The 72,089-nt window shown below is 40.6% G+C and overlaps 5 pseudogenes; 3 read left to right on the top strand and 2 right to left on the bottom strand.

Annotated features, from left to right (window-relative positions):
• The first annotated feature begins 6,685 nt into the window (after positions 1-6,685).
• LOC112408504 (uncharacterized protein C2orf78-like) lies at positions 6,686-16,175 on the top strand (annotated as a pseudogene).
• Positions 16,176-17,387: 1,212 nt separating this feature from the next.
• Positions 17,388-59,381, bottom strand: LOC112408503 (RNA/RNP complex-1-interacting phosphatase-like; annotated as a pseudogene).
• Positions 23,510-24,179, top strand: LOC112408505 (RING finger protein 11-like; annotated as a pseudogene).
• Positions 46,521-53,636, top strand: LOC112408509 (uncharacterized protein C2orf78-like; annotated as a pseudogene).
• Positions 59,382-61,914: 2,533 nt separating the features above from the next.
• On the bottom strand, positions 61,915-67,376 carry LOC112408502 (uncharacterized protein C2orf78-like; annotated as a pseudogene).
• Between the last annotated feature and the right edge of the window lie 4,713 nt (positions 67,377-72,089).

The raw sequence follows: 72,089 nt of genomic DNA, 5'->3' as shown, positions 1-72,089 counted from the left end.
CATTGGAACTGTCACCATTAACACTGTCACCAAAGCACTGTCACTATGGGCACTATCACCATGAGCACTGTCACTGTGGTAACTGTCAACATTGTGGCACTCATGTTAATACTGCTCATGTTTGCAGTGCTCTCGGTGATACTGTCAATAGTTTCAGTGCACAGGGTGACAGTGTTTATGGTGATATTGCCCACAGTGGCAGTGCCCACAGTGACAGTGCTCATGGTGATAGTTCCCATGGTGACAGTGCCTGCAGTGATAGTGCCCATGGTGACCATGCCCATGGTCACAGTGCTCATGGTGACAGTGCACATGGTGACAGTACCCATGGTGGCAGTGCCCATGTTGGCAGTGCTCGTGGTTGCAGTGCTCATGGTGTCACTGCCCTTGGTGACAGTGCTCACAGTGATAATGCCCATTGTGACAGTGCATATGGTGGCAGTGCCTATGTTGACACTAACCATGGTGACAGTGATCTCAGTGATAGTGCCCATGGTGACAGTGTCTACGTGACAGTGGCCACAGTTTTAGTACACATGGTGGCAGTGCAAAAGGCTGAGAGTGCCCATGGTGACAGTGCTCATGGTGATAGTGCCCATGTTGACACTGAACATGGTGATAGGGACCATGATGACAGTGCTCATGGTGTCAGTTCTCATGGTTTCTGTACCCATGGTGACAGTGTTCACAGTGACAGTGCCCATAGTGGCAGTGCCCACAGTGAGTGTGCTCATGGTGATAGTGTCCGTGGTGACAATGACCATAGTGTCAGTGCTAACATTGATAGTGCCCATGTTGACAGTGCTTATGGTGACAGTGCCCATGGCGACTGGGCTCATGGTGACAGTGCTCATGTTGACATTTCTCATGGTGACAATGCTCACGGTGGCAGTGCCCATGGTACCAATGCTCACTGTGGCAGTGCTCAAGGTGATAGTGCTCATGATGACAGTACTCACGGTGATAGTGTCAATGCTTACAGTGCCCATGGAGACAGTGCTCATGGTGACAGTCCTCACGGTGATAGTGCTCATGGTGATATTGCTCACAAGAACAGTGCCCATGGTGACTGTACTCATGGTAACAGTGCTCATAGTGAAAGTGCCCACAGTGACATTGCTCATGTTGACAGTGCTCATGGTGGCAGTTGACAAGGTGATAGTGCCCATGGTTGCAGTGCTCATGGTGATAGTGCTCATGGTGATAGTGCTCAAGGTGGCAGTGCCCATGGTGACAGTACCCATGGTGAGTGCAAATGGTGACAGTGACCGTGGTGGCACTTCCCATGGTGACAATGCACACTGTCCATTGCCCATGGTGACGTTGCCCATGGTGTCAATGCCCATGGTGACAGGGTTCACAGTGACAGTGCCCACAGTGACAATGCACATGATAGTGTGTATGGTGACAGTGCACATGGTGGCAGTGGCCATGGTGACAGTGCTCATGGTGATAGAGCACATGGTGAGAGTGCTCACAGTGTCAATGCCCATTGTGACATTATTCATGGTCACAGTGCTTACGGTGAAAGTGCTTACGGTGCTAGTGGTCTTGGTGACAGTGCTCACGGTGAGAATGCCCATGGTGACAGTGCTCGTGGTGAGGATGCTCACGGTGATAGTGCTCACGATGATATTGCTCATGGTGACAGTGCCCATGGTTACAGTTTTTACAGTTATAGTGCACATGGTGACAGTGCCCAGGGTGACAGTGTTCATGGTGACAGTGTCCATGGTGACAGTTCCCATGGTGACACTGCCCTTGGTGACAGTGCTCATGGTGACAGTGCTCACGGTGATAGCTCCCATAGTGGAAGTGCCCATGGACACAGTCCCCATGGTGACAGTGCTTATGTGATACTGCTCACATTGGCAATGCCCGCCATGAAGGTGCCCATAGCTATAGTCCCCATTGTGACAGTGCCCATGGTGACATTGCCCAGGATCACAGTGCCCACGGTGACATGGCTTATGGTGACAGTGCCCATTGTGACATGGCTCACGGAGGCAGTGCCCATGGTGACACTGCTCATGGTGACAATTCCCATGGTGACAATACTCACGGTTAGAGTGCCCATGGTGACAGTGCCCATGGTAACAGTGCTCATGGTGAAATTGCCCATGGTGACCTTGCCCAAGGTGATATTGCCCCTGGTGACATTGCTCATGGTGATAGTGCCCAAGGTGACAGTGCCCACAGTGAGAGTACCCAGGGTCACAGTGCCCATGGTGATAGTTCTCATGGTGAAAGTGTCCATGGGGACAATGCGCATGGTGCCAGTGCTGAAGGTGATAGTGCTCATGCTGATATTGCTCACGGTGATAGTGCCCATGGTGACAGTGCCGATGGTGACCCTTCCCACAGTGACACTGCCCTTGGTGACAGTGCTCATGGTGACAGTGCCCATGGTGGCAGTGCTCATGGTTACAGTGACCATGGTAACAGCACTCATGGTGACAGTGCACACAGTGGTAGTACACATGGTGACGGTCCACATGGTGGCAGTTCTCTCGGTGATAGTGTCCGTGGTGACAGTGCACACAGTGATAGTGCCCATGGTGACACTGCTCATGGTGACAGTGCCCATGGTGACAGTGCTCACAGTTATAGTGCTCACAGTGATATTGCTCACGGTAACACTGCCAATGGTGAGTGTACCCATGGTGACTGTGCTCAGGGTGAAAGGGCCCCTGGTAACATTGCTAATGGTGACAGTGCTAACGGTGACAGTGCTCATGGTGACATTACTCAAGGTGGCGGTGCCCATGGTGACAGTACCCATGGTGAGAGTGCAAATGGTGACTGTGCCCATGGTGACACTGCTCAAGGTGATAATGCCCATGGTGATAGTGCCCATGGTGTCAAGCCTATGGTGATAGTGCCCATAGTAAGAGTGCTCACGGTGAAACTGTCCATGGAGACATTGCCCACGGTGACAGTGCCCGTGGTGATAGTGCCCATGATGACAGTGATCACGATGAAATTTCCCATGGTGAAAATGCCCATGGTGACAGTGCTCAAGGTGATAGTGCCCATGGTGACAGTGCGTATGGTGACAGTACCCATAGTGACAGTCCCCATGGATACAGTTCTCACAGTGACAGTGCCTATGGTGACAGTGCTCACAGTGACAGTGACCATGGTGATTGTGCGCAAGGTTAAAGTGCAAATGGTGAAAGTGTTAACAGTGATAGTGCCTATTGTGTTAGCACACTTGGTGGTCGTACACATGGTGACACTGCTCACGGTGATAGTCCCATTGTGACAGTGCCCATGGTGGTAGGGCACATGGTGTCATTGCAAAATGGTGACAATGCCCATGGTGAGGGTACTCATGATGATAGTGCCGATGGTGAGAGTGCTCATGGTGACAGTACTCATGGTGGCAGTGCCCATGGTGACAGTGTTCATGGTGGCTGTGCCCATCGTGATAGTGTCCATGGTCACAGTGCCCATCGTGACAGTACCCATGGTGACAGTGCTTACGGTGATTGTTCCCATGTTGATAGTGCCCATGGTGGTAGTGAACATGGTGGCAGTGCACAGGGTTATATTGCCCATGGTGACAGTGCTCATGGTGACAGTGCTCATTGTTGCAGTACCCATGGTGACAGTGCTCACAGTGGCAGTGCCCATCATGGCTTTGCCCATGGTGACAATGCTTATGGTGAGAGTGCCCAAGGTGACAGGGCTTATGGTGTCATAGCTCATCATGGCAGGGCCCTTTGTGACAGTGCCCATGGTGACAGTGCTTATGTTGATAATGTTCATGGTAGCAGTGTTCATGGTGATACTGCTCATGGTAACAGTACCCATGGTGCTGTGTCCATGGTGACAGTGCTCATAGTGAGAGTGCTCATGGTGATATTGCCCATGGTGACAGTGAGCATAGTGAGAGTTCTCACGGTGACAGTGCTTATGGAGACAGTGCTCATGGTGACAGTGCCCATGGTGACACTGCCCTTGGTGACAGTGCTCACAGTGACAGTGCCCATGGTAATAGTGCTGTCATAGGGCCCATGGTGACAGTCCTCATGGTGATAGTGCTCACGGTTAAGTGACCATGGTGAAAGTGCCCATGGTGACAGTGCCCATGGTGAAATTGCTCATGATGGCAGTGCACATTTTGGCAGTGCCTATGGTGACGCTGCTTATGGTGATAGTGCCCATGGTGGCAGTGCCCATAGTGACATTGCCCATGGTGACAATGCTCCCGGTGATAGTGCTCATGATGATAGTGCCCATTGTGGCAGTGTCCATGGTGGAAGTGCCCATGGAGACTGTGCACATGGTGACATTGCCCATGGTGACCCTGCTCAAGGTGATAATGCCCATGGTGACAGTGCCCATAGTGGCTGTACCCATGGTGACAATGCCTATGGTGGCAGTACCGATGGTGGCAGTGCTCTGGGTGATAGTGCCCATGGTGACAATTTCTACAGTGACAGTACCCATGGTGGTAGTGCAAATGGTGGCAGTGAAAAATGCTGACAGTGCCCATGGTGACAGTGCACATGGTGATAGTGTCCATGGTGACTGTGCTCATGGTGTCAGTGCTCATAGTTGCAGTAACCATGTTGACAGTGCTCACACTGACAGTGCCCATGGTGACAGTGCACATGGTGATAGTGTCCATGGTGACTGTGCTCATGGTGTCAGTGCTCATAGTTGCAGTAACCATGTTGACAGTGCTCACACTGACAGTGCCCATGGTGACAGTGCCGATGGTGACAGAGCTCATGGTTATCATGCTCACGGGGATATTGTTCATGGTATCAGTGCCCATGGTGACTGTACCCATGGTGACAGTGCTCATGGTGAAAGTGTTCCTGGGGTTCAGCTTTGGATTTGGCCCCACCTCTGCATGTAGGTCACCTGAGGGTGTCTGTTCTTTGCTCAGACAGGATGGGGTTAAAGGAGCCACTGATTAGGGGGCTCTGGCTCACTCAGGCCGGGGGGAATGAAGGGTATGGATACGGGGTGAGCCTGCAGCAGCAGAGTCCGGCATGATATTGCACCAGCTGTAGGCACACCATGGGTTCTCCTGGGGAAGTTGTCCCTTGATCATGGGACCCTGGCAGTGGTGGGCTGCAGAAGCTCCTGGGAGGGGAGGTGGGGATAGTGACCTGTGCTCACACACAGGTTTCTTGGTGGTTGCAGCAGCAGCCTTAGCATCTCATGCCCGTCTCTGTGGTCCTCCCTGATAGCCATGGCTCACGCCCGTCTCTGGAGCTCCTTTAAGTGGTGCTCATTATCACCTCTCGTCATGCACCAGGAAACAAAGAGGCAAGAAAGAGTCTCTTTTCCCAGACTCCCTCCCGGCTAGCTGTGGCACACTAATACCTTCAGGCTATGTTCATGCCACCAACACCAGTCCTCTCCCTGCTATCTAAGCTGAGAAGCCCAAACCTCAGCTCCCAGCCCCCGCCCACCCTGGTGGGTGAGCAGACAAGCCTCTGGGACTGGTGAGTACTGGTAGGCACCGATCCTCTTTGTGGAAATCTCTCCACTTTGCCACCCACGCCCCAGTGGCTATGCTCTCTTCCATGGCCCTGAAGCTTCCCCACTCTGCCACCCATAGTCTCTGCCCACGAAGGGGCTTCTAGTGTGTGGAAACCTTTCCTCCTTCACAGCTCCCTCTCACTGGTTCAGGTCCCATCCCTATTCTTCTGTCTCTGTTGTTTCTTTCTTCTTTTGCCCTACCCAGGTATGTGGGGGAGGTTCTTCTCTCTTGGGAGGTCTGAGGACTTCTGCCAGCATTCAGTGTGTGTTCTATAGGAACAATTCCAAGTGTAGATGTATTTCTGATGTATCTGTGGGGAGGAAGGTGATCTCCGCTTCCTACTCTTACACCATCTTCTCCTGTCTCAATTTCTAATGTCTGAAAGTACATTACATACACTGTTAGTAATCTTCACAACCATTTGAGCTGGGTAAACTCAGTCAGGATGGTCAGAATTATTGAATGAATGAATGAATGAGTAAAACGTTCAGTAGCTTTAACGTATCTGGGACAGTCATAGTCTAACCAAGTTTCAATCCATAAGCATTTATTTACAATTCTGAAAACTTCCACATAATTACAAACGGGACAATAGTAGTAAATTACTATTTGTATAAAGAAAAGATACAAGTTAGCACAACATAGTTTACCAACTTTCAAATAGGCACATTCAATTTGGTGCTAAGTCATAAAATATTCTTCTGCAAATTATGAAAAATATCCAATAAGCATGTAATGGCCAAAAAGTACAAATGATACAAATATCTATAGATATGACAATGTACAACTTGTGATATAAATCTATCAGAAACTAGAAAATTTATGTAGGTCTTATAGTTCCAGCTTGCTAAAAGATACAGGCTTTGGGTGGGAACACAAAAAATCCAGACCTGGCCATAACAGGGTTTCCAGAAAGTATGGGAACTAGCAAAGCGTAGGCCTCTGGATGGCAGTGAGTCCAACATGAGATAAAACAGTGCCTTAATGGATATGTTGTATGCTGGGATGGAAAATATAGGAGCAAGGGATATTTGGAGAATCAGACAACTAAGTATTTGACACTAACTAAATCTACCAGTATCCGATAGGGCCTCAGGTACCATGCAAGAGTTTGACGGATTCCAGTATTTAATTAAATCACAATGTGACAATGGGAAGAATTAAAGAGAGCCTCAGGGATAGATGAACTGGGTATGTTGCACCAAGACATGTCTCAGTTAACCTGATGGGTTCAAAATGCAGGAAGTGGGTATACGGGAGAAGACAATACCCTAACTCTAACAATAAAGGTGTAGGTCAGAGTAGGGCTTGATGTTCCTAAGTGTTGAAATAGAGCTCTTTAATTTCTTCCTCCCACATGTAAGATTCTTTTAGAGGTTAAGGTGATGCTGAGCCTGCAAGCTAAAGTTAAATGGCTGGAACTAGGGAGAGAAAATAAGTTACATAGCCTTGGAACCAGGAAAATCCTAACTAAGGGTTTACCTAAATAGAAGTGAAGTTGGAACAGAATATTTTAATATGTAAACATTTTACTGATACCAAAATTTGTCTTACCACACTTCCCCCAATCTCTCACCAACTACTCTAACCTGCAGTAGTTATGGGTCCCTTGATTTCCATGGAAATATAGAGAAAAGAGACATTGATCTGGCTTACAGGTATTTAGTAAGTTGTTAGCCTCACATCACATATTAGTATCATGTAAGTAGGCCATCTGAAGTAGGAAGCTTAGGGGAAAAACCTTGAAAAAAACTTAAAATCTTAAGCCACATCTGTATACTACAACACCTTTCACAATTTCTTCTCAAATAAGCATCATCCCCATCAGTGAAAAAACTCATATCACATAATAGGAGAAACAGCCTAAAAATTAAATGTGTGTTTTTGGAGGTCCCATCTATGGGATATCTTCCTGGTACTAGAAAACGCTCAGAAAGTTCAATCTTTGCACCCCTCCCTGAAAGCTTACCACCAAGGAAAATGACTAGATCCATAGATTTCCTCCCTCAAACCAGCTTACCTCACATATAAATCATTAGCAACTCATCCCTTACTCACATTATCACAGTCACAAGAGTGGTTAGGGAGAAAAGCACTAACCAGGGGAATTTAAACAGAGGCAATCAAGGCCAAGTTGGCTAGAGGGCAGATATGTGCTCCTTACACTGGGATGCATAATGCGTCTCACAGCAATGCCTTTTTCACAAACCCTTTTTAAAATTTCTCCACAAAATCCAACAGGTCTAATTCGTTTATGATCCTCAAGATAAAAAATCATCAAGAGAAAAACAAGCAATATGTCTTACAATGTTGGAGTTCTTAAAAATGTGACAAGGAAATAACCATGTAGACAAAACCAGAGCATTTTAAAAAATCTGTATTCTACAAACATACCAGTAAATGCTATAAATAAGGTAATATGACATAAAACAAAATGAGAAATATATGTAAGACTGTTCCCTTTAGTGTACAGAATTCATGGCAGTTGCTGCAGTACCGAGCTACTTATATCTATGACTGTCTGTTCTGGTAATACAAAATGGGGACAAAGTGTGTCAACTTGTTTCCCACAGAAACCAAAAAATCTAAATGAATCACTTTTCTCCTGTGCCCTTTCACCTTATCTGCTCCCAGTTCTCCACGAAATGTCCTCTTCCTTCTCTAATTATTCTCCTCTTCATTTTGCTAGGCCTTGCACCCAAGCATGCAAGACAGAGAATCCTAGAGGTCCAAGATTCTAGTTATTTGTAAGGGGGAGGAGATTACAGTAACTGCCACACTGTATATACTTCTGTGCAAAGAAAAAGGGACAGTATTCGAAATGTCTCTAACATATAAAAGAGCAGGATGGCAGGATACCTTTGTGGCCCAAGGAACCAGAACTACCAAATTATGGGGAAACAATTGCAACCAAAGGCTGAAAGAGGAAAGGTCTGCAACCAGCTCTGTCTCCTAGTTCTCTGGTATTTGCTTCCAATGGGCAGAGTCTATTATGTGAAGCATCAAGCACTGAAAAGAAGACTCCTGCTGCTGGAAGTTGAGATCAAGTAACATCCATGAGGGTAAGAATGCAAGATCAAGGTTTGTCCTAGACACAATGCCCATAAGGGAAAAAATTAAAAAAAAGAAAGCAGAAGAGAAATGTAACTCCAACCTGACCCAGCCTAGCCCAGCCAAAGGAAGGTAGGAGTCAAGGAGATGAAACTGAAGGAGAAGAGCCTTGGACCAGAACATTCTCCACAAGTTACACGCAACAAACTTCACCCTACTGTTTAACCAAGTTACAAAAAGAGTTTCTTAATCCCTACTTTTGCTCCTTAAAAGCTGCTATAAGTTCACTAATTAGACAGACATGATTTCAGAACAACTGTAAAAGTTCAAACTAGATGGATCTTGCCTTCCTAAGGATATTAATTAAATAAGATATATATAGCTCTAAGTATATGATACATAAAATATAATACTCTGTAGAATATTAGTAACTGTTAGTAAATTATATTAATGAACGTCTGTAAGATATGTTGCAATGATTTCCTTAATGTAAGAGCCTCGGGGAGGTAAATCTGTCTTCTAGGATTTCCTCCCCAGAGCTCAGAAATTTAGGTGTTGTTTTAGCTCTCCTACACTCTCTCCACCCATACCTGCCTTGCTGTTGGGAATAGGACCTCCCTATTGGCTATCTCATATATTTAAGCTGCCTGCTTTTGGACATCATTCTGCTACCAAACCCACTACCAGTTGGTAGAGTCTTTGGGTTTCCGTGGAGTTGTTTGTAAATAAATTTGCATCATCACAAGTGACCAGTGACCAGTGACCAGTAAACAGTGACCTTTGTACTGGACACATGCTCCGTTCAGCTGAAGCCACTCAGTCATCCTCTGGTGTTGTCTCCTCATCCCTTGTACATGCAGCTGATGCTTCCTCTTCTTCTCTGACCATGTCAGGTAAGAAAAGAAACTTTTTAAAGATTTTCATTACATTTATTTTGCCCCTAAATTTACTAGTAGATTCAAAATAGCATGGAATAATGAGGGAACGTATTGAACTAGAAGTCTGGAGACCTAATTTCAGTTTTGATTTTGGCGTTTACAAACTGTCTGACTTTGGACAAATCATTGACTCTCTCACAAAGCCTGATTTTCTTCTTATCTGTTACGTTAGGATAATACATTGGTTGACCACACTGATCCCTTCTTTTCTAATATTGTGCCTTAAAGTGTACCCATGTAGAAAATGAAATCAGAGACTTCTCAAGAGTGTTTCAACAGAAACACAGAAAAGCCAGGTGACATAGAAAACTAGCAATATATACCAAGAGGTTTCATCTCTAATGGTCTCCCTCCACTAATATTTCGACTAGTTGAAAAGAGAAAATAGGGAGAGAGAAGGGAGAGTACTAAGCTATTGGGAGGCACAGAGTCAAATGTAAGGACGTTTAGGATAGTTTGCATCAGCACAGGCCAACAGGAACCAAGAGATAGGAAAAAATATAAGAATGAAGAGGGAAAGCATAGAGGAGCTCTCAAGAAAAACATAGTTTGCAATGGAATGTTGATGGGAACCAAAGATTTTAAATTAAAGCAGAAACAGCATAGAGTGAATTCTGGTCACAGCAGGGCAAAACAAAGTTGATTGTAGCAAATCCTTATTTTCACAGACTAAGAGGAAAGTAAGGACAGAAGAGTGTATCACCAGGAAAGGCAGCTTACCAGAAAAGTCATACTCAGTTTTTTTCTTTTATTACCTCTCTGAATACAGTTGGCAGTTGACAGTTTTGAATATAAACATTTTAGAAATATGTTCTAGAAATGATGCTTCCTATATACAAGAAAACAAAGTGTTTATCTAGGGGTCTGCTTTTCTAAATTTTATTCTTTCTAATTTTTAAACTATGTAGACGTTTTACCAATTAAAAATTTTAAACAATATCTTCGAAACTGAATCAGACTTTGGACAAATCATTGACTCTTTGTGGACATATTACATAACGAAATATGTGGACAAATCATTTCCTTTGTGTGATATGTACGTTCTAAGGCAAGGTTGCTTTTCATCTTTACAGTTCTTTCCTTCCTAACACAGACAGCACATTGATCAACAGCCATCATTCGTTTTTAGATCTTAGCTACCTAAGAAGAAAAAGAAAATGTCAAGCCCCACAGCTCTAATTCCACATTGAGGGAATATGCTGGCCGTCCAGTGGTTAGGACTCGGTGCTTTCACTGCCAGGGACACGTGGCATGGCAAAAAAAAAAAATCCACATTATCTAAAACAATATTGTACAGTTCCTTGGATTCTCTTACATTTGAAAATCTTTTTTAATTGGCTTCTAGTGATGATGTTTTTTTTAGGTTTGGGATGTGATCTTCTTGGATGTTGAAGATGATTATAAACTAAGTTCTAAGATAAATACAAAAACCTTCTGGATACTTTTTAAGCTTTCTTTCTCCTTACTATATATTTCTATTCTTTGAAATATATATTTCTACCAGGTTTAATACCTGTTACTTGCTGGGTAAAAATATGAATGAGCACAATAATGAAATACTTTTACACTTATTATTTTGCTGTCTGCTTTGTACCAGTTTTCATTGAAATACTTGTCTACGTATATTGAGGCTATCTATACATTCACATTGATTGCATTTTTTTTCTTGTTATGCATTTTTACTGAAATATCTTCTCTGTCTGTATGTATTAGGTAGGAATTCATTCAAAATCACCTTCTATCCAGGTTTTTCATTAATAGTATTCACTGAAATAGAGTGGACAAAATTCACTTTCATAATATTGCATGTATGGTACAGAATGCCATTTGTTAGTAAATTCATTATGCTTTGATACTTGCCACATACCCCAGTTTTCATTAATAACTATGTATTTCTTTATGTAATATGTTTTTCATGATTTTTCTTTGTCTTTCTAGAACTTATTGTATCTTCCTCCATATAAATAATACACAATATATCAGTTTATTCATGTATTAATTATTACTGCTATTTTTATTGGTGGTGGTGTTATAACCACTTGACAGATGAGTAATCTGAAGAAAGCAGATAACATTTTTCTTTCCAAAAGCACTTAAGAAATTCACTTTCAGGTAATCATTTTGCGGTAGGATGAGAAACCAGGCTTGAAGAGGGTAAAAATGACTCTTTAAATTTACCAGTTGGACTGAGCTATATGTGAACTCTAGGTAATAGCGTGGGAACTGCACAAGCAAAGTGAGACACTGAAAGTTACAATGGTAATAGCCGTACTGTTTTCTAATGGACAAAAAAAAAATGCCTATATTATAAAGTTCTGTTTCTCCTGCTTTCTGGCAGTATCATGCTCAGAGTAGCGTCCTGGCAAGGAAGTCAGGATACTTAGGTTGAGAAACCTGGTAAGGATACTAACGTAATGAGAGAACTTGAACAAGTCAACCCGACCTCTCTGAGCCTCAGTTTCCTTCCTCATGAAATGAGACTGTGAAAATAGAAGTTCTCTAAGGACCTCCTAGGTCTAAAATGCTTCCAGTCTAGGAAACAGTAGAGAAGTCAATACTAGTGTAGGCTGAAGGGAAAGATAGGGCAGGGAGAAGGTTGCTTCCAACCTAGAGAACAATGTCTGAACTATACTACTTGGGTCTTCTGCCCATCTGTGCCCAACATGGGAGCACAGGCAGTTAATACAGAAGAGTGTAAAACTGCTCAGTCCTTACAACCATCATAACGGTCTGATTTTTGGTTTCTCAGTAAGTATTGACATTAGAAGTGTCCTGATAGCAAGAACCTTAAGAAAATGTTGTTCCTCAAACATAGTGAGAATTTATCAATCTCCCTGATTTTTTCATTACCCTCTTGTTCTTACAGAAATTTTTCAAAATCCATCTGTACTTGGAACTCTAAATTCTCTGCAGCACTCTCTTCCTATGGTGAGCAATGCAACTTCCCTAACAGGAAGTGTCTGCAACTTCTCCTGGGTCTCTTCTCCTGCCGTCACTTTGGCATCAGCTAGGACTACCTCTTTCAGGACACTCATGGGTAATGCCGACCTTCACCAACATTCTAGCACAACTATGTAATCTGGAGTTGCTGACCAGAGCCATATCTCCACTTCAGCTGCTTCCTATCCAGGCGTTCTTGAGTGGGACATCACAGGAAGCACTGAAAAGAATTCTTCTTCACTCGGAGACTTTACTCTGGCAGTCACTGACCAGTACACAGCTGCTTGCTCCATGTTTATGGCAGTCCAGTATGATAAAACTTCAGACACCAATAACATGGTCCCTCTATATCCATTACTTTCTGCAGCCTTCCTCAGGGAACACCATCTCAAATTCCAAACCAGGGACACAGACTGTAACTTCCTTACCAGGAAGGAAGGCAAGTATATGACTATAACCAAGGCACATTAGGGTCTTTACTGTATGGAGAAGTTGGCTCCTTCCTGCAATCCTATGGCTCTGTGTCATTCACACGAAGTAGGGCCTCTGTTCAACCAGAAATGGTAATGGTACTAAAGGAGAGTCAGCCCACAAATATCCTACTGCCAGCTTCCAGCTCTGGAATCTACTACCCTGTGTCTGCTCAACCCATCACAGAAACAACTTTTCAAGGTGAGTACAAACATCAAGAAAGTTGAACAATGAGGTCAGCATTGAAAAATGGGGTCAAATCTACAGCTGGGATGTGGTGTATAGACAGGTAGAATTTAGATCCTGAGCCTTTAATAACTACTACCTTCGCTCAGGGCTCTCTGGTTTTAGACTCTATATAACAACACCTGGGGCTTCTCTGGTGGTGCAGTGCTTAAGAATCCGCCTGACAATGCAGGGGACACGGGTTCGACCCCTGGTCTGGGAAGATCCCACAGGCCGTGGAGCAACTAAGCCCATGTGCCACAACTACTGCGCCTGCATTCTAGAGCCCGTGAGCCACAACTACTGAAGCCCACATGCCTAGAGCCCAGGCTCCACAAAAAGAGAAGCCACCACAATGAGAAGCCCACACACTGCAACCAAGAGAAACCCCCACTAGCTGCAACGAGAGAAAGCCTGTGCACAGCAATTAACACCCAGTGCAGCCAAAAAAATACATACATAAAATAAATTAGTTCAAAAAATAAATTAAAAGAGAAGAACACCTAACGCAGGTGGGAAGGTGGGACGGACACTGCAAAGGTCATCTATGCTACAGGTACAAGAACCCCGAGAACATACCAATAGGTACCACATTTTTCACTGCTGTATCCGATCATTCCCCCTGTACTACCACACTGTATCACTCCCTTCCCTAATCTACTGCTAGAGTCACTTTGGAAGGTGTTTCAGAACTCTTGGTATGATAGTGCCAGTTTAACTGTCCTCACTTCCTTGTTTTATACTAGGATTTAAGACCATGTCGTCCGAGATCCTGTCCAGAGCAAGCAGGCTAATATTTTGTCTTTGTTTATATATTTCATCAGGAAGGGCTCTACTCCCTCTCTTAGTTCATGGTATGAAGTATTCTTAGCCTGTCAGGAAAATGGGGAGAATTGAAAGGACTCTATATGAGGATGCTAGGCATTATAAAACATTTCATTTTTAAAAAATGAGACATTTTTTATTTGACTTATAACAATTCTATGAAATACAAAGAAAGCCAAGACTCAGTGACATGAAATAATCACCAGTAAGAATTACAACAGTCACCATTTATCTTATAGGATAGGTACATGATTGCTGTGTTGGTGTTTAGGCGGAGCATCTCACTTACGAGGGACTGACTTCTTCCTTGATTCCTTTGTAGGGATGGAGACTTCCCTGGTGATGAAAAACTCCCTGGGATTGCAACCTCCAAGCCAGACATCTTGTGTGACACAAACTCAAGAACTCTGCAAGTCCTGCAGGAGCAGAAATATTCAGATACTTGAGAGTAACCACCACCTGAACTTGGGGACATTTCAGGGACAGCTCCAGTCCAGAATGTCAGTAGTCTCCTGGCCCTGCCTCCAGCTCCAAACCAGAGTGAAATAGATAGTAAGAACTTGGAGAATATTAATATCAAGCTTTCAAAGCTTCTGGATGCCTACCAGATCCCAAGAGAAAACCAAGAGCCTCCACTACTCCCTTTAGAAATCCTTGATATTCACCAGCTCCTGGCCTGCACTGATCCCCTCAGCAAAGAGAAGCAGCCTGGCTCTGAAGATGCTGATCTGGAAAAGAACAGCCTGAGTCTTGAGGACCTAGGGACACTTGAAAATGGGATGGAATCTAGCAGTGGTTTAGCAGACATTACTACACTAGCGGAAGATATTCACCTTCCCCAACTCTTTAATTCTTTGAAAGATCTTGATCAATCCAATGGTGCAAACGTGATCAAAGCCAAGACAACAGAGCCATTAAGGTGAATCAGGTGCAGGAAAAGCCAAGTGTCATAAAGGTTCCCTCTGATCAACACAGGAAGAACAAACACAAAGCCTCTGCGCCTATCAGTGGTGCTCCCAATGCCAGAATCCAGCCAGAGAATTCAGGGTGCCTGTTAGGGGAAGAAGTGGTTCTATGCAATGCTGCAGTCAGTGACTGGACTCCTGTGAACACGGCCAAGGATTCTAAAGGCAAACCTCAGAAAGCTGCATCCAGAAAGATCAGCAAAACGAAAAGCCATTGGTAGGAAAATACCAAAAGGACCAGAGGAAGAAAGAAGGCTGAAGGGAATATAAGCAGTCAGGGAACAAAGTCAAGGCAGAAGGGAAGCCAACACTTCCCCAGACGAAGCGAAAGGAACACCAAACTTAGCTTACCCAAGAGAGCATTAAAAAGCCTCGAACCTCCCTAGGCATGCACATGCTGGAGTCTGTGAAGGTTTTTCATGCACTGGGGAAGAAGAATGATAAGAAAACTGGGCTTGCTTCCTGTCAGGTATTGGGAAATTCAAGCAACACTAAACACCCACAGCCACACCCAGCTATCCAGCCATGGCGGCATATCCCACGTGAGGGTAAGAGTTCTGAGAAAACTGAAATTAAAGCCCAGAAACCAGACAGTAGTGCTGAAAAAGAGTGTCCATCTCCATCCCAGTATGAGCTGCCTCCTCCTGGGAAGGTCAAGTTGATACCTCTGCCTTTTTCTGCCTGGGAAAAGCCTCAAGCTTGACCTGCTCTTCAGTGACCACAGTCTCTAGCCTCACATCGCCCTGCTGTTGCTGACCATGCCCAGTCTGCTTCTACTAACTCAGCTCAACCTGCTGCAGTCAGTTCATCCCAGCTAGCTCCTGCCTCTTTACCATGTCCTGCCAAACCAGCTCAGCCAATTGTGACCAACCCAACCCAACCGCATTGGACTGACCATACCCAGCCTATTGTCTCTCAGTCTGCCACTCCCAGGCCTGCACCCTACAAAACTTCACCTTGCGGGAGCCTGTTCCCCCTGCTGAGACTAAGCGCTAGTCCCCACCCAAGGTCCAAACCCCATTTCTACTCCAAGACTTCAGCAAGCAATGAATTCCATGGAGGGAACACAATGTCCCTGAGCCAGTAATGTCAAAGCCCATCGAACAAGAGCAGAAGCCAGAGCAGGAGGCCATGAAGAGGTGGGCCCAACAAGAATGTGAGAATGCTGCCAAACACAACTCTTTGGGGAAACTGCAATTTTTCATTGAGAGGGAAAAAGAAATGGAAATTGCTGACTACTACGGATATTTAAAGTAACAGCTGCTAGGATTGTTAGTGCCACCTTGGGTATCACCTGTTCTTCCAAATATAGATAATATAGGTATAAATTTCTCCTTTTATTTTGATACATTTTAAAACAATAAAATTTAATAAATATAATAGAATTAATAGGTAAGTAATAAAACTTTTGAATTTTGAGATGTTGCTAACTGTGACGTGATTTTTTTTGTTTTCTTTTGTTTTTGATGGGGTTGGAATCAAAGTCTGCATGAGATAGGAAGGACTGAAAGTTGGATGCAAGAATGAAGGAAAGGGATAAAAACTGAGGAAACAGGAAGGAATGTGGCCCAGGGCTAGGAAGGCCAAAAGAGATTTATGGATTTATGAAAGGAAGCAGGAATTAGGATGAAATGGCAGAAGGAAAAAGCAGTGTCAGAGGTCAGGGTTGAAAGAAGAAAATTTGAGTAGAGTTCAAGATGACGGAAGATGAGTCTTGGTTTAGTAGGAGAAATAGAAAACGTCTCTTGGGGAGGTTGGCCTTATGTCTCACAACCACCAGATAGGTATTTAAGAAACCAAGAGGTTCAGGACACATCTCTGAAAGGTTTGAGTTGCCTTATTCAGGTGTGATTATAGTGGGAGAATAGGGAAATCCCCCAGAGAGGGAGCTAGGGCTCAGAGTTATCCTAGGGGCAGCTGATGACAGGGGCAGAGCAAAGGGAACTGTGGCATCAGGAGGCCCACGAATAGGGCCTGGTATGTAAATCACCATGTACTCAACACCTAAGCACCAGGGCAGCTAATGCACTATTCAGTTAATCCTGGCAGCAACAGGCAAGGCCAGTATTCCTGTTCCACTTCACTTAGAGAGGTGCAGCAAAGGGCTGACATCACATCGCATGTGGAGTTACAAGGCCTCAATTTGAGGCCCAAATGCCTCCAAAGTCCTCAGTATTTGCAAGTGCCCGCAGGCGGCCCACCTGGCTTACAGAGCACAGCATCCTGAGGTTACTGGTGGACGAGATCAAACTTATGGACAGGCCTAAATATTAACTTCAGGGGCTTCCTCCATTGACCAGGGTGCGTGCCACCTTCTATAAACATCACCATCAACTGAAATGCACAAGAAAAATCTGATGGAAGCGTCCACTCTCATGGGAGAGAGCAGTCGGGGCACGCACACTGGGCAGCCGCTCCAACAGCCACAGGACGCAGGCACCCAGCGGTTCAGGGGCTCACTGGGAGGCCTCATGGGCAAGCTCGAGGGAGTGAGGATGGGAGAGAGCAGCGGGGGCGGGGGGGGGCGGGCGTCAAAAGTAATGCAATGGGGAGAAGGGAGAGATGGAGACAGTGGATAGTGACCATGGGAAACCTGGCAATTTTCATTTTCAAAATTATTTTTTGGAGATGTCATTCACATGCCATAAAATTCACCTTCTGAAACTGCAAATTCAGCATCATTTCGTATATTCTCAAACCTATGCCACCATTACTGTCATCTAACCCATCAGATTTTCATCACCCCAAAAAGAAGCCCCCGTAACCATCAGCAGGTTCTCTTCATCCCCTCCTCCTTCAGTCCCTGCAACCATTAATTTCCTTTCTGTCACTATAGTTTTGCCTTTTCTGGACATTTCATGAAATAATACAAATGTGACCACTATGTGTGGCTTCTTTCACTTAGCATAATGTTTTCAAGTTTGTCCATGTCATAGCATGTGTCAGTACTTCATTCCTTTTAATGACTGTATAATATTTCACATATACACCACATTTAAAAAATCCATTCATCCATTGATGGGCATTTGTTTTTTTACACTAATAATCTCCATTTATTGACAGTTTATTCTGTGCCAGGCAGCACCAGTCTAAGTTACTGACCTTATTTCACAGATAAAGAGGCTTGGAGAGTGTGAAGAGTTTGCCCAAGATTAAGAGCTAGTAATTTGGGGAACTGGGGTTTGAACTCAGGCGAACTTCAGAGGTAATAAATTCACATGACAGAACATTAGAAAAGGTACACAAGGGTATTCAATGAAAAGTCACCCTTTTCCCCATGTTCCTCAGCCACATATTTCCCTCCTCAGAGACATCTGCTTTTGCCATGCTGTGGATCCTTCCAGAGAACTATTTATACCTCAACATGTATGTATCACAATTTATTGACTAACCTGTCCCACTGATTTGAAATGTCACTTTTATGGTATAATAGATTCTTACACATAATTATATTACTTTTTTCAGAGCTGTCCTGACTCTTTTTTGCCTATCTTTTATGTTTTCCATTTCTCTAAAATTCTTTTTATCTTCTTTTTGATTTAAAATGTTTTTCCTTTTCTTGTTTGTTTCTCTTAAGGCATTATCCATTATGTTCATTCACTTGTATTATTTTATTTAATTTATTTATTTTTAGCAATGTCAGGTATTAGTTGCAGCATGTGGGCTCTTCATTGCAGTGCGTGGGCTCTTCCTTGCGGCTTGTGGGCTCTCTAGTTGTGGCACGTGGACTCCACAGCACGTGGGCTCAGTAGTTGCAGTGTGCAGGCTTAGTTGGCCTGCAGCATGGGGGATCTCAGTTCCTCAACCAGGGATCGAAGCTGCATCCCCTGCATTGGAAGGCAGATTCTTAACCACTGGACAACCAGGGAAGTCCCCACTCTTGTATTATTTTAAATTTAGTCTGCATTTGTGAATTTTTTTTCTTTTATTTTGAAATCTGTCCTGAGTTCTATCATCTTACCTAATTCTAGTTTATGCTGTTGGTTCATCTTTTTTTCATTATGGTAACATATACATAAAACAAAATTTAGTATTTCAACCATTTTCAAGTATACAATTCAGTGACATTAAATACATTCACAATGCTGTGCAACCATCACCACTATCCAAATTCAAAATAATTATGTCTAAAGATTGAGCAGGACCTCAGAAAGATGGAGGCAGCAGTATAGTTTCTGAATCTCTCCAAACCCTTTCATGGAAGAAGATCAACTAAAACTAAACACCCATAGGTGACATTTATCAGCATCTACCATTTCCAGAACTTTTTCACCATCCCAAACAGAAACTCTATAGCCATTAAACAGTAACTTCCAATTCCCTCCTCGATCCATGTTCTTTCATCTTTTCCACTGTTTTTCCTAACATCTTTTAGCTCACTTTGAAATAATAGGTTACAGTTTTGATCTGTTTTGTGGACCTGTTTTTTCCAACTTGATTTTATTGTCTGAAGAGATGCTATTCTGCTCCTTATTCTCTTTCTTCTTACAGTGCCTCTGTACGGGATTTGATCCCCATCCTTTTCTTTTATTGAGTTTTGGATGAAAAAAGTTTTAAAGCACTTTGAAACGGAGGTGTGAGGCCATGTGGAAATATGTTCTTCATAGCTGTTTCATCAATGCTTCACTTATACTGTATTGAAATAACTGTTTTCCAGGAGGCATAAACAAGTGGGCTTTATCATTGGACAGAGTGCAGAGAAAGGACCCCACGAAAGCTGATCACCTTAGCAAAAATGATTTAGTTATGGTTTCACCCAAGATTGGTCATAAACCAGCCTTGGAAACTCAATGAACCAGAGACAAGGTATAATGCCATCTTTCTTTCTCTCTGCCTCAACTCTCAAGGATTTGTCACCTACGTGTTATTAGTAATTATTACTTGTTTTCTGTTCATAATTACTATCAGAAGACACAGCATTTATGGGCCTAATTACACTGTCCAGCTACACACCATTCTTCTTCATTTTGGCTTCCTGTCCACTAGCAGGAACCTGATTTATTTTTGTTCTCCCTTCACCACAGCCCAATAATTTTTGTGAATGACTCTCAGTCTCACCAGAATCTGTATCTCTCACTCTGCCCCAACATCCCACCCCATCATTCACTCCCTGAAGTGTACTCTAGAAATTTAGGTAAACTGGATATTTTACCACTGTTCACCATCTCCTATGAAAAAAGAAGAAGAGCAGCTTTCTTATGGAATGATGGAGAACTTGTAAAGATAAAACACCAGTCTGCAGGAGAAAGGGAAGAAGAGAATGATGGAAATAGTTTCTGGAAAACTATTTTTAGATTATGTTTTGTTTGTTCCTGGTAAATAAATTGAAATCTTCTAAACATTAAAAAAAAACCTAAACCACTAAATTCAATAATACAGGAATATAACTTAAAAAAAATTATTTGGCTGTGCAGCATGTGGGATTGTAGCTCCCCAACTAGGGATTGAACCCACGCCTGCTGCATTGGAAGCACAGAGTCTTAACAACTGGACCACGAGGGAAGTCCCAGGAATATACCTTTTACAGGAGAAGTTATAAACCCCTTGGTTATATGAACTGGAGATTTTTAGTAAGAAGTCATATATTTTAAATGACTTGGAGCTTTAAAGAAAGGAAGGAAGGAAGAAAGAAAAAGGGACTTCCTTTGTGGTGCAGTGGATATAATATCAAAAATTAATTAATTAATTAAATAAATTTTAAAAAGAAAAAAAATGCTGAATCCACTGACTAATTATTTAGGCTGTTATATCTCGCTATTTCCAGATACATCCCTTTAAAAACTTTTGGTTAAAGGTTATCTTATGACAGAACAAATGAATTACAAATTTTTCTCTTTGTCCAAAATTTGAGAAATTCCCCTACACTTCTACCTTCAAATTTTATAAAAAGGGAAAAGTAGTGACAACCCTTATACTTACATTCAATTGCATCACCTGGCCACATGCCTTCTACATCAATCAAATATCTACAAAACAACAAAATTCGAGTCATTTGTAAATAAAAATAAAATCAAGGTTTTGCAAAAAAGGTCCATTTCGCTTTAACAAATATAGATATAAAAATCCTAAGAAAATATCAGCATATCTAATCAATAGCTATTAAAGAATGATATACACCAGGACTACAAAAAGGTGTTATTTCAAGGATGCAAGGATAATGCAACTTTAGAAAATCTATTAATATATTTATATTAATACAACAATTTAATTAATAAAGAAAGAGAATAAAATACAGGACAAAACTGACAGATGTTAAAAAGTTATCTGATAACATGCAACAGTCAGTTTCGGTGAAAATGCTCTGTACGCTAAAAACAGGAGACCTGATATGACAGAGTATTCATCAAGAACCAGCAAATAACAAAAGACACATTAAGATAAATATTAACATCATATCTAAAAAACCCTATCTAACCAACCATAGGAGCCAGAAACTTAGGAATCACCATCACTGACAGTTATTTCTCCCTCACACTCATCCTCAACCCAACACCAGTGCTAACAATGATACTGCCTATATACCTCTAGAATCTGTCCACATCTTTCCACCAAAATGACCACCATACCCTGGTCCAAGCCACCGTTATGCCCAATTCCTACAAAAGTCTCCTAACTTGTTTCCTCATTTCCACTCTTTCTCCCTGCAGTGTATTCTCCACTTGGTAGCAAAATGATAGGTTGAAAATGCAATTGGGTATGTTCCACACACTCACCTTGAAGAAAAAAGTTCAATGGTTTTCTATTACTCTTAAAGTCTGAAACCTTAAACATAAGCCTGCACGATCGATCTCCTACCCACACTTGAAGCTCCATTATAATCACAGGCTCCCCCAACAGCCCCACCTTCCTGACCAGTTCCTCCAACACAGCATATGCTTTCCTCTATAGGATCTTTTGCTATTCCTTATGCTCAGAAATCTCTCCCCAACGTCTCTATCTGGTTAATACCTACTCATCCTCCAGATATCAGCTGAAACATTCCCTAAATAAACCTTCTCTAATCTCCATGATGAGATCAAATCCTCCCTAAAATATGCTCTCATGGCACCATGTTCCTCTGCTTGGCACTTGTCAGAGATGTAATTCTACATGCAGAGTATGATTCTTGAATATCTATTCCCTCTCTGGACTGTTAGAATTCACAAAGGGCAAGCCAAGTCTCTTCACACAGAATTTCACAAGCCTTTTTGCTAGCACCCAGCACAGTGCTTAAACATAACACATGCTCAATAAGTATTTCCTGCGTGAACAACCATAAATTGGTACAGTGTAGCAACAACCACAAAAAGCATAAGGGCATCAACACTTTGATGCAGAAGTCCCATTCTGAGTGAAGTTAACTGAGACAAAGCATATATATTCAAACGTGTTCACACAGGAATGTTCATTACTTTGACGTTTTATAATATCAAAAACTTCTGACTTTTATATGTTCATCAGTGAGCAAAGGAACAAAGCAGCCTTAAAAAAAATAAACAAATGGACCTAATGAAACTTAAAAGCTTTTGCACAGCAAAGGAATATATAAACAAGACAAAAAGACAGCCCTCAGAATGGGATAAAATATTTGCAAATGAATAAACAAAGGATTAATCTCCAAAATATATAAATAGGTCATGCAGCTCATTATTAAAAAAAAAAAACAAACAACCCAATCAAAACATGGGCAGAAGATCTAAATAGACATTTCTCCAAAGAAGACATACAGATGGCCAAGAGGCATATGAAAAGCTGCTCAACATCACTAATTATTAAAAAAATACAAATCAAAACTACAATGAGGTATCACCTCACACCGGTTAGAATAGGCATCATCAGAAAATCTACAAACAACAAATGCTGGAGAGGGTGTGAGGAAAGGGAACCCTCTTGCACTGCTGCTGGGAATGTAAACTGATACAGCCACTATGGAGAACAGTATGGAGGTTCCTTAAAAACTAAAAATAGAATTACCATAGGACCCAGCAATCCCACTACTGAGCATATACACAGAGAAAATCATAATTCAAAAAGACATATGCACCCCAATGTTCAATGTGGCACTATTCACAATAGCTAAGTCACGGAAGCAACCTAAATGCCCATCGACAGATGAAATGACAAAGAAGATGTGGTACGTATACACAATGCAATATTACTCAAAGATAAAAAAGAATGAAACTGGGTCATTTGTAGAGACGTGGACGGACCTAGAGACTGTCATACAGAGTGAAGTAAGTCAGAAAGAGAAAAACAAATATTGTATATTAATGCATATATATGGAATCTAGAAAAATGGTACAGTTGGACGGGTTTGCAAGGCAGAAATAGAGACACAGATGTAGAGAACAAACGTATGGACACCAAGCGGGGAAAGTGGGGCGGGGTGGGGGTCGGTGGTGGTGAGATGAATTGGAAGATTGGTATTGACATATATACACTAATATGTATAAAATAGATAACTAATAAGACCTGCTGTATAAAAAATAAATTTTAAAAATTCAAAAATAAATAAAAATAATAAATAAATAAATAAATTTAAAAAAAAAAAGAAGAATCAGGTTGGAAGACTGTCAAAACAGCACACAGATCACACACTCAAGCCCCGGAAGATGGGGAAGTGCATTACGTACCCCACTTCGGATGACATCTCCCTGCCTCACAAGTCTCAGTCTGACTGGGCTAGCTTTGGCAAGGGGATGGAGCTGGATCAGGAGCCACTGCTGCCATATCTGGATCAAGTTCCAGTTTTGGTCTATCACCCAACACCTAGCCAGACTCACCTAGCAACTTAACTGAGAGGAACAAAATAGGATAGCTCAAAAGAATAGGCCTCATACAGCATCAGCCTAAAGGAGTTTATGATCCTGGAAGAAACGGATCAGAAAAAGGGATCTGGGGGACTTCCCTGGTGGTACACGGGCTAAAGACTCTGCACTCCCAATGCAGGGGACCCAGGTTCGTTCCCTGGTCATGGAACTAGATCCCACATGTATGCCACTACTAAGAGTTTGCATGCCACAACTAAGGAGCCCACCGGCTGCAAATAAGACCCAGTGAAACAAAAAAAAAAATCAATAAAATAAAACAAATATTAAATAAAAAGATCCGGGAGTGTGTGATCTGTATGATGAACTTTGTTTATGAGAACCCAATTTGATTTCTGCTGTGTATGCAGATCACCAGGGCTGTACAGATGACTGGCTGATGAGATGCTTCACGTGCCCCTCCTGCATGGAGACAGTTGACGCAGAACTGCTTTTGTCCTACAAGACTAACTAAGCCAGTGACTCGCACCTGACTTCAAGAGAACCATCATTTTTGGTGGTTTTGATCTTTTGTTGTTGAACCCAAAGAGCCAGGGATTAGGAATTAAGATCATGAATGAAAGTTTCCTAAAAATTCCTGAACAGCTGCAGATGTTGGGGAAAAGTATGTGATATTTTAGAAATTTAGGGGGAAAAGTAGGATGCTATTTTTATGTAAAGCCTTTGCCCAGTGTTTAAAAATATAATTGTATTCAGATCTTGTTATTGCTCCAGTACATAGGATTTGTGTAAAGTGTTAGAGCAGCTATATATGTTTCAATTGTGTGTCGAAGATTAGGATAAAGATAGTGGTTGTTGTTCCTAAGTGAGATATCTTTCTTCTTCCCCCTACCCAAATTCTTTTCTGAAGTTGCTGGCATTTAGGTCAAGGTTTTATTTAAAGCTACATTTTATAACACTGGCACAAAAAAGTAGTTTTAAGCTTTTTTGCATAGTTCTTTTTCTTTTTAGAATAAACATAGAGCATTTATTTTGTACTTTATAGGAACTCCACAAGTTAAGGTCCCATTGTTCTTTTGCTGTGATTGTTGTTACTATTGATGTTGCTGTTTTCTGTCTTTGCTGGTTCTTTCTAATCTACCATTTGTCGTTATTGGCATACAACAATCATCTCAGGGTCACAAGATGACTGCTGTAAAACCAAGTATCATATTCTAACAAAACAAGGAGGAAGCAGAAAAAGAGTCCCAATGGTCATTTTCCTAATGCATATTTATCTTTCTTCAGAGAAAAATATTATTCTCATAAGCACAATAACAACCTTCTCCTAATTGCTCATTTGCCAAAACAGATTGATATGACCATTCATAAGACAATTCATGGCAAAGAGGGATATGATAATGATTGCCTCAGCCTAACAAGGATTTATCCACTAAAGCTGAATGCTTCTCTCCTCAAAGAAATCAATACTTTTCTACATATAAAACACAATTCTCTTGAAGGGTTCTTCATAAGTGCATTATAGAAAAATTTAGTATGTCATAAGCACTTAAGAATTCGACATTCAACTGTAGTAGTATCCATGTTGGTTAATTTTCTTACGAGCCCCATGATGAGTTTGAGAAAAACTGAAAGAATTAGAGTATCAGGTTCTATTAAATCCTTACATGTATCTTGTTTAAGTTTTGGTTCATTAATTTATATCCAAATACATAAAGCAAATTTGGTGGAAAAATAAATAAATAAATAAGATTGAGGTCTGCAAATATTTTCATAGGAAGATGTCCACCATATATTAAATTATAAACCAGAATATCTAAATACTATACCATGAAATCACATGTACAGTCAGTGCTGTATATCCAATGGTTCCATATCCTGAAGATATGGAAGGCCAACAATACTACATCATTTTATGGACGGGACTTGAGCATCTGAGGATTTTAGTATCCATGGGGAGTTCTGAAACCAATCCCCTGCAGATTTCCAGGGACCACTGTATATGCTTATATCTGCAATTTTTTACGTCTCAAAAAATATGTGCTAAATTATTACTGGTGGTCACCACTGAGTAGGGGGCAAAATTGCCTTCCACTTCATACATTTCTCTGACTGCATTTTTTGCATTCAGCTTACATTAGCTTACATTACTACTGTAAACAGAACAATTTAAACATGGTCTGCCTCTTGGGGTTGGCAACTCACCTGCAGATGTGGTAGCCAGTCCTGTTTAAACCATGGGTACAGTGGACACCAATAAGTCTGTCTATAAAAGAGGGAATATTGAATTAAGTAAGTGAAGTAGACACACTAAAAACAAGTTAACAATTTTCTGAAGAGTAGCCTTTATTAGTTACCACAACACTATCACTATTCTGAAAACGAAAAACTCTGAAGACAAGAGTGTTTTTGCAGGAATGTACTACAAAGTATTAATTACTATAAAGTCAAAATTCATTGTCTCTGGGAAATTTTGCATAGCCTCCAATCAGATGTAAGTGTGGACTGGAGAATGCCCATCAGGAACTGATCTGACTATAGAAAAAGGGAGTGGAAAAAAAAAACAGGCTATCAGAAGAATAGAATTTGTTTTGAGTGAAAGAAATGGAATGCCTTCACTTTTAATGCTCAATATTAAAAAGAACAAAAAGTTTCTAAAAGGATCTTGGGGTCCCAAAGAACTTCCATTCCTTCTCTCATTCACTGCTCCTCACACACCATGGGTCTATGTGCCTGTGCAGTTCTCGGGTAATTAGCACTGTGCTTATTTCACAATGAAACAATAAGGCTTGAGACATAAGCCCAAGCTGCACAGCAGGCAAACAGAAAAAAGACTAGAATCGAGCCTCAGATTTTTCCAACTATGCCACAGTATTTCGTGGTCCAGCACTTTAAAAAAATTATATGAGAAAGTAAATAAAACACAACATGTAGCTGATCTCTGCAAAATGTATGTCTGTGACTATGTGGTGTCTGGCATTCGTCATCTCCTGCCTGGATTACTACCGCCCTACAATTCTAACAATCTCTTCTATTTCAACTGATCCTCACATGGAAGATGTTATCTTTCTAAAATATAAACTTGGCTGGATTGCTCTGTTGCTTAAGCATCTTCACTTAGCACAGAATAAAGCCCAAGTTTTTAGCATAGCATTGAGAATTCTTTATAAACAAATATCATTCTGTCTCTCCAACTGAATTATAAGTTCAAACTATAACTTACAAGGACCTACATCATCCACCTCCCTGCTTTCCACTGCCAGCCTCCCTGATCTCATTCTCTACTGCCCTGCCCTCACTCACTTGCCCCTGTCCAGCCACACTGGCCTCCTTACCATTCCTCAAACATACTAAGCACAGTCGTGCCTCTGGGAATTTTCTTATGAGTTGCATGGTGAGTTTGAGAAAAACTGAAAGAATCAGAATATCAGGTTCCAGTAAATTGTTACATGTATCTTGCATAAGTTTTTGTTCATTAATATATATCCAACTACCTAAAGAAAATTTGGAGGAAAATAATAACAATAAATAAATAAATAAGATTGAGGTCTCCAAATATTTTCATAGGAAGATGGCCACCATACATTAAATTATAAGCCAGAATATCTAAACACTATACAACTGAATCACGTGTACAGTCAGTGCTGTATATCCAACTGTTCCATATCCTGCACATATGCAAGGCCAACTATACTACACCATTTGACATACGGGACTTGAGCATCCCAGGATTTTGGTATCCATGGGGAGTCCTAAAACCAATCCCCTGCAGATACCAAGGGATCATTGTATATGCTTATATCTGCATTTTTTACGTCTCAAAAAATATATGCTAAATTATTACTGGTAGTAACCTCTGAGTAGGGGGCAAAATTGCCTTCCACTTCATATATTTTTCTGACTGCATTTTTTGCATTCAGCTTACATTAGCTTACATTACTGTTGTAAACAGAACAATTTAAACATGGTCTGCCTCTGGGGGTTGGCAACTCACCTATAGATGAGGTAGACAGTCCTGTCTAAAACATGGGTACAGTGGACACCAATAAGTCTGTCTATAAAACAGGGAATATGGAATTAAGTAAGCGAAGTAGATACACAAAAAACAAGTTATACAATTTTCTGAAGAGTAGCATTTATTAGTTACCAAAACATGACCACTTCCTGAAAAGGAAAAACTCTGAAGAAAAGAGTGTTTTTGCAGGAACGCACTATAAAGAATTAACTACTATAAAGTCAAAATTCATTGTCTCTGGGAAATTTTGCATAGCCTCCAATCAGATGCAATAGCATGGACTGGAGAATGCCCATCAGGAACTGATCTGACTATAGAAAAAGGGAGTGGAAAAAAACAAAAACACACTATCAGAAGCATAGAATTTCGTTTTGAGTGAAAGAAATGAAATACCTTCACTTTTAATGCTCAACATTAAAAAGAACAAACGGGTTCTGAAGAGCTCTTGGGGTCCCAAAGCACTTCCATATCTTCTCTCATTCACTGCTCCTCACATACCATGGGTCTATGTGCTTGTGGAGTTCTCAGGTTAACTAGTACCATTTTTATTTCACAATGAAAAAGTAAGGCTTGAGATGTAAGCCCAAGCTGCACAGCAGGCAAACAGAAAAAAGACTAGAATCGAGTCTCAGATTTTTCCAACTATGCCAAAGTATTTCGTGGTCCAGCACTTTAAAAAAATTGTATGAGAAAGTAAATAAAATGCAACAACATGTAGCTAATCTCTGCAAAATTTATTTCTGTGACTAGGTGGTGTCTGGTATGCATCATCTCCTGCCTGGATTACTACCACCCTACAATTCTAACAATCTCTTCTATTTCAACTGATCCTCCACATGGAAGATGTTATCTTTCTAAAACATAAACTTGGCTGGATTGCTCTGTTGCTTAAAAATCTTCACTTAGCACAGAATAAAGCCCAAGTTTTTAGCATAGCATTGAGAACTCTATAAACAAATATCAGTCTGTCTCTCCAACTGAATTATAAGTTCAAACTATGACTTACAAGGACCTACATCATCCACCTCCCTCCTTTCCCCTGCCAGCCTCCCTGATCCCATTCTCTGCTGCCCTTCCCTCGCTCACTTTCCCCTGCTCAGGCACACTGGCCTCTTTACTATTCCTCAAACATGCTAAGTACAGTCATGCCTCAGGGACTTTGCACCTACTATTCCTCCTGCTTCAGAACAGACCCTCCCACCCGATCTCCAATCTCCCAGATATCCAATGGCTTGTATCTCATTTGAAGGCTCTGCTCAATCGACATCTTAATAGAGGGGATTTCCCTGATCACCTACCACATTCCCTCACCTCTTCATCTTCTTTTGTTATTCTCCAAAGCATTTACCACCACTTGACACTCCATATATTGACTTATTTATTCATCTCTCTCTCCCACTAGAATGTAAAGTATGTAAGGGCAAGAATTTTGTTCTCTTCCTTCTTCCTAGAACAGTGCCTTCAACTTAGAAGGTGTTATACAAATATTTTCTGAAAATGAATTCTTTGCCCTTTCACACTACCCTACAGTCACACCAGAGTCTGCCCCTACAGAGCACAAGTTCAAACCCTGTGCCTTTTGTACCTGTTCCAAATACCTGGGCTGTCCTTTCCTCATTCCAGCAAAATCCTCTTCCCTGAAGCCCAGCTCAAATGCTGTCTCCTCAGTAAGGCCTTCTTCAATTTCTCCTCTATATTCCTGATGCACTTGATTCTTTTATCATAATTACCCACTTATAGTCACTACATGTTTATCTTCCTAGACAACTGTAAGTTGCTACTGAACAAAGACTTCTACTCACCTCTGTATCCCTGTGCCCAAAACAACAAACCTATAAGGCACTTGGTGTTTACTGAAACTATTTTCTGAGTCTCTACCAATTCTAGGGAGTGGATAGTAGTCTCCTCCTCATTATCAGTGATTCTGGCAACTGTGGGAGGGGATTATAGCAGAGAAAGTCACGAATGGATCATAACTAAGGTCCTGAGACTGCAATGGAAGAGAGCATGGTGAAATTAGCCCACCGCATGCAGAAGACCCACAGAGGAGTCAGCATATGCAATGGACTACACTTGGTATAACATGTGAACAATCAAGGTTTAAAAACGTGTTCTCATGCACTTGTAAGGATCTTCTAGCCCACGTGGAACAGACAGGACATACACAAAGGAACCTGGAGGAAGTGAGTAGGCTGGCAGCTGCACCTTAACATCTTAAGAGGTAACATTTCTGTGACTACAGTTTACACAAATCAGATAATTTGCCTCCTTTCTAGACACCCTGGTGATCACAGACAAGGCAAAGCCTCTCACGTTTTAAAGCTAATGTACAGAGAAGATCTGTGAATAGGGCTTAAGATATTTAAGAGCTAGTACGTGCATTAAGCAACCAGGTTATAGAATGAAAGTTTATCTTGAAATTCCAGTCTCTCCCTCTCTCTCTCTCACCTCCTATCTCCTATCTTCCCACCTCCATCTCTATTGCTTCTCCCCTACTCCCTGTTTTATGTATATATGCACATTATTTTATATGTACACGGAATATTTACTGTCTTTTAGATTTATTTAATAAAGTGCACACTCCTCAGGCTAAATTTAGAAAGAGGACAAAATGAACACTTTCTCATGGGGGTCAGTGGTGTTACAAAGACAAAAGATTCCTCAGTCTTAAAACATGGCAAACACCATGTTCCTTCTGATAGTTAGATGCTAGAAAAAGGCAAGTGTATCCTTAAAATTCACACGCTATTAAGATCTACTATCAACAATGTAGATCTTAAAGTGGAAACAAGAAAACACCAGCCTTTTAAGTTCTTCCTGTCTGAAGATAAGAATAAGACGTGGTCGTGTTTTTCCTCACTTGCACCCAAAGTATAAAAGCAGCAAACATATCTTAAACACATATGATGAGGAAGCCACTCTTCCAGTCCACTTTCTTTTGTTTTCCTTCTAGGGATCTGCCTCACCTCGAACCTTTGCTTTTTGTTTTCTCTTTTATATACACTAAGAACCTGAGAGTCTTAACCTTTTCTTCCACCTCTCAACCAATAAATAGGACAAAAGAACATTTTTTAAAATGTATTTTCCATTCAAATTTTTAAAAAAAGAGATAAGTAAGCTAGTTCAGTTCATATTTCTCACAAAAATCACTTTCGAGTCTAAACTAAATTGTTTGTCACCATAAACAGGAAAAACATCGCACTTAATTAGCACCATCTGACATTTCCACCTTAATGTTACCAAACACAACAGGCCTAATGTCAGAACTTTTAAAAATGTTAAAAATTGCCAACCCCACTCAAAATGCATACCAAAGTCCAGGTAAAGAAAAAAAAAACAAACAAAAAACAACTCACCATTATCTTTATTTTCTTTCAGAAACCCGTTAACAGCACATTGGAATTTAAAACTAGTGTCGTCATCTGGCACCTGATGCCCAATTGTACAAATTTTAAATAAGGAATAGTTTATGGTAAGTCCTAAAAGGCAAAACCATGAAAATATGTATTATTTCCTTTGTAGGGAAAGAATAAAAAATTAATTAGAGAAGGCAGAATATAAACCAGGAGAGTATATTAAACTTAGTATGTCAGTCATTCTGATAAGAGCCATTTTTTCCAAAGCTCCTTTAACCAGTAATTATCACTTGAGTTTCATTAAAACTGCAGAATGGACAGTTACTAGGCATGCAAAAGGAAAAGGAAATCTATGTGAATGAATGCACATTTAACTCAAAATGATATAAACAGTTCTACCTACATTTATGTTCTATCTTACATTTCAAGGGCCATAAAGCGGCTGTGATTTAAGGAGAGTCGTAGAATAGAGTCAGAAGAACTTGGATTCGAATTAGGAAACAGAGCCAATTTCAGGCATTGTTGAGAACTGGTATTCGTGGGGTGGGAGATAGTAGACTATCAATAGAAGACAGAAAAGGATAAGTGAAAATTCTCTAGTTCTGAATTTAAATGGAAAGTAGCAGTATGAACCTATGACATATTTTAAAAATATTAAAAACAAACATACATTTTTCCTAGCTCTGACCACTGAAAAGGTCTAGAAACAACAGATGTCATATCAAAAGGACTCAGGAGTCACTGAGAATCTCCAACTGGCCAAAGATAGGGACCCAGAATAATAACTGTAATGGAGTCCATGGTGATATGAATAAATAAATTTACAAAATTGGTCACCACTGGAGGATATTTGTGAATCAACTCATTATTTTGAAAACTGTGAAATAAAAGAAGAGAATCATGCCTCTACAACTGGGCAACAAAATAGCTGATGAGGGGAATCTTCTCCTCATAGAAATATACGCAGCTAATAAGTGAAAAAAAGAACAACAGAATTCACCATTTTTTGAAGCCTCAACTGAATTAATGGATGTAGGTATGAATCATCAGTGACTGCTAATATCACAGAAAGAGACAATTACATACGTCTTCGTGAAAGAACACACCATCACCTACGAAACTGTTTTGTCAAAACAAAACATGCAAGTTTCATTCTGATCAACTACCAATTTAAAGAAATAAAAGGACTGAAGAATATGTTCACAACACATGGAATGTAATCATCAAAATCTAGATGGGACAAATTACCTGGTTTCTTTCAAAATAAACTTCAAGGAGGAGAAAAAAGTGAGAGAGACATGCAGGGAGAACCTATAGATTAAACAAGACTTCAGAGACCTAACAATCAACGGCAAAGTGTGGACCTTATGTGGATCTAATTCAAAATTCTTAAAAACAATTTTTTATGACATTTAGGAGACAACTGCAAATGTGAGCACTCACTGGGTATTTATTATTAAAAAATGATATTAAGGAATAAAAGCCCTATATTTTAAATATACATACCAAAAATATATAGCTCGGGCTTCCCTGGTGGCACAGTGGTTGAGAATCTGCCTGCAAATGCAGGGGACACAGGTTCGATCCCTCGTCTGGGACGAACCCATATGCCACGGAGCAACTAGGCCCGTGAGCCACAACTACTGAGCCTGCGTGTCTGGAGCCTGTGATCCACAACGAGAGGCCACGATAGTGAGAGGCCCATGCACCGCGATGAAGACTGGCCCCGCTTGCCGCAACCAGAGAAAGCCCTCACACAGAAACGAAGACCAAACACAGCCACGAAATAAATAAATAAATAAATTAATTAATTAAAATGTATAGGTGTAATTACATGTTGTTTTGGTGCTCCTTCAAAATAATATGGAATGGGGTGAAACAGGTGGGGGTATAGATAAAAGATGACAGCCATCACTTGGTAAATATTAAAGCTGGATGAGTTCATGGGTATACAAGGAACACTTACAGTATTTTGTATACTTTTGTATATGTTTAAAATTTGTGATAATTGTTTAAAAACAAGATGACACTGTAGAAAACAGTTTGGCAATTTCTCAAACGTTAAACGTAGAGCTACCGTATAATCCAACAACTCCGCTACTACCTACACTGCACATCTAAAAAGAGTGAAAGCAGGGATTTGAGCAAATATTCATACACCAATGATCACAGCAGCATGATTCACAATAGCTACAAGGTGGAAACAACCCAAGTGTCAATCAACCGATGAATAACAAAATATGGTATATACACACAGTGGGATTTATTAAGCCAAAAAAGGAATGGCATTTTATTACATGCTAAAACATGGATGAACTTTGAAAACACTAGGTTTAGTGAAATAAGTCAGACATAGAAGGATAAATATTGTAGATTCCACTTCCACGAGGTATCTAGAATAGGCACATTCATAGAGACAGAAAATAGAATAGAGGCTACTAAGGGCCGATGGGAGGGATAATGGGGTTCTTACTGTTTGACGGTTACAGAGTTTTTGTTGAGGATGATGAAAAAGTTTTGGTTATAGACAGTGGTGATAGTTATACAACACTGTGACTGTATTTAATGCCACTGAACTGCATATTTATAAATGGTTAAAATAAATATGATTTATCTATATTTTACCACAATAAAAAAAGAGGAATAACTGAGTTGAAATTTCAATTTTTCCTTGTCTGAGAGTCACTTTCACTGTCTGTAAAATTAGTAATTGTAGTTGTCTATCCTCTGAGCTTAGTGCAGAGTAAGCACTCAGTAGGAGATATCAGTACTACTTCCACTTCAACAGCAAAGGATTGTTGTGAAGATTAACTAACTCGAATGGATATGAAAGAACTTTGTAAATGGCAAACTGCTATACAAATGTTAACAAACATTAGGTGTTACTGTCACCCAAGGCCATGGAACAGGTCAGAAGAAGGATAATTCTTTGCACTGGTATGTCCTACATGGGCCAAGAGAATACATGGGTTTCTGTATTATATCAGAAGATATTAGGAAAAGAAAGCATAAAACTTAGAGAACAGTTGTCTTTTACAGTGATGCTTAATCATACTCAGGAAACTGCTTAAAATAAGTGCTAAACACATAATGGACGTACCTTTCCTTCATTTTAGGCTATTACTATTCTTACTAAAAGTTTACTTCATTTTCAAAATATAGAACATGGAAGCTTATAGAATTTCTTAAGCATATCTAGAGCCTACTGCCAAATACTATAGTTCAATTCATATCTTTAATCTCATTTTGAAATAGCAATTACAAATGTGTATTTCAGGAAACCACTAGCTTCCCTTTTTGAATCCATGAAAGAAGGCCAAGATTCACCTTAGCATAAGATGATAACTGCTGAACTACTATGAATTATTACAGTATCAGAAAGAAGGTCATTTTCAATTACAGGTTCCGTTTACCTCTGGCTTATAATAGCGGCGAGTATATGTTAAGTCAATAATCAGCCAAAGTTCTTCATTGCATTATTGGAGTCTGTTAAAAGAGATCCAAGGGGGAGAAACGTTCTTCTGGAGCAAGATTCTTTTCAAAACTCTGTCAGAAAGAATAAAATAAGAAAGAACATATGTTAATCCTTTACTATATTATCAATTTATTCAAACCCTGTGATGCTAACATATGATTCAAAGTAAAGTTTCTTCCTCTGGAGTTTACAAACGATATTACAATCCTTTCTTCCAGAGAGATTAGATAGAAGAAAATAAGCTCACTTCTATATATTTATTTCTATGTTTGTTTATTTCATGTTGGTCTCCTAACCTGACTGTAAACTCCCAGAATGAAGGGACCACATCAATTTTGCCTACCACTGTATTGCCAGCTCCATCCAGGGTGCCTGAAAATAAACAGAAAAATAAATATTTCTTGAATATCTACATATAGGAAGGATGGCTTTCACTGCTAAATATTCTTTTATGTATTAGGCTTATACATGTACTCTGTTCCATTGATCTGTTTGGTTATTCAAGTGCCAGCAACACACTTTTCTTTTTAAATTAGTAGACTAATTTTAGAGCAGTTTGAGATTCACAGCAAAACTGAGCGAAATGTACACAGTTCCCACTTATATCCTCTCTCCTTCAAACCATACAGCATTCCCCATTATCAACATGCCATACCAGTGTGCTTCCTTTGTGAGAATTCATGAACCAACACTGACACATCATGATCAACCAAAGTCCATAGTTTATTGCATTCATGGTACAAGTAACTGACTATTCCTTTATTTCTAGTATAGTCATCCCCAAACATTTACATACTGAGATACATATTACTTTCTTATAAATTACTTTATTCTTTATTTATAGTTAGGGCATTCCATTGGTGTTGCTGTTTTTTAAATTAAGTTCAAAAGTAGGTTCTATTTATCTATGAATTCCATTGCTGTATAGTAAAAGAGGTATTAAAATATATTTGCGATAAAAAGGGAAAATGGAGTATGACAGGGTTGAGAGCCAGGGCTCTATATGGTGAATTCAGATTTGTGGAAGAATTTGGTATTAACTTTTGCTTACCTTTTTTTTTTTTTTTTAAACATCTTTATCGGGGTATAATTGCTTTACAATGGTGTGTTAGTTTCTGCTTTATAACAAAGTGAATCAGCTATACATATACATATGTTCCCATATGTCTTCCCTCTTGCTTACCTTTTTTGAAGGAACTTTGAAAGCAATGAAATGAGTCCTAGGCATCTGCTGTCCAACTGGGAGATAGTCTTTCCACCTGTTAATATGTTTTTTGTTAGGCAAATTTTATGTTAATCTGTCTCCCTGCATAGGATGAATGCGCCTTGAAAATGGAAATCATATCTGTCTATAGTAGGGATATGATTTCTTTCTGCTTTACATCTTGCTGCTCCCCTTATTCAACCCCACCTAGTAATAACCTATACTTCCCTTGTTCCTGATTTCCCATCTTGAAAACAGATAAAAGGCAACAAAACAATGCAAAGATCTCAACAAATAAGGGATATCTAAAACCAGAGATGGCCAGAACTTCTGTATCCCTGATAAAACCTAGCCTGGTGTTGACTACTAAGGTATCATTAGTACAGGCGTGTTGACTGAAATAGTTTAAACTCAATTCTTCCACTTCACAATTTACTTTTAGTCCTCATACAAAACCTGATAATAAAATTCCTTAATGCTAGGAATCACAGTGAAAAATAATATGGGTTAGAACTAAGGTTAATTCAGTGTATGTGAAGCATAGAAAGTGAGGGCAAAAGTGGCACAATATGGGGCCAGAGAAGCAGAGAGGATTCTAGACCACGCAGAGTGTTAAAGGCCAACAGTTTGTTTTCTATTCTCAAAACAATGTTTTTGAGCGATGTTTATGAGCAATGTTCCAACTGGCTTTTAAGGTTTCTTGTGTGAAGAATGTATTGGAAGGAAACAAGAAATATGGACACTACTTAGGACCTAATTGCAACGGACAGGCAAATTCAGTATTTGGATGTTGAGGAAGAGTTGACAGATTCAGAAGAAATTCAGGAGGTAAACTGAATCAGGCTTAATGGGGTATGAGATTCAGGAAAGGAAGGTCTTAAGGAATTAAAGGGTTTAGTACGTATATGAGCAAAGCCGAAGAATTAATCATTTGAATGTACAGAGGTAGATCTCTCAAATGACACTGGTTAGGAAGCAATTGTACGCCCTATATAATTCCAAGAGACAACACAAATCAACTGTTTCGATGGAAAATTCGGTGGTACCGGTGCGTTTTTTCACTCAAACTTAGTTCCAGTAACTATTCCTCACATTTTCTGTGCCTAAACAACACAGATTGAGGAACTGAAGGGGATTCCATTTTGGTAATTAAGGAGTGTCCCCAACACTGACAGTCCCATCTTAAAAAGCAGTCCCTCTGCATTTTACCCGAGGAGCAATGGCCAGAGCCTCCCTTTTAAAACGATGGGGAGAAATCAGAATATCACACACGGTCCCTTTCAGCTACTGTGAACTGAGCCGTGAGACGACCAATACCCCTTAGCACAGCGTGGACGGGCCAGTGCATGGGGGCAACTGTGACAGGCGACAGCACAAGAGATGAAGCCCAGGCCCAGGGGCTGTGAGCTCCTCTGTAAACGCCCAGGGGCCACGGCATATTACCTTTCTGGGATGTGCTTTCCGCCCTTCCTCGTGGCCAACGAATGTCCAGAAAAGCCACGATGCTGCTCCCAGCACCTGCAGGCATGATGCCACTGGCTCATGTCACCCCTAAGATACCACCCACCCAATGCCAGGAGTCCAAAATCACCAACCTGGTGCCCCCAGTGCCAGCAGAAGGCTACGAACCACAGGCGCCTAGGCACAATCCCACGCAGCTCATGGACCTCCTTCTACTGCCCATGCGCCACCATGCGTCCAGATGACGTCATCCCGCAGGCGCATTAACGCGCTTGATTAGTAAAGAGGATTCTGATGCCTGCAATTTCCCTCCTAAGCCGGAGGCTGTTTGCAGTCATCCATTAGTTCGTGTGTGTACCTTTCATAATTCCAATCATACGGGACGTGGAAAGTTGTCCCACTCTCCCAGTTTCTTGTGTGGTTCTTTCAGATATTTCCCAAGTGCTTACATTCACACTTGTATCTTGTAAGTAAGTGTTTGTACATAAAAGATATCCTGTATTTCATAGAAGAGCAGCATACTATATACATAGTCTACAATGTGTCTTGGATAGTGATTTTCCCACTCAATTATTGCATACATCAATTCTATTCTCTTCAATAGCTGCGTTAACATTATGTAATTTTCATGACCAGTTCAATATTGATAGACTTTTAGTTGTTTTCAGATTGGGGTTATTTTTGTTTGTTTTTGTCCTCTGTTACAGATAGGCTGCAATGTGAACCTCTTTACACATGTATATAGCTATATATAAATTTCTAGACATAGAATTTCTGGAATGAAAGAGATGTAAACTTAAAATATTGAAAGATTATCAATCAATCTAATCTGCCTAATCAACCTTCAAAAATATTCTATCAACTGATACTCCACTCACAGTGAAACATTTATTGGGTTTCTATTATGTGCCTGGTATCATGCTGGAGGTTGTCAGTATACATTTACATTTTAGACAATTCCAAGAAATGCCTGATAGAGATAAGAGTGTAGCTCAAGTATAACATTTCCTCACAGTATCAGCCTTAGGGATCTGTACCTGTTAGAAAAACTATGAATCCTGCCACAAGTGGAACAGCAAAGAACAGTATGCCCTACAGTAGTCCTGAGGGTAAAATAGCATACTAAATTCTATTGTTATTTATAATAACAAATGTTTTCTGTTAGTTTTACTTTTTAGTTTCTAATTACTTTTTAAAAACATCTTTATTGGAGTATAATTGCTTTAGAGTGGTGTGTTAGTTTCTGCTTTATAACAAAGTAAATCAGTTATACATATACATATATACCCATATCGCTTCCCTCTTGCGTCTCCCTCCCTGCCACCCTCATCACACCCCTCTACGTGGTCACAAACCACATAGCTGATCTGCCTGTGCTATGCGGCTACTTCCCACTAGCTATGTATTTTACGTTTGGTAGTGTATATATGTCCATGCCTCTCTCTCACTTTGTCACAGCTTACCCTTCCCCCTCCCCATATCCTCAAGTCTATGCTCTAGTAGGTCTGTGTCTTTATTCCTGTCTTACCCTTAGGTTCTTCATGACCGTTTTTTTCTCTTATATTCCATATATATGTGTTAGCGTATGGTATTTGTTTTGCTTTTTCTGACTTACTTCACTCTGTATGACAGACTGTAGGTCCATCTACCTCACTACAAATAACTCAATTTTGTTTCTTTTTGTGGCTGAGTAATATTCCATTGTATATATGTGCCACATTTGCCACTCTCTCACTTTGTCACAGCTTACCCTTCCCCCTCCCCATATCCTCAAGTCTATGCTCTAGTAGGTCTGTGTCTTTATTCCTGTCTTACCCTTAGGTTCTTCATGACCGTTTTTTTCTCTTATATTCCATATATATGTGTTAGCGTTTTTCTGCATACAGGTCTTTTGTCTCGTTAGGTAGGTTTATTCGTAGATATTTTATTCTTTTTGTTGTAATGGTAAATGGGAATGTTTTCTTAATTTCACTTTCAGATTTCTCATCAGTAGTGTATAAGAATGCCAGAGATATCTGTGCATTATTTTTGTATCCTGCTACTTCACCAAATTCATTGATTAGCTCTAGTAATTTTCTGGTAGCATCTTTAGGATTGTGTATGGATAGTATCACGTCATCTGCAAACAGTAACAGCTTTACTTCTTTTCCGATTTGGATTCCTTTTATTTCTTTTCCTTCTCTGATTGCTGTGGCTAAAACTTCCAAAACTATGTTGAATAAGAGTGGTGAGAGTGGGCAACCTTGTGTTGTTTCTGATCTTAGTGGGAATGGTTTCACTTTTTCACCATTGAGGATGACGTTGGTTGTGGGTCTGTCATATTTATTATGTTGAGGAAAGTTACATCTATGCCTACTTTTTGCAGTGTTTTTATCATAAATCGTTGTTGAACTTAGTTGAAAGCTTTCTCTGCATCTATTGAGATGATCATATGGTTTTTCTCCTTCAATTTGTTAATATGGTGTATCACATTGATTGATTTGCATATATTGAAGAATCCTTGCAGTCCTGGAATAAGCCCCACTTAATCATGGTGTATGATCCTTTTAATATGCTGTTGGATTCTGTTTGCTAGTATTTTGTTGAGGACGTTTGCATCTATGTTCATCAGTGATATTGGCCTGTAGTTTTCTTTCTTTGTGACATCTTTGTCTGCTTTTGGTATCAGGGTGATGTTGGCATCATAGAATGAGTTTGGGAGTGTTCCTCCCTCTGCTATATTTTGGAAGAGTTTGACAAGAATAGGTGTTAGCTCTTCTCTAAGTGTTTGATAGAATTCACCTGTGAAGCCATCTGGTCCTGGGCTTTTGTTTGTTGGAAGATTTTTTTTTTTGTGGTACACGGGTCTCTCACTGCTGTGACCTCTCCTATTGCGCAGCACAGGCTCCAGACACACAGGCCCAGTGGCCATGGCTCATGGGCCCAGCTGCTCCATGGCATGTGGGATCCTTCCATAAAGGGACAAGAACCCTTGTCCCCTGCATCAGCAGGCGGACTCTCAACCACAGTGCCACCAGGGAAGCCCTGTTGGAAGATTTTTAATCACAGTTTCAATTTTAGTGCTTGTGATTGGTCTGTTCATATTTTATATTTCTTCCTGGTTCAGTCTTGGCAGGTTGCACATTTCTAAGAATTTGTCCATTTCTTACATGTTGTCTATTTTATTGGCATAGAGTTGCTTGTAGTAATCTCTCATGATCCTTTGAATTTCTGCAGTGTCAGTTGTTACTTTTCCTTTTTCATTTCTAATTCTGTTGATTTGAGTCTTCTCCCTTTTTTTCTTGATAAGTCTGGCTAATGGTTTATCAATTTGGTTTATCTTCTCAAAGTACCAGCTTTTAGTTTTATTCATCTTCGCTATCATTTCTTTCATTTCTTTTTCATTTATTTCTGATCTGATCTTTGTGATTTCTTTTCTTCTGCTAACTTTGGGGTTTTTTTTGTTCTTCTTTCTCTAATTGCTTTAGGTGCAAGGTTATATTGTTTATTTGAGATGTTTCCTGTTTCTTCAGGTAGGATTGTTCTGCTATAAACGTCCCTCCTAGAACTGCTTTTGCTGCGTCCCATAGGTTTTCGGTCGTCATGTCTCCATTGTCATTTGTTTCTAGGTATTTTTTGATTTCCTCTTTGATTTCTTCAGTGATCACTTCGTTATTAAGTAGTTTATTGTTTAGCCTCCATGTGTTTGTATTTTTTACAGATCTTTTCCTGTAAATGATATCTAGTCTCATAGCATTGTGGTTGGAAAAGATAGTTGATACGGTTTCAATTTTCTTAAATTTACCAGGGCTAGATTTGTAACCCAAGATATGATCTATCCTGGAGAATGTTCCATGAGCACTTGAGAAAAATGTGTATTCTGTTGGCTTTGGACGGAATGTCCTATAAATATCAATTAAGTCCATCTTGTTTAATGTATCATTTAAAGCTTGTATTTCCTTATTTAGTTCATTTTGGATGATCTATCCATTGGTGAAAGTGGGGTGTTAAAGTCCCCTACTATGATTGTGTTACCATCAATTTCCCCTTTTAGAGCTATTAGTATTTGCCTTATGTATTGAGGTGCTCCTATGTTGGGTGCATAAATTTTTACAATTGTTATATCTTCTTCTTGGATCGATCCCTTGATCATTATGTAGTGTCCTTCTTTGTCTCTTCTAATAGTCTTTATTTTAAAGTCTATTTTGTCTGATATGAGAATTGCTACTCCAACTTTCTTCTGATTTCCATTTGCATGGAATATCTTTTTCTATACCCTCACTTTCAATCTGTATGTGTTGCTAGGTCTGAAATGGGTCTTTTTTAGACAGCATATATACGGATCTTGTGTTTGTATCCATTCAGCCAATCTGTGTCTTTTGGTGGGAGCATTTAATCCATTACATTTAAGGTAATTATCAATATGTATGTTCCTATTCCCATTTTCTTAATTGTTTTGGGTTTGTTATTGTAGGTCTTTTCCTTCTCTTGTGTTTCTTGCCTAGAGAAGTTCCTTTAGCATTTGTTATAAAGCTGGTTTAGTGGTGCTGATCTCTCTCACCTTTTGCTTTTCTGTAAAGGTTTTAATTTCTCCATCAAATCTGAATGAGATCCTTGCTGGGTAGAGCAATCTTGGTTGTAGGTTTTTCTCCTTCATCACTTTAAATATTTCCTGCCACTCCCTTCTGGCTTGCAGAGTTTCAACTGAAAGATCAGCTGTTAACCTTATGGGGATTCCCTTGTGTGTTATTTGTTGCTTTTCCCTTGCTGCTTTTAATATATTTCCTTTGTATTTAATTTTTGATAGTTTGACTAATATGTGTCTTGGCATGTTCTTTCCATGGATTTATCCTGTATGGGACTCTCTGTGCTTCCTGGACTTGATTAACTATTTCCTTTCCCATATTAAGGAAGTTTCAAGTATCATCTTTTCAAATATTTTCTCAGTCCCTTTCTTTTTCTCTTCTTCTTCTGGGACCCCTATAATTCAAATGTTGGTGCATTTAATGTTGTCCCAGAGGTCTCTGAGACTGTCCTCAGTTCTTTTCATTCTTTCTTCTTTATTCTGCTCTGCAGTATTTATTTCCACTATTTTATATTCCAGGTCACTTATCCGTTCTTCTGCCTCAGTTATTCTGCTATTGATCCCTTCTAGAGTATTTTCAATTTCATTTATTGTCTTGTTCATCATTGCTTATTTCCTCTTTAGTTCTTCTAGGTGCTTGGTAAATATTTCTTGCATTTTCTCTATCCTATTTCCAAGGTTATGGATCATATTTACTATCATTATTCTGAATTCTTTTTCAGGTAGACTGCCTATTTCCTCTTCATTTGTTACGTCTGGTGGGTGTTTACCTTGCTCCTTCATCTGCTGTGTGTTTTTCTGTCTTTTCATTTTGCTTATCTTACTGTGTTTGAGGTCTCCTTTTCACAGGCTGCAGGTTCGTAGTTCCTATTGTTTTTGGTGTCTGTCCCCAGTGGCTAAGTTTGGTTCAGTGGGTTGTGTAGGTTTCCTGGTTGAGGGGACTAGTGCCTGTGTTCTGGTGGATAAGGCTGGATCTTTTCTTTCTGGTGGTCATGTCCATGTCTTGTGGTGTGTTTGGGGGTGTCTGTGGCCTTATTATGATTTTAGGCAGCCTCTCTGCTAATGGATGGAGCTGTGTTCCTGACTTGCTAGTTGTTTGGCATAGGGTGTCTAGCACTGTAGCTTGCTGGTCGTTGGGTGAAGCTGGGTGTTGGTGTTGAGATGCAGATCTCTGGGAGATTTTCGTCCTTTGATATTACGTGGAGCTGGGAGGTCTCTTGTAGACCCGTGTCCTGAAGTTGGCTCTCCCACCTCAGTGGCACAGCCCTGATGCCTGGCTGGAGCACCAAGAGACTATCCTCTACATGGCTCAGAATACAAGGGAGAAAAATTAGAAAGAATGAAAGAAAGAAAGAGGATAAAATAAAATAAAGTAAAATAAAATAAATTTATTAAAATAAAGAATAATTTTTAAGAGAGCAATTTTAAAAATTAAAAAAAGAAAGACGGACGGACAGAGCCCTAGGACAGATGGTGAAAGCAAAGCTATACAGACAAAATTTCAAACAGAAGCATACACATACACACTCACAAAAAGAGGAAAAGGGAAAAAATAATCTATATTCCTCCAAAAGTCCACCTCCTCAATTTGGAATGATTCGTTGTCTATTCAGTTATTCCACAGATGCAGGGTACATCAAGTTGTTTGTGGAGCATTAATCCACTGCTTCTGAGGCTGCTGGGAGAAATTTTCCTTTCTCTTCTATGTTTGCACAGCTCCCTGGGTTCAGCTTTGGATTTGGCCCTGCCTCTGTGTGTAGGTAGCTTGAGGGCGTCTGTTCTTTGCTCAGACAGGATGGGGTTAAAGAAGCCGCTGATTCAGGGGATCTAGCTCACTCAGGCCAGGGGTAGGGAGGTGTATGGATGTGGCGTGCGCCTGCAGTGGCAGAGGCCAGTGTGACGTTGCACCAGCCAGAGGTGCACTGTGTATTCTCCCAGGGAAGTTGTCCCTGGATCATGGGACCTTTGCAGTGGCGGGCTGCACGAGCTCCCAGGAGGGGAGGTGGGGATAGTGACCTGTGCTCACACACAGGCTTCCTGGTGGCTGCAGCAGAAGCCTTAGTGTCTAATGCCCATCTCTGGGGACCGCACTGATAGCCACGGCTTGTGCCTGTCTCTGGAGCTCCTTTAAACGGTACCCTTAATCCCTTTTTTTTTTTTTTTTTTGCGGTAAACGGGTCTCTCACTGCTGTGGCCCCTCCCGTTGGGGAGCACAGGCTCTGGATGCGCAGGCTTAGCGGCCATGGCTCACGGGTCCAGTCGCTCCATGGCACGTGGGATCTTCCCGGACCGGGGCATGAACTTGCGTCCCCTGCATTGGCAGGTAGACTCCCAGTCACTGTGCCACCAGGGAAGCCCTTAATCCCCTCTTGTAGTACACCAGGAAACAAAGAGGCAAGAATAAGTCTCTTGTCTCCTCAGCTGCTGCAGAGTTTTCCTGGACTCCCTCCTGGCTAACCCTGGCTCACTAACCCCTTCATGCTGTGTTCATGCCACCAACCCCAGTGCTCTCCTGGGGTGTAAGCTCCGAAGCCCAAGCCACATCTCCTAGCCCATGCCAGTCATGGAGGGTGAGCAGACAAACCTATAGGGCTGGTGAGGGCTGGTCAGCACCAATCCTCTGTGTGGAAATCTCTCCACTTTACCCTCCACACCCTGGTGGCTGTGCTCTCCTCCATGGCTCTGAAGCTTCCCCCATCGGCCACCAGCAGTCTCCACCCGCGAAGGGGCTTCTAGCATGTGGAAACCTTTCCTCCTTCACAGCTCCCTCCCACTGGTGCAGGTCCTGTCCTTATTCTTTTGTCTCAGTTGTTTCTTTTTTCTTTTGCCCTACCCAGGTACGTGGGGGAGTTTCTTACCGTTTGGGAGGTCTGAGGTCTTATGCCAGCGTTCAGTGGGTGTTCTATAGGAGCAGTTCCAGGTGTAGATGTATTTCTGATGTATCTGTGGGGAGGAAGGTGATCTCCTAATCCTACTCTTCCGGCATCTTCTCCTGTCTCAATTTCTAATTTCTGAAAGTACCTTAAATACACTGTTAATAATCTTCACAACCATTTGAGCTGGCCAAACTAAGTCGGCAAGGTCAGAATTATTGAATGAATGAGTAAATAGATCACTAGATTTAACATATCTGGGAAAGTCATAGTTTAACCAAGTTTCAATCCACAAGCATTTATTTACATTTCTGAAAACTTCCACATAATTACAAACGGGACAATAGTAGTAAATTACTATTTGTATAAAGAACAGATACAAGTGAGCACAACATAGTTTACAAGTGTAAATTTTGGCACATACAATTTGGTGCTAAATCATAAAATATTCTCTTGCAATTTATGAAAAATATCCAGTAGGCATATAATGGCGAAAAGTACAAATGATACAAATAACTATAGACATGACAATGTACAAACTGTGACATAAATCTATCAGAAACTAGAAAATCTATGTAGGTCTTATAGTTCCAGCTTGCTAAAAGATACAGGCTTTGGGTGGGAAAACAAAAAAACCAGACCTGGCCATAATAGGGTTTCCAGAAAGTATGGGAACAAGCAGGGAGAAGGCCTCTGGATGGGAGTGGGTCCAATATGAGATAAAACAGTGCCTTAATGGGTATGTTGTATGCTGGGATGGAAAATATATGAACAAGGGATATTTGGAGAATCAGACAGCTAAATATTTCACACTAACAAAATCTACCAGTATGCCATAGGGCCTCAGGTATCATGCAAGTGTTTGAAGGATTCCAGTATTTAATTAAATCACAATGTGACAAAGGGAAGAATAAAGGAGAGCCTCAGGGGTAGATGAATTGGGGATGTTACACCAAGACATGTCTCAGTTAACCTGATGGGTTCAAAATGCAGGAAGGGGGTATATGGGACAAGACAATACCCTAAATGTAAGAATAAAGGTTTAGATCAGGGTAGGGCCTCATGTTCCTAAGTGTTGAAATAGAGCTCTTTAGTTTCTTCCTCCTACATGTAAGACTCTTTTAGAGGTTAAGATGATGCTGAGTCTGCAAGTTAAAGTTAAATGGCTGGAACTAGGGAGAGAAAATAAGTTACATAGGCTCGGAACCAGGAAAAGCCTAACTAAGGGTTTGCCTAAATAGAATTGTATGTTGGAACAGAATATTTTAATATGTAAACATTTTACTGATACCGAAATGTGTCTTACCACATTTCCCCCAATCTCACACCAAGTACCCTAACCTGCAGTAGCTATGGGTCCCTTGATATGTATGGAAATATAGAGAAAAGAGACACTGATCTGGCTTGCAGGTATTACTAAGTTGTTAGCCTCACATCACATACTAGTACCATGTAAATAGGCCATCTGAAGAGGGAAGCTTAGGGGAAAAACCTTGAAAAACACTTAAAAGCTTAAGCCACATCTTTATACTACAACACCTTTCACAATTTCTTCTCAGATAAGCATCATCCACATCAGTGAAAAAACTCATATTGCATAATAGGAAAAACAGGCCTAAAAATTAAACGTGTGTCTTTGGAGGTCTCATCTATGGGATATCTTCCTGGTGTTAGAAAATGGAGGTAAATCTGTCTTCTAGGATTTCCTCCCCAGAGCTCAGAAATTTAGGTGCTGTTTCAGCTCTCCTACACTCTCTCCACCCAAGCCCGCCTTCCTGTTGGGGATCGGACCTCCCTATTGGCTATATCATACCTTTAAACTGCCTGCTTTGTGACATCATTCTCCTACATCATCACAGGTGACCAGTGACCACTGAGCAATAACCAGTGACCTTTGTACTGGACACATGCGCCATTCAGCTGCAGCTACTCAGACATCCTCTGGTGTTGTCTCCTCATCCCTTGTATCTGCAGTTGATGTTTCCTCTTCCTCTCTGACCATGTCAGGTAAGAAAAAAAACTTTTTAAAGTTTTTTGTTAGATTTATTTTGCCCCTAAATTTACTAGTAGATTCAAAATAACATGGAATAATGAGGGAAAGTATTGAACTAGAAGTCTGGAGACCTCATTTCAGTTTTGACGTTGGCATTTACTATCTGTGTGACTTGGGACAAATCATTGACTCTCTCACAAAGCCTGATATATTCCTTATCTGTTACATTAGGATACTACATTGGTCGATCACTCTGATCCCTTTCTTTTCTAATATTGAGCCTTAAAGGGTACCCATGTAGAAAATGAAATCAGAGACTTCTCAAGAGTGTTTCAACAGAAACGCAGAAAAGCCAGGTGACATAGAAAACTAGCAATATACAGCAAGATGTTTCATCTCTAATGGTCTGTCACCACTAATATTTCGACTAGTGGAAAAGAGAACATAGGGAGAGAGGATGGAGAGTACTGGGCTATAGGGAGGCACAGAGTCAAATGTAAGAAGTTTAGGATTGTTTTCATCAGCACAGTCCAACAGGAACAAAAAGATAGGAAAAAATATAATAATGAAGAGTGAAAGCAAAGAGGAGCTCTCAAGAAAAACGTAGCTTGCAATGGAATGTTGATGGGAACCAAAGATTTTAAATTAAAGCAGAAACAGCATAGAGTGAATTCTGCTCATATCAGGGCAAAACAAATTTGATTGTAACAAATCCTTATTTTCACAGACTAAGAGGAAAGTAAGGAGAGAACGGGGTATCACCAAGAAAGGCAGCTTACCAGAAAAGTCATACTCAGTTTTTTTTCTTTTATTGCCTCTCTGAATACAGTTGGCACTTGACAGTTTTGAATATAAACATTTTAGAAATATGTCCTAGAAACGATGCTTCCTATATACAAGAAACTAAAGTGGTTATCTATGGTCTGCTTTTCAATGTTTTATTCTTTCTAATTTTTAACTATGTAGACGTTTTACCAATTAAAAATTTTAAATGGTATCTTCGAAACTGAATCAGAAGGACTATTTCCTTTTTGTGATATGCAGGTTCTAAGGCAAGGTTGTTTTCATCTTTACAGTTCTTTCCTTCCTAACCCAGAGAGTACACTGATCAACAGCCAGGGTTCGTTTTTAGATTTTAGCTAGCTAAGAAGAAGAAGAAAAAGTCAAGCACCACATCTATAATTCCATATTGAGGGAATTCGATGGTTGTCCAGTGGTTAGGACTCAGTGCTTTAACTGCAGGGACCACGCAGTGTGGCCAAAAAAAATTTCCATATTTATCTAGAACAATATTGTGGAGTCCTTTCGATGTTCTTGCATTAGAAAATCTTTTTCAATTAGATTCTAGTGATGATGGATTTTTTTAGGTTTTGGGATGTCATCTACTTGGATGTTGAAGAAGATTATAATCTAAGTTCTAGGACAAATACAAAAACCTTCTTGATACTTTTTAAGCTATCTTTCTGCTTACTATATATTTCTATTCTTTGAAATATATATTTCTACCAGACTTAATACCTGTTACTTGCTGGGTAAAAATATGAATGAGTACAATAATGAAATTCTTTTACACTCATTATTTTGCTGTCTGCTTGGTACCAGTTTTCATTGAAATACTTGTCTGCATATATTGTGGCTACATATCCATTCACATTGATTGAATTTTGTTGCTTTTTATGCATTTTTACTGATATATCTTCTCTGTCTGTATGTATTGGCTAGGAATTCATTCAAAATCACCTTCTATCGTGTTTTTTGGTTAATAGTATTCACTAAAATACAGTGGGCAAAATTCACTTTCATAACATTGCATGTATGGTACAGAATGTCATTTGTTAGTAAACTCATTATGCTTTGATACTTGCCACATACCCCAGTTTTCATAACTATGTATTTCTTTTTCGTTACATAATACGTTTTTCAGGATTTTTCTGTGTCTTTCTAGAACTTACTGTATCTTCCTCCATATAAATCATACACAATATATCAGTTTATTCATGTATTAATTATTACTACTATTTTTATTGGTAGCGGTGTTATAACTACTTGACAGATGAGTAATCTGAAGTAAGCAGATAACAATTTTCTTTCCAATAGCACTTAAGAAATTCACATTCAGGTAATCATTTTGAGGTAGGATGAGAAACCAGGCTTGAAGAGGGTAAAAATGACTCTTTAGATTTACCAGTTGGACTGAGGTATGTGTGAACTCTAGTTAATAGCGTGGGAACTGCACAAGCAAAGTGAGACACTGAAGATTACAATGGTAATAGCCGTACTGTTTTCTAACGGACAAAAAAAATGCCTATATTATAAGTTCTATTTCTCCTGCTTTCTGGCAGTATCATGCTCAGAGTAGCATCCTGGCAAGGAAGTCAGGATACTTAGGTTCTTAAACCTGGTAAGAATACTAACATAATGAGAGAACTTGAACAAGTCAACCCGATCTCTCTGAGCCTCAGTTTCCTTCCTCATGAAATGAGACTGTGAAAATAGAAGTTCTCTAAGGACCTCCTAGGTCTAAAATGCTTCCAGTCTAGGAAACAGTATAGAAGTCAAAACTAGTGTAGCCTGAAGGGAAAGATAGGGCAGGGAGAAGGTTGCTTCCAGCCTAGAGAACAATGTCTGAATACCACTTGGGTCTTCTGTCCATCTGTGCCCAACATGGGAGCACAGGCAGTTAATACAGAAGAGTGTAAAACTGCTCAGTCCTTACAACCATAATGGTCTGATTTTTGGTTTCTCAGTAAGTATTGACGTTAGAGGTGTCCTGATAGCAAGAACCTTAAGAAAATGTTGTTCCTCAAACATAGTGAGAATTTATCAATCTCCCTGATTTTTTCATTACCCTCTTGTTCTTACAGAAAATTTTCAAAATCCATCTGTACTTGGAACTCTAAATTCTCTGCAGCACTCTCTTCCTATGGTGAGCAATGCAACTTCCCTAACAGGAAGTGTCTGCAACTTCTCCAGAGTCTCTGCTCCTGCTGTCAGTTCGGCATCACCTACTGGTACCTCCTTCCAGACACTCATGTGTATTGCCTACCTTCACCAACAGTCTAGCATAACTATGTTATCTGCAGTTACTGACCAGAGCCAGATCTCCACTTCAGCTGCTTCTTATCCAGTTGTTCTTGACTGGGACATCACAGGAAGCACTGAAAAAATTTTTCTTCACTCGGAGACTTTACTCTGGCAGTCACTGACCAGCACACAGCTGCTTCCTCCATGTTTATGGCAGCCCAGTATGATAAAACTGCAGGCACCAATAACATGGTCCCTCTATATCCATCACTTTCTGCCAGGCTTGCTCAGGGAACACCATCTCAATTTCCCAATCAGGTACACAGCCTGTCACTTCCCTACCAGGAAGGAAGGCAGTTATATTACTATAACCAAGGAACTTTAGGGTCTTTACTGTATGGAGAACGTGGCTCCTGCCTGCAATCCTAAGGCTCGGTGTCATACAGAGGAAGTAGGGCATTTGTGCAACCATAAATGGTAATGGTACTAAAGGAGATTCAGCCCACAAATATCCAACCACCAGCTTCCACCTCTGGAATGTACTACCCTGTGTCTGCTCAACCCATCACAGAAACAAGTTTTTAAGGTGAGTACAAACAGCAAGAAAGTTGAACAATGAGGTCAGCATTCCGAAATGGGAACAAATCTGCCACTGGGAAGTGATGTATAGACAGGTAGAATTTAGATCCTGTGCCTTTAATAACCATTACCTTCGCTCAGGGCTCTCTGGTTTTAGACTCTATATAAGAACACCTAGGGCTTCCCTGGTGGCACAGTGGTTAAGAATCCGCCTGACAATGCAGAGGACACAGGTTCGAACCCTGCTCTGCGATGATACCTCATGCCGTGGAGCAACTAAGCTCATGTGCCACAACTACGAAGCCTGCATTCTAGAGCCCGTGAGCCACAACTACTGAAGCCAATGCGCCTATAGCCTGTGCTCCACAGTAAGAGAAGCCACCACAATGAGAAGCCTGCACACTGCAACCAAGAGTATCCCCCACTTGGGGCTTCCCTGGTGGCGCAGTGGTTGAGAGTCCGCCTGCCGATGCAGGGGACACGGGTTCGTGCCCCGGTCCGGGAAGATCCCACATGCTGCGGAGCGGCTGGGCCCGTGAGCCATGGCCGCTGAGCCTGCGCGTCCGAAGCCTGTGCTCCGCAACGGGAGAGGCCACAGCGGTGAGAGGCCCGCGTACCGCAAAAAAAAAAAAAAAAAAAAAAGAGTACCCCCCACTAGCCGCAACTAGAGAAAGCCCATGCACAGCAATGAAGACCCAGTGCCGCCAAAAAAATACAAACAGAAAATAAATAAGTTCAAAAAATAAATACATAAATTTTAAAAGAAGAATACCTAATTTAGGTGGGGAAGTGGGAGGGACATTCTAAAGGTCATCTATGCTACATGTACAAGAAACCTGAGTGCATACAAATAGGTACAACATTTTCCACTGCTGTAGCTGATCATTCCCCTTGTACTACCACACTGTATCACTCCCTTCCCTGATCTACTTTTAGAGTCTCTTTGGAAGGTGTTTCAGAACTCTCATTATTCACTTCCTTAATTTATACCTGGATTTAAGACCTTGTGGTCCGAGATCCTGCCCAGAGGAAGCAGGCTAAGACTATGCCTTTGTTTATACATTTCATCATGAAGGGCTCTACTCCCTCTCCCAGTTCATGGTGTGAAGTGTTCTTAGCCTCTCAGGAAAGTGGGGAGAATTGAAAGGACTCCATATGAGAATCCCGGTCTTTGTAAAACATTTCATTTTTTAAAATTAAGACTCATTTTTTATTTGACTCATAACAATCATATGAAATACAAAGAAAGCCAAGAATCAGTGACATGAAATGATCACCACTAAGATTTACAACAGTCACCGCTTATCTCGTAGCATAGGGCACTGTCCATGATCCTTAAGAAGAGTTAGTAGAAATGCCTTGTCCATCTTCCCCCAAAACATCAGCACAGCAATCATGAACCTTGAAAGGTACATGATTGCTGTGTTGGTGTTTAGAGGGAGCATCTCACTTACCAGTGACTGTCTTCCACCTGGATTCCTTCGTAGAGATGGAGATTTCCCTGGTGATGAAAAATTCCCTGGGATTGCAACCTCCAAGCCAGACATCTTGTGTGACACAAACTCAAGAACTCTCCAAGTCCTGCAGGAGCAGAAATATTCAGATACTTGAGAGTAACACACCACCTGAACTTGGGGACGTTTCAGGGACAGCTCCAGTCCAGAGTGCCAGTAGTCGCCTGGCCCTGCCTCTATCTCCAATCCAGGGACAAATAGATAGTACGAACTTGGAGGATATTAAAAACCAACCTTAAAAAAAAAAAAAAAAAACCAACCTTTCAAAGCCTCTGGATGCCTACCAGTCCCAAGAGAAAACAAAGAGCCTCCACTACTCCCTTTAGAAATCCCTGATATTCACCAGCTCCTGGCCTGCACTAATCCCCTCAGCCAAGAAGAGCAGCTTGGTTCTGAAAATGCTGATCTGGGAAAGAACAGCCTGAGTCTTGAGGACCTAGGGACACCTGAAAATGGGGTGGAATCTTGCACTGGTTTTGCAGACATTACTACATTGGCGGAGGATATTCACCATCCCCAGCTCTATAATTCTTTGAAAGATCTTGATCAATCCAAAGGTCCCAACATGATCAAAGCCAAAGACAACAGAGCCATTAAGGTGAATCAGGAGTAGGAAAAGCCAAGTGTCATAAAGGTTCTCTCTGATCAAACCAGGAAGAAAAAACGTAAAGCCTCTGAGCCTATCAGTGGTGTTAACAAGGCCAAAATCCAGCCAAAGAATCCAGATTGCCTGTTAGGGGGAGAAGTGGTTCTATGCAATGCTGCAGTCAGTGACAGAGCTCCTGTGAACACGATGAAGGATTCAAAAGGCAAACCTCAGAAAGCTGCATCCAGAAAAATCAGCAAAACGAAGAGCCATGGGCAGGAAAATACCAAAAGGACCAGAGGAAGAAACAAGGTAGAAGAGAATTAGCAGTCAGGAAAAAAAGTCAAGGCAGAAGAGAAGTCAACAATTCCCCAGACGAAGTAAAAGCAACACCAATTTGAGCTTATCCAAGAGAGCTTTAAAAAGCCTTGAACCTCCCTAGACATGCATATGCTGGAGTCTGTGAAGGTTTTACATGCACTGTGGAAGAAGAATGATAAGTGAACTGGGCTCTCATCCTGTCGGGTCTTGGGAAATTCAAGCAACCCTAAACACCCCTAGCCACCCACAGCTATCCACCCATTGTGGAATAACCCACGTGAGGGTAAGGGTCCTGAGAAAACTCAAGTCAAAACCCAGAAACCAGACAGCAGTGCTGAAAAAGAGTGTCCATCTCCATCCCAGTATGAGCTGCTGCCTCCTGGGAAGGTCAAAGTTGATACCTCTGCCTTTTTCTGCCTGGGAAATGCCTCAAGCTCGACCTGCTCCTCAGAGGCCACAATCTCTGGCCTCACATCGGCCTGCTGTTGCTGACCATGCCCACCCTGCTTCTACTAACTCAGCTCAACCTGCTGCAGTCAGTTCTTCCCAGCCAGCTCCTGCCTCTTTGCCAGGTCCTGCCAAACCAGCTCAGCCAACTGTGACCAACCCAACCCAACCGGGTTGGACCGACCATACACAGCCTAGTGTCCCTCAGTCTGCTGCTCCTAGGCCTGCACCCTACAAAAATTCATCTTGCACTTCTCTCCAGCGGGAGCCTGTTCACCCTGCTGTGACTAAGCACCAGTCCCCAGCCAAGCTCCAAACCCCATTTCTACTCCAAGACTTCAGCAAGCAAACAATTCCATGGAGGGAACGCAATGTTCCTGAGACAGCAATGTCAAAGCCCATTGAACAAGAGCAGAGGCCAGAGCGGGAGGCCATGAAGAGGCGGGCCCAACAACAACGTGAGAATGCTGCCAAATACACCTCTTTGGGTAAACTGCAATTTTTCATTGAGAGCGAATAAGAAATGGAAATTGCTCACTACTATGGATATTTAAAGTAACAGCAGCTATGATTGTTGGTGCCACCTTGGGGACCAGCTGTTTTTCCATATGTAGATAAGATAGGTATAAATGTATTTATATTGGTATATTTTAAAACAATAAAACTGAATAAATAAATGTAAGAGAATTAATAGATGAGTAATAAATCTTTTGAATTTTGAGATGCTGCTAACTGTGGCGTGTTTTTTTTTTGTTGTTGTTTTGTTTTGTTTTGTGTTGTTTTTGATGGGGTTGGAATCAAAGTCTGCATGAGAAAGGAACGACTGAAAGTTGGATGGGAGAATGAAGGAAAGGGGTAAAAACTGAGGAAAGAGGAAGGAATGTGGCCCAGGGCTAGGAAGGCCAAAAGAGATTTATGGATTTATGAAAGGAAGCAGGAGTGAGGATGAAATGGCAGAAGTAAAAAGCAGGGTCAGAGGTCAGGGTTAAAAGAACCAAATTTGAGTAGAGTTGAAGATGACAGAAGGTGACTCTAGGTTTACTAGGAGAAATAGAAAAAGTCTCTTGGGGAGGTTGGCCTTAAGTCTCACAACCACCAGATAGGTATTTAAGAAAACAAGAGGTTCAGGACACATCTCTGAGAGGTTTGAGTTGCCATATCCAGGTGTGATTATAGTGGGGGGATAGTGAAATCTACCAGAGAGGTGGCTAGGGCTCAGAGTTATCCTAGGGGCAGCTGACGACAGGGGCAGAGCCAAGGGAACTGCTGCATCAGGAGGTCACGAACAGGGCCTAGTATGTAAATCACCATGTACTCAACACCTGAGCACTAGGGCAGCTAATGCACTACTCAGTTAATCCTGGCAACGACATGCAAGGCCAGTATTCCTGTGCCACTTCACTTAGAGAGGTGAATATAATCATCAAAATCTAGATGGGACAAATTACCTGGTTTCTTTAAAAATAAAATTCAAGGAGAAAAAAAATGTGAGAGAGACATGGAGGGAGAACCTAGAGATTAAATAAGACTTCAGAGACCTAACTATCAACGGCAAAGTATGGATCTTATTTGGATCTAATTGAAAATTCTTAAAAACAATTTTTTATGACATTTAGGAGACAACTGCAAATTTGAGCACTCACTGGGTATTTACTATTAAAAAATGATATTAAGGAAAAAAGTCCTATATTTTAAATATACATACCAAAAATATATAGCTAGGGCTTCCCTGGTGGTGCAGTGGTTGAGAATCTGCCTGCCAGTGCAGGGGACACAGGTTCGAAACCTGGTCTGGGAAGTCCCCACATGCCGCGGAGCAACTAGGCCCGTGAGCCACAACTACTGAGCCTGTGCGTCTGGAGCCTGTTCTCCACAACAAGAGAAGCCGCGATTGTGAGAGGCCCGTGCACTGCGATGAGGAGTGGCCCCTGTTTACCGCCACTAGAGAAAGCCCTTGCACAGAAACGAAGACCTAACACAGCCAAAAAAATTAATTAATTAATTAAAGAAAAACGTATAGGTGTAATTACATGTTGTCTCGGAGCTGCTTCAAGATAATATGGAATGGGGTGAAACAGGTGGGGGTATAGATAAAACATGACAGCCATCAGTTGGTAAATATTAAAGCTGGATGAGTTCATGGGTATACAAGGAACACTCACAGTATTTTTATACTTTTGTATATGTTTAAAATTTGTGATAATTGTTTAAAAACAAGACGACACTGCAGAAAACAGTTTGGCAGTTTCTCAAAGGTTAAACGTACAGCTACCATATGATCCAACAACTCTGCTACTACCTACACTGCACATCTGAAAGAACTGAAAGCAGGCTTTTGAGTAAATATTTGTACAGCAATGATCATAGCATCATGATTCACAATAGCTACAAGGTGGAAACAACCCAAGTGTCAATCAACCGATGAATAACAAAATATGGTATATACACACAGTGGGATTTATTAAGCCAAAAAACAAATGGCATTTTGTTACATGCTATAACATGGATGCACCTTGAAAACACTAGGTTTAGTGAAATAAGCCAGACATAGAAGCATAAATATTGTAGATTCCACTTACACGAGGTACCTAGAATAGGCAAATTCATAGAGACAGAAAATAGAATAGAGGTTTCTAAGAGCTGGTGGGAGGGATGATTGGGTTGTTACTATTTGATGGTTACAGAGTTTTTGTTGAGGATGAAGAAAAAGTTTTGGGTTCAGACTGTGGTGCTGATAGTTACACAACATTGTGACTGTATTTAATGCCACTGAACTGCATATTTTTAAATGGTTAAAATAAATATGATTTATGTATATTTTACCACAATAAAAAAAGAGGAATAACTGAGTTGAAATTTCAATTCTTCCTTGTCTAAGAGTCAGTTTCATCATCTGTAAAATTAGTAATTGTAGTTGCCTATCCTCTGAGCTTAGTGCAGAGTAAGCACTCAGTAGGAGATATCAGTACTACTTCCACTTCAACAGCAAAGGATTGTTATGAAGATAACAAAGTCAATGGATATGAAAGAACTTTCTAAATGGCAAACTGCTATACAAATATTAACAAACATTAGGTGCTACTGTCTCCCAAGGCCATGGAACAGGTCAGAGGAAGGATAATTCTTTTGCACTGGTATGTCCTACATGGGCCAAGAGAATATATGGGTTTCTGTACTATATCAGAAGGTATTAGAAAAAGAAAGCATAAAACTTAGAGAACAATTGTCTTTTACCCCGATGCTTAAACATGCTCAGGCAACTGCTTCAAATAAGTGCTAAAGACATAATGGTCATACGCTTTCTTTCCTTTTAGGCTACTACTATTCTTACTAAAAGTTTACTTCATTTTCAAAATATAGAACATGGAAGCTTATAGAATTTCTTAAGCATATCTAGAGCCTACTGTCAAATACTATAGTTCAATTCATATCTTTAATCTCATTTTGAAACAGCAATTACAAATGTGTATTTAAGGAAACCACTAGCTTCCCTTTTTGAACCCATGAAATAAGGCCAGGATTCACCTTAGCATAAGTTGATAACTACTGAATTACTATGGATTATTACAGTATCAGAAAGAAGGTCATTTTCAATTACAGGTTCCATTTACCTCTGGCTTATAATAGCGGCGAGTATATGTTAAGTCAATAATCAGCCAAAGTTCTTCATTGCATTATTGGAGTCTGTTAAAAAAGATCCAAGGGGGAAAAACATTCTTCTGGAGCATGATCCTTTTCAAAACTCTGTCAGAAAAAATAAAATAAGAAAGAAAATGTGTTTAAAATCCTTTATTATATTATCCATTTATTCAAACCCTGTGATGCTAACATATGAGATTCAAAGTAAAGTTTCTTCCTCTGGAGTTTACAAGCGATATTACGATCCTTTCTTCCAGAGAGATTAGACGGAAGAAAATAAGCTCACTTCTATATATTTATTTCTATGTTTGTTTATTTCATCTTGGTCTCCTAACCACACTGTAAACTCCCAGAATGCAGGGACTACATCAATTTTGCTTACCGCTGTACTGTCAGCTCCAAGCAGAGTGCCTGTAAATAGACACATAAATAAATACTTCTTGAATATCTACCTATAGGAAGGATGGCTTTCACTGCTAAATATTCTTTTATGTATTAGGCTTATACATGTACTCTGTTCCATTGATCTGTTTGGTTATTCAAGTGCCAGCAACACACTTTTCTTTTTAAATTAGTAGACTAATTTTAGAGCAGTTTGAGATTCACCGCAAAACTGAGTAAAATGTACACAGTTCCCACTTATACCCTCTCTCCTTCAAACCACACAGCCTTCCCCATTATCAACATGCCATACCAGTGTGCTTCCTTTGTGAGAATTCATGAACCAACACTAACACATCATTATCAATCAAAGTCCATAGTTTATTGCATTCACGGTACAAGTAACTGACTCTTTATTTCTAGTATAGTCATCCAGAAACATTTACATATGAGATACATATTACTTTCTTATAAATTACTTTATTCTTTATTTATACTTAGGCATTCCATTTTTTTTTATTTTAAATTAAGTTCAAAAGTAGGTTGTATTTATGTATGAATTCCATTTCTGGATAGTAAAGGAGGTATTAAAAAGTATTTGCTATAAAAATGGAAAATGGAGTATGATGGAGTTGAGAGCCAGGGCTCTGTATGGTGAATTCAGATTTCTGGAAGAATACGGTATTAAGTTTTGCTTACCTTTTTTAAAGGTACTTTGATAGCAATGAAACGAGTCCCAGGCATCTGCTGTCCAAAGGGCAGATAGTCTTTCCAACTATTAATATATTTTTTATTAGGCAAATTTTGTGAGGCTGTCTCCCTACATAGGATGAATGCGCCTTGAAAATGGAAATCATATCCATCTATAGTAGGTTCCTCTTCTTTGCACTTTGCTGCTCCACTTACTCAACCCCGCCTTGTAATAAGCTACACTTCCCTTGTTCCTGTTCTCCCATCTTGAAAACAGATAAGAGGCAACAAAACAATGCAATGGTCTCAATAAATAAGGGTTATCTAAAACCAAAGATGGCCAGAACTTCTGTATCCCTGATAAAACCTAGCTTGGTGTTGACTACTAAGGTATCATTAATACATGAATGTTGACTGAAATAGTTTGAACTCAATTCTTCCACTTCACTATTTACTTTTACTCCTCATACAAAATCTGAAAATAAAATTCCTTAATGCTAGGAATCACAGTGAAAAATAATATCTGAACTGACTTTTGTAAGATGAGTTAGAAATAACGTTAATTCAGTGTATCTGAAGCATAGAAAGTGAGGGCAGTAGTGGCACAAGATGGAGCTAGAGAAGCAGAGAGGATTCTATACCACGCAGAGTGTTAAAGGCCAACAGTTTGTTTTCTATTCTGAAAAAAATGTTTTTTGAGGAAGTTTATGAGCAATGTTCCAACTTGCTTTTAAGGTTTCTTGTGTGAAGAATGGATTGGAAGGAAACAAGAAATATGGACACTACTTAGGACATAATTGTAACAGACAGGCAAGTTCAGTATTAGGATGTTGAGGAAGAGGTGATAGATTCAAAAGAAATTCAGGAGATATAATGAAGCGGGCTTAATGGGGTATGAGATGGAGGAAAGGAAGGTCTTAGGGAATTAAGGGGTTTACTGCACACATGAGCAAAGTCTCAAAATTAATCATTTGAACGTACAGAGGTAGATCTCTCAAATGACACCGGTTAGGAAGCAACAGTACGCCCTTTATAATTCCTAGAGACAACACAAATCAACTGTTTTCAATGGAAAATTTGACAGTGCCTGTGCATTTTTTCACTCAATCTCAGTTCCAGTTCATCTTATATTTTCTGTGCCAAAACGACACAGCTTGAGGAATTGAAGGGGATTCCATTTCGGTAATTAAGAAGTGTCCCCAATACTCACAGTCCTATCTTAAAAAGCAGTCTCTCTGCATTTTACCTGAGGAGCAATGGCCAGAGCCTCCCTTTTAAAACGATGGGGGAAAATCAGAATACACACACTGTCCCTTTCAGCTACTGTGAACTGAGCCGCGAGACGACCAATGCCCCCTAGCACAGCGCGGACGGGGCAGCACGCGGGGGCAACAGTCACAGGAGAGAGCACAGGAGACGAAGCCCAGGCCCAGGTGCTCTGAGCTCCACCAGCAACACCCAGCGGTCAAGGCATGTTACCTTTCCGGGATGTGCTTTCCGCCCTTCCTCCTGGCCGACGAATGTCCGGAAAAGCCGCGACGCTGACCCCAGCGCCACGGGCATGATGCCACTGGCTCATGTGACCGCCAAGGTGCCGCCCACCGAACGCCAAGAATGCCAAAGTCGCCAACCCGGCGCCCCCGGTACCAGCACAAGGCCCCCGAACAACAAGCGCCTAGGCACAAGCCCACGCATCGCGCGGACCTCTTTCTACTATGCATGCGCCACCGCGCGTCGAGATGACGTCATCACGCAGTTGGATTAACGCGCTTGATTAGTAAAGAGAATTCTGATACCTGCAATTTCCCTCCTTTGCTGGAATGTGGTAAAATATATGTAAATCATATTTATTTTAACCATTTATAAATATGCAGTTCAGTGGCATTAAATACAGTCACAGTGCTGTGTAACCATCACCACTGTCTATAACCAAAATTTTTCATCATCCTCAACAAGAACTCTAACCATCAAACAGTAACAACCCCAATTTCCCTCCCACCAGCCCTTAGTAACCTCTACTATTCTGATACCTGCAATTTCCCTCCTTTGCTGGAATGTGGTAAAATATATGTAAATCATATTTATTTTAACCATTTATAAATATGCAGTTCAGTGGCATTAAATACAGTCACAGTGCTGTGTAACCATCACCACTGTCTATAACCAAAATTTTTCATCATCCTCAACAAGAACTCTGTAACCATCAAACAGTAACAACCCCAATATCCCTCCCACCAGCCCTTAGTAACCTCTATTCTATTTTCTGACTCTGTGAATTTGCCTATTCTAGGTACTTCGTGTAAGTGGAATGTACAATATTTGTCCTTCTGTGTCTGCCTCTTTCACTAAACATCGTGTTTTCAACGTTCATCCATGTTATAGCACGTAACGAAATGCCATTTCTTTTTTTGCTTCATAAATCCCATTGTGTGTATATACCATTGTTTCTTCTTCAACGGTTGATTGACACTTGGGATTTTTCCACCTTGTAGGTATTGTGAATCATGCTGCTATGATCATGCTGTACAAATATTTGTTGAAATCCCTGCTTTCAGTTCTTTTAGATGACCAGTGGAGGTAGTAGCAGAGTTGTTGGATCATATGGTAGCTGTACGTTTAACCTTTGAGAAACTGCCAAACTGTTTTCTACAGTTTTGCCTTGTTTTTAAACAATTATCACAAATTTTAAACATATACAAAAGTATAAAAATACTGTGAGTGTTCCTTGTATACCCATGAACTCATCCAGCTTTAATATTTACCAACTGATGGCTGTCATGTTTTATCTATACCCCCACCTGTTTCACCCCATTCCATATTATCTTGAAGCAGTTCTGAGAAAACATGTAGTTACACCTGTAGGTTTTTGGTATGTATATTTAAAGTACAGGACTTTTATTCCTTAATATCATTTTTAATAGTAAATACCCTGTGAGTGCTCAAATTTGCAGTTGTCTCCTAAATGTCATAAAAAATTGTTTTTAAGAATTTTCAATTAGATCCAAACAAGGTCCACACTTTGCCATTGATTGATAGGTCTCTGAAGTCCTGTTTAATCTCTAGGTTCTCCCTCCATGTCTCTCTCACTTTTTTTCCTCCTTGAATTTTATCTTTAAAGAAACCAGGTAATTTGTCCCATCTAGATTTTGATGATTATATTCACCTCTCTAAGTGAAGTGGCACAGGAATACTGGCCTTGCCTGTCGTTGCCAGGGTTAACTGAATAGTGCATTAGCTGCCCTGGTGCTCAGGTGTTGAGTACATGGTAATTTACATACCAGGTCTATTCACCTCTCTAAGTGAAGTGGCACAGGAATACTGGCCTTGCCTGTCGTTGCCAGGATTAACTGAATAGTGCCTTAGCTGCCCTGGTGCTCAGGTGTTGAGTACACGGTGATTTACATACCAGGCCCTATTCGTGGGCCTCCTGATGCAGCAGTTCCCTTGGCTCTGCCCCTGTCGTCAGCTGCCCCTAGGATAACTCTGAGCCCTAGCCACCTCTCTGGTAGATTTCACTATCCCCCCACTATAATCACACCAGAATAAGGCAACTCAAACCTTTCAGAGATGTGTCCTGAACCTCTTGTTTTCTTAAATACCTATCTGGTGGTTGTGAGTCTTAAGACCAACCTCCCCAATAGCCCTTTTCTATTTCTCCTAGTAAACCTACAGTCACCTTCTGTCATCTTCAACTCTACTCAAATTTGGTTCTTTCAACCCTGACCTCTGACCCTGCTTTATACTTCTGCTTTTTCATCCTCACTCCTGCTTCCTTTCATAAATCCATAAATCTCTTTTGGCCTTCCTAGCCCTGGGCCAAGTTCCTTTCTCTTTCCTCAGTTTTTACCCGTTTCCTTCATTCTCCCATCCAACTTTCAGTCGTTCCTTTCTCATGCAGACTTTCATTCCAACCCCATCAAAAACAAAACAAAACAAAAGAAAAAAACACACCACAGTTAGCAGCATCTCAAAATTAAAAAGGGTTATTACTCATCTATTAATTCTATTACATTTTTATTCAGTTTTATAGTTTTACAATATACCAATATAAATAAATTTATGCCTATCTTATCTATATATGGAAGAACAGCGGGTCCCCAATGTGGCACCAACAATCCTAGCAGATGTTACTTTAAATATCTGTAGTGGTCAGCAATTTCCATTTCTTATTCCCTCTCAATGAAAAATTGCAGTTTACCCAAAGAGGTGTATTTGGCAGCATTCTCACGTTGTTGTTGGGCCCGCCTCTTCATGGCCTCCCGCTCTGGCCTCTGCTCTTGTTCAATGGGCTTTGACATTGCTGTCTCAGGAACATTGCGTTCCCTCCATGGAATTGTTTGCTTGCTGAAGTCTTGGAGTAGAAATGGGGTTTGGAGCTTGGCTGGGGACTGGCGCTTAGTCACAGCAGGGTGAACAGGCTCCCGCTGGAGAGAAGTGCAAGATGAATTTTTGTAGGGTGCAGGCCTAGGAGCTGCAGACTGAGGGACACTAGGCTGTGTATGGTCGGTCCAACCCGGTTGGGTTGGGTTGGTCACAGTTGGCTGAGCTGGTTTGGCAGGACCTGGCAAAGAGGCAGGAGCTGGCTGGGAAGAACTGACTGCAGCAGGTTGAGCTGAGTTAGTAGAAGCAGGGTGGGCACGGTCAGCAACAGCAGGCCGATGTGAGGCCAGAGACTGTGCCCTCCGAAGAGCAGGTCGAGCTTGAGGCATTTCCCAGGCAGAAAAAGGCTGAGGTATCAACTTTGACCTTCCTAGGAGGCAACAGCTCATACTAGGATGGAGATGCACACTCTTTTTCAGCACTGCTGTCTGGTTTCTGGGCTTCGACTTGAGCTTTCTCAGGACCCTTACCCTCACGTGGGGTATTCCGCCATGGCTGGATGCTTGGGGTGGCTGGGGGTCTTTAGTGTTGCTTGAATTTCCCAAGACCCGACAAGAAGAGAGACCAGTTTTCTTATCATTCTTCTTCCCCAGTGCATGAAAAACTTTCACAGATTCCAGCATGCGCATGCCTAGGGAGGTTCGAGGCTTTTTAATGCTCTCTTGGATAAGCTCAATTTGGTGTTGCTTTTGCTTTGTCTGGGGAATTGTTGACTTCTCTTCTGCCTTGACTTTGTTCCCTGACTGCTTATTCTCTTCAGCCTTCTTCCTTCCTCTGGTGCTTTTGGTCTTTTCCTGCCCATGGCTCTTCGTTTTGCTGATCTTTCTGGATGCAGCTTTCTGAGGTTTGCGTTTAGAATCCTTGGCCATGTTCACAGGAGCCCAGTCACTGACTGCAGCATTGCATAGAACCACTTCTCTCCCTAACAGGCACTCTGGATTCCTTGGCTGGATTTTAGCCTTGGGAGCACCACTAATAGGCTCAGAGGCTTTATGTTTGTTCTTCCTGGTTTGATCAGAGGGAAACTTTATGACACTTGGCTTTTCCTGCACCTGATTCACCTTAGTGGCTCTGTTGTCTTTGGCTTTGATTGTGTTGGGACCTTTGGGTTGATCAAGATCTTTCAAAGAATTAAAGAGCTGGGGAAGGTGAATACCCTCCGCCAGTGTAGTAACGTCTGGAAAACCACTGCTATATTCCATCCCATTTTCAGGTGTCCCTAGGTCCTCAAGACTCAGGCTGTTCTTTCCCAGATCAGCATTTTCAGATCCAGGCTGCTCCTCTTGGCTGAGGGGATCAGTGCAGCCCAGGGTCTGGTGAATATCAGGGATTTCTTGAAAACTTGTTTCGGTGATGGGTTGAGCAGACACAGGGTAGTACATTCCAGAGGTGGAAGCTGGTGATTGGATATTTGTGGGCTGAATCTTCCTCAGTACCATTACCATTTCTGGTTGCACAGAGGCCCTACTTCATGTGTATGACACAGAGCCATAGGATTGCAGGCAGTATCCAAGTTCTCCATACAGTAAAGACCTCAATGTGCCTTGGTTATAATAATATACCTGGCTTCCTTCCTGGTAGGGAAGTGACAGGCTGTGTCCCTGATTTGGAATTTGAGATGGTGTTCCCTGAGCAAGCCTGGCAGAAAGTAATGGATATAGAGGGACCATGTTATTGGTGCCTGCAGTTTTATCATACTGGGCTGCCATAAACATGGAGGAAGCAGCTGTGTGGGGGTCAGTGACTGCCAGAGTAAAGTCTCCGAGTGAAGAAGAATTCTTTTCAGTGCTTCCTGTGATGTCCCAGTCAAGAACCCCTGGATAGGAAGCAGCTGAAGTGGAGATCTGGCTCTGGTCAGTGACTCCAGATAACATAGTTGTGCTAGACTGTTGGTGAAGGTAGGCACTACACATGAGTGTCCGGAAGGAGGTACCAGTAGGTGATGCCGAACTGATGACAGGAGGAGAGACTCTGGAGAAGTTGCAGACACTTCCTGTTAGGGAAGTTGCATTGCTCACCACAGGAAGAGAGTGCTGCAGAGAATTTAGAGTTCTAAGTACAGGTGGATTTTGGAAATTTTCTGTAAGAACAAGAGGGTAATGAAAAAATCAGGGAGATTGATAAATTCTCACTATGTTTGAGGAGCAGCATTATCTTAAGGTTCTTGCTATCAGGACACCTCTAACGTCAATACTTACTGAGAAACCAAAAATCAGACCGTTATGATGGTTGTAAGGACTGAGCAGTTTTATACTCTTCTGTATTAACTGCCTGTGCTCCCATGTTGGGCACAGATGGGCAGAAGACCCAAGTGGTATTATTCAGACATTGTTCTCTAGGCTGGAAGCAACCTTCTCCATGCCCTATCTTTCCCTTCAGCCTGCACTAGTATTGACTTCTATGCTGTTTCCTAGACTGGAAACATTTTAGAACTAGGAGGTCTTTAGAGAACTTCTATTTTCACAGTCTCATTTCATGAGGAAGGAAACTGAGGCTCAGAGAGGTCGGGTTGACTTGTTCAAGTTCTCTCATTATGTTAGTATCCTTACCAGGTTTCAGAACCTAAGTATCCTGACTTCCTTGGCAGGACGCTACTGCCAGGATGATACTGCCAGAAAGCAGGAGAAATAGAACTTATACTATAGGCAGTTTTTTTGTTCGTTAGAAAACAGTACAACTATTACGATTATAATCTTCAGTGTCTCACTTTGCTTGTGCAGTTCTCACGCTATTACCTAGAGTTCACATATAGCTCAGTCCAACTGGTAAATTTAAAGAGTCATTTTTACTCTCTTCAAGCCTGGTTTCTCATTCAACCTCAAAATGATTATTCCAAAATGAATTTCTTAAGTGTTTTGGAAAGAAAAATGTTATCTGATTACTTCAGATTACTCATCTGTAAATTGGTTGTAATACCACCACCAATAATGATAGCAGTAATAATTAATACATGAATAAACTGATATATTGTGTGTGATTTATATGGAGGAAGTTACAATAAGTTCTAGAAAGACACAGAAAACTCATGAAAAACATATTATGTAATGAAAAAGAAATACATAGTTATGAAAACTCGGGTATGGGGCAAGTATCAAAGCACAATGAGTTTACTAACAAATGACATTCTGTACCATACATGCAATGTTATGAAAGTGAATTTTGCCCACTGTGTTTTAGTGAATACTATTAAAGAAAAACACGATGAAGAAAGAATTTATCTTTGTTTGAAAGAATTCCTAGCCAATACATAGAGACAGAGAAGATATATCAGTAAAAATGCATAAAAAGCAACAAAATTCAATCGATCTGAATGTATAGGTAGCCACAATATATGCAGACAAGTATTTCAGTGAAAACTGGTACAAAGCAGACAGCAAAATAATAAGTGTAAAAGAATTTCGTTATTGTGCTCATTCATATTTTACCCAGCATGTAACAGGTATTCAGCCTGGTTGAAATATATATTTCAAAGAATAGAAATATATAATAAGCAGAAAAGAAGCTTAAAAAGTATCAAGAAGTTTTTTGTATTTTTCCTAGTACTTAGATTATAATCATCTTCAACATCCAAGTAGGTGAAATTCCAAAACCTAAAAAAAATCATCACTAGAATCCAATTAAAAAATGATTTTCAAATATAAGAACATCGAAAAGACTCCACAATATGTTTCTAGGTAAATGTGGAATTTTTTCTTTTTTGCTGCGCCACGTGGCCCTGGCAGTGAAAACACTGAATCCTAACCACTGGACCGTTGATCAACCAATGTAGTATCCTAACGTAACAGATAAGGAAAATATCAGGCTTTGTGAGACAGTCAATGATTTGTCCAAAGTCACGCAGATAGTAAATGCCAAAGTCAAAACTGAAATGAGGTCTCCAGACTTCTAGTTCAATACTTTCCCTCATTATTTCGTGTTATTTTGAATCTACTAGTAAATTTAGGGGCAAAATAAATCTAACAATAAACTTTAAAAAGTTTCTTTTCTTACCTGACATGGCCAGAGAAGAAGAGGAAACATCAACTGCAGATACAAGGGATGAGGAGACAACACCAGAGGATGTCTGAGTAGCTTTTTAGTTCCTGTGGTTAGTGCTTTGCTCCCTAACCACTCTTGTGACTGTGATAATGTGAGTAAAGGCTGAGTTGCTAATGATTTATATGTGAGGTAAGCTGGTTTGAGGGAGGAAATCTATGGATCTAGTCATTTTCCTTGGTGGTAAGCTTTCAGGGAGGGGTGCAAAGATTGATCTTTCTGGGGCTTTTCTAGTATCAGGAAGATATCCCATAGATGGGACCTCCAAAGACACACATTTAATTTTAAGGCCTGTTTTTCTTATTATGAGATACGACTTCTTTAACTGACGGGGATGATGCTTATCTGAGATGAAATTGTGAAAGGTGTTGTAGTATAGAGATGTGGCTTAAGCTTTTAAGTGTTTTTCAAGATTTTTCCCCTAAGCTTCCTACTTCAGATGGCCTACTTACATGATACTAGTATGTGATGTGAGGCTAACAACTTACTAAATACCTGTAAGCCAGATCAGTGTCTCCTTTCTCTATATTTCCATGGAAATCAAGGGACCCTTAGCTACTGCAGGCTAGGGTGGGCTGTGTGAGATTGTGGGGAGTGTGGTAAGACACATTTTGGTATCAGTAAAATGTTTACATATTAAAATATTCAGTTCTAGCATTCAATTGTATTTAGTTAGGCAAACTCTTAGTTAGGCTTTTCCTGGTTCCAAGCCTATGTAACTTATTTTCTCTCCCTAGTTCCAGCCATTTAACTTTAGCTTGCAGACTCAGCATCATCTTAACTTCTAAAAGAATCTTACATGTACGAGGAAGAAACTAAAGAGCTCTATTTCAACACTTAGGAACATGAGGCCCTACCCTGGCCTAAACCTTTATTCTTACAGTTAGGGTATTGTCTTGTCCCATATACCCACTTCCTGCATTTTGAACCCATCAAGTTAACTGGAGACATGTCTTGGTGTAACATCCCCAGTTCGTCTACCCCTGAGGCTGTCCTTAATTCCTCCCATTGTCACATTTTGATTTAATTAAATACTGGAATCCCTCAAACCCTTTCATGATACCTGAGGCCGTATGAGATACTGGTAGATTTTCTTAGTGTCAAATACTTAGCTGTCTGTTCTCCAAATATCCCTTGCTCCTATATTTTCCACCCCAGCATACTACATACCCATTGAGGCATTGTTTCACCTCATGTTGGACCCACTCCCATCCAGAGACCTACTCTTTGTTAGTTCCCATGCTTTCTGGAAACCCCGGTATGGCCAGGACTGGATTTTTTTGTGTTCCCACCCAAAGCCTGTATCTTTTAGCAAGCTGGAACTATACGACCAACATAGATTTTCTAGTTTCTAATAGATTTATATCACAATTTGTATATTGTCATGTCTATAGATATTTGTATCATTTGTAGTTTTTGGCTATAACATGCCTATTGGATATTTTTCATAAATTGCAAAAGAATATTTTATGACTTAGCACCAAATTGAATGTGCCTAGTTGTAGGTTTGTCAACTAGGTTGTGCTAACTTATATCTTTTATTTATACAAATAGTAATTGACTACTATTGTCCCATTTGTAATTATGTGGAAGTTTACAGAATTGTAAATAAATGCTTGTGGATTGAAACTTGGTTAGACTATGACTGTCCCAGATACGTTAAAACTAGTGATCTTTTTACTCATTCATTCATTCATTCAATAATTCTGACCTTCCTGACTGAGTTTACCCAGCTCAAATGGTTGTGAAGATTACTCACAGTGTATGTAAGATACTTTCAGAAATTAGAAACTGAAAAGTAAAACTAACAGAAAAACATTTGTTATTATAAAGAACACTGGAATTTAGTATGCTAGTATACCTTCAGACCTACTGTAGGACATGCTGTTCTTTGCTGTTCCACTTGTGGCAGGATTCATAGTTTTTCTAACAGGCACAGATCCCTATGCCTGATACTGTGAGGAAATATTATACTTGAGCTCCACTCTTATCTCTCTCAGGCATATTTTGGTATTGTCTAAAATGTAAATCCATACTGTCAACCTCCAACATGATACCAGGCACATAATAGAAACCCAATAAATGTTTCACTGTGAGTGGAGTATAAGTTGATAGATTATTTTTGAAGGTTGATTAGGCAGATTAGATTGATTGAAAATCTTTCAATATTTTAAGTTTGCATCTCTTTCATTCCAGAAATTCTATGTCTAGAAATTTATATATAGCTATACACATCTATAAAGAGGTTCACATTGCAGCCTATCTATAACAGAGGACAAAAACAAACAAAATACCCCAAACTGAAAACAACTAAAAGTCCATCAGTATTGGACTGGCCATGTAAATTATGTAATGTGACGTAGCTATTAAAGAGAATGGAATGGATGTACGCAAAAATTGACTGGGAAAATCACTGTCCGAGACAGATTGTATACTATGTATAGTATGCTGCTGTTGTATAAAATACAGGATCTCCATTACGTAGAAATACTTACATACAAGATACAACAAGTGTGAATGTAAACACTTGGGAAATATTTGAAAGAACCACACAAGATACTGGGAGAGTGGGACAATTTTCCATGTCCCATATGATTGGAATTCTGAAGGGTGCACACACACGAACTAATGGACCTCTGCTACCATCTTCCGGCTAAGGAGGGAATTGCAGGCGTCAGACCCCTCTTTACTAAAGAAGCATCTCGGCGGGAGGACGTCATCTTGACAGGCGGTGGCGCATGCGCAGTAGAAGGAGGTCAGCGAGCTGCGTGGGCTTATGCCTAGGCGCCTGTGGTTCGGGGCCTTGTGCTGGCACCGGGGGCGCCGGGTTGGAGATTTTGGCACTCTTGGCGTTGGGTGGGCGGCATCTTGGGGGTCACATGAGCCAGTGGCATCATGCCCTTGGGCGCTGGGGTCAGCGGCGCGGCTTTTCCGGACGTTCGTCGGCCAGGAGGAAGGGCGGAAAGCACATCCCGGAAAGGTAATACGCCTTGACCGCTGGGTGTTGCTGGTGGAGCTCAGAGCCCCTGGGCCTGGGCTTCATCTCCTTTGCTCTCTCCTGTGACTGTTGCCCCCGCGTGCTGCCCCGTCCGCGCTGTGCTAGGGGGCATTGGTCGTCTCGCGGCTCAGTTCACAGTAGCTGAAAGGGACAGTGTGTGATGTTCTGTTTTCCCCCCATCGTTTTAAAAGGGAGGCTCTGGTCATTGTTCCTCGGGTAAATGCAGAGGGGACTGCTTTTTAAGATGGGACTGTCAGTGTTGGGGACACTTCTTAATTACCGAAATGGAATCCCCTTCAATTCCTCAAGCTGTGTCGTTTTGGCACAGAAAATGTGAGTAAGATGAACTGGAACTGAGATTGAGTGAAAAAATGCACAGGCACTGTCAAATTTTCCATTGAAAACAGTTGATTTGTGTTGTCTCTAGGAATTATAAAGGGCATACTGTTGCTTCCTAACCGGTGTCATTTGAGAGATCTACCTCTGTACGTTCAAATGATTAATTTTGAGACTTTGCTGATGTGTACAGTAAACCCCTTAATTCCCTAAGACCTTCCTTTCCTCCATCTCATACCCCATTAAGCCCGATTCAGTTTATCTCCTGAATTTCTTTTGCATCTATCACCTCTTCCTCAACATCCTAATACTGAACTTGCCTGTCTGTTGCAATTAGGTCCTAAGTCGTGTCCATATTTCTTGTTTCCTTCCAATCCAGTCTTCACACAAGAAACCTTAAAAGCAAGTTGGAACATTGCTCATAAACATCGCTCAAAAGCATTGTTTTGAGAATGGAAAACAAACTGTTGACCTTTAACACTCTGCGTGGTCTAGAATCCTCTCTGCTTCTCTAGCCCCATATTGTGCCACTATTGCCCTCACTTTCTATGCTTCAGATACACTGAATTAACCTTAGTTCTAACTCATCTTACAGAAGTCAGTTCAGATATTATTTTTCACTGTGATTCCTAGCATTAAGGAATTTTCTTATCAGGTTTTGTATGAGGACAAAAACTAAACTGTTAAGGGGAAGAATTGAGTTCAAACTATTTCAGTCAACATTCATGTATTAATGATACCTTTGTAGTCAACACTGGGCTAGGTTTTATCAGGGATACAGAAGCTCTGGTTTTAGATATCCCTAATTTGTTGAGACCTTTGCATTGTTTTGTTGCCTTTTATCTGTTTTCAAGATGGGAAAACAGGAAAGCTGGAAGTATAGGTTATTACTAGGTGGGGTTGAATAAGTGGAGCAGCAAAGTGCAAAGCAGAAAGAAGAGGGACCTACTATAGAGGGATATGATTTCCATTTTCAAGTCGCATTCATCCTATGCAGGGAGACAGCCTAACATAAAATTTGCCTAACAAAAAATATATTAATAGGTGGAAAGACTATCTCCCATTTGGACAGCGGATGCGTCGGACTCGTTTCATTGCTTTCAAAGTTCCTTTAAAAAAGGTAAGCAAAACTTAATACCGTATTCTTCCAGAAATCTGAATTCATCATATAGAGCCCTGGCTCTCAACCGCGTCATACTCCATTTTCCCTTTTTATAGCAAATACTTTTTAATACCTCCTTTAGTATCCAGAAATGGAATGCATAGATAAATACAACCTACTTTTGAACTTAATTAAAAAAAAACCAATGGAATGCCCTAACTATAAATGAAGAATAAAGTAATTTATAAGAAAGTAATGTGTATCTCAGTATGTAAATATTTGGGGATGACTATACTAGAAATAAAGGAATAGTCAGTTACTTTTACCATGAATGCAATAAACTATGGACTTTGATTGATAATGATGTGTCAGTGTTGGTTCATGAATTCTCACTAAGGAAGCACACTGGTATGGCATGTTGATAATGGGGAATGCTGTGTGGTTTGAAGGAGAGAGAGTATAAGTGGGAACTGTGTATTTTTGGTTCAGCTTTGCTGTGAATCTCAAACTGCTCTAAAACTAGTCTACTAATTTAAAAAGAAAAGTGTGTTGCCTTCACCTTAATAACCAAACAGATCCGTCGAGCAGAGTACATAAATAAGCCAAATACATAAAAGAATATTTAGCAGTGAAAGCCATCCTTCATATAGGTAGATATTCAAGAAGTATTTATTTATGTGTCTATTTACAGGCACTCTGCTTGGAGCTGACAGTACAGCGGTAGGCAAAATTGATGTAGTCCCTGCATTCTGGGAGTTTACAGTGTGGTTAGGAGACCAAGATGAAATAAACAAACATAGAAATAAATATATAGAAGTGAGCTTATTTTCTTCCGTCTAATCTCTCTGGAAGAAAGGATCGTAATATCGCTTGTAAACTCCAGAGGAAGAAACTTTACTTTGAATCTCATATGTTAGCATCACAGGGTTTGAATAAATGGATAATATAATAAAGGACATTAAATGCATGTTCTTTCTTATTTTATTCTTTCTGACAGAATGTTGAAAAGAATCTTGCTCCAGAAGAATGTTTTTCCCCCTTGGATCTTGTTTAACAAACTCCAAGAAAACAACAAAGAACTTTAGCTGATTATTGACTTAACATATACTCGCCGATATTACAAGCCAGGGGTAAATGGAACCTGTAATTGAAAATGACCTTCTTTCTGATACTGTAATAATTCATAGTAATTCAGTAGTTATCAACTTATGCTAAGGTAAATCCTGGCCTTATTTCATGGGTTCAAAAAGGGAAGCTAGTGGTTTCCTTAAATATACATTTGTAATTGCTGTTTCAAAATGAGATTAAAGATATGAATTGAACTATAGTATTTGGCAGTAGGCTCTAGATATGCTTAAGAAATTCTATAAGCTTCCATGTTCTATATTTTGAAAATGAAGTAAACTTTTAGTAAGAATAGTAGTAGCCTAAAAGGAAAGAAAGAGTATGTC

This window comes from Neophocaena asiaeorientalis, unplaced genomic scaffold, assembly GCF_003031525.2.
Source record: "Neophocaena asiaeorientalis asiaeorientalis breed wild unplaced genomic scaffold, Neophocaena_asiaeorientalis_V1.1 scaffold545, whole genome shotgun sequence".
In the NCBI taxonomy this organism is placed as follows: Eukaryota; Metazoa; Chordata; class Mammalia; order Artiodactyla; family Phocoenidae; genus Neophocaena; species Neophocaena asiaeorientalis.
This window is presented reverse-complemented; position numbering and strand designations above follow the sequence as displayed.